Consider the following 72,089-nt stretch of genomic DNA (forward strand, 5'->3'; position numbering starts at 1 on the left):
CAACAGAACCCTTACAGGTCCCTCAGGTGGTGGTTGAGAAGAAACTCCCTTGTTTTATGAACGCCACACACATACACTGCAGTTCTCATTATATTATATATTATTTATTTTCCCATCAGATTTAACACAGAATCCTGCAGCTACCTTGGCTCTGTGAACACCCTAAATATCCTCTGTTAAATCTCTTTAGTCTAAACCTTAGTCTGTAAACCACCCTATTCAGTTTGCACAGGTTTGCATAGGCTAGGAAGCGATGGAGGATGATAATGGTAAACCCACATCCCAGCACAATATGGTAGACCAGTAAGTGTGTGCTACAGGTTGTCAGGGCCTTGCTGTTTAAAGAGCTGTTCTACAAACAATGGCAATCTTCAGATAGGCGAGACTGATGCTGCCTATGGACGAGACAAACAGCATAACAGTAAATGTTAAGACATATATGTTATTTATAAACACGGTCTCGCAGGAGAGTTTGAATAAGGAGGCGCTGTCGCAGTACGGGTTAAATATGTTAGACCTACATCGTGATAGGTGGATGGTGATGCCCAGCAGAATCCCCACTCAGACTATGGCTACCCCCAGGCAGACACAGACAACCTGAATACCATTTTTCTGTTCATGATGGTAGTGTGCGGCAGGGGGTTGCAGATGGCCACATACCTGTCAAAGGCCATGATCATGAGAACGGTGTGTGATGTCGTTGCATAAACATGAGCACAGAAAGCCTGAATGACACACTCCATGTAAGTGATATAGCGCTCAGGTTCTGCGGACAAAATGTCCCCTAACAGACAATGTATCATCGCTGTAGCCCCGACTATGTTATTAAGAGACAAGTTTCAGAAAAGGATGCACTGTGCATGGGATGATGCAGGCTCCTCTCCATGGAGATCAGTACTATGAGGCCGATGTTGGCCACGAGGTGAAGATGTAGATGATAAGGAAGAGGATTAGGTCAGGGTAGGAGGTATGTTGAGTGACCTTTAAGAGATTAAAGGGAAGTTCAGGATTTTATAACTTGATAGAAGAAAACTGTAATCCATGATTTGTTTTCTTTAACCTTATCAGTCCCGAGACCCATCTAACTTTCATTTATCTGCATGTTTATATGTTTTTATTATAAACACCTGATAAAAAGGAATTTATATGAATGCTGTAAGTACAGAAATGGTTTGCTCAGTGGGAAATAAATATCCAACTAGTCAGTGACAACTGTGTGGAGTTTGTGACAGCAACTATGTGAGCTTATTACAGTTTTATAGACACTTCGTCCTGGGATTTCCTATGATCTTCTATGAAGAACCCCACCCTTACCTTCTAACGACTATTGTGTAGCTTGTGAACGTCATATAGAGCACAACATGTCACATGAGAGTCCCAGCTTTTCATAGATCGCTTTTAATTGTTTGCAGCTCAAACCATTTAGACTCTACAGACATTTTTGAACAAAGACACAAACACCTTTCTAGCTCAGCCCCCATTAAACACACAGACTAATGGTACCAACGGATGCAGAAGAATTAGACAAAACTAATGGTACAAGCCAGAAGTGTCACAGTTTCTGTGTTATTTGATTGTTGTTTCCTTAGGTTACCGTTGGAGGGCACCCTTACCCTGTTTTCTAGATTTCAGGTTACCCTGATAATTACTCATTGGATTCTCCTGTGTTTAATTACCTTCTCTGTTCACCTGGTTGCCTTGTTATTTAGGTTCCTCAGTTGGTCTGTATATTTGCTTAGGTCTCATGTTTTATTAGTGTGCTCTTGTGCGGTTGCCTTGTTTCTGTTAAGACTAAGTAAAAGTTCTGGATTTATCCTTACATTATTGGTACAGTAGTCCTAAGTCTACAATGGACCCAGCAGAGATTTTTCAATTAGTCCGAGGAACACTCCGAATTCCACCATTTATGGTCGGCTCTCAACCACCATGGAACTGTGATTGGATGTGCATGTACATGCCTAGTTAAATAAAGATGAAATAAAAACAAAGTAAATTGATCGCCATGAGGCGCGACTGCAGACATTGTCGGACGATTTAAGAACTCTTGTGTCCGCTCTGCAGACTGGACAGTCGGTGGCAACGGCTGCTGCACCAGTGGCTGTTCCTAATGCTCAGAGTCGTCATCCCTTTGGGAGCCTCATCTCCCGGCACAGGAGCGCTATGAGGGGCATCCTGGGAGGTGTCGTGGGTTACTGCTCCAATGCTCACTGGCCTTCGAGCTGCAGGCAACAACGTTTCCCACTGAGCGTTTCAGACTGGCATACGTCATCTCCTTGCTCTCAGGACGGGCTCTAGCCTGGGCTACGGCCATATGAGAGAAGCAATCAGACATTTGTTTTAATTGTCAAAGCTTCACCCAGGAGATGAAGAGGGTTTTTGATCACCCCATCAGTGGTAGGAACGCTGCTCAAAGACTCATTGTGCTTTGACACGGCAGCCGGAGGGTAGCAGATTACACCATTGACTTTCGGACGCTTGCCGTTGAAAGTGGTTGGATATAGAGGCACTTCACTCAGCCTTTCTGAACGGACTCAGCGAGGTTCTCAAGGATGAACCGACTTCTCTGGATGAGCTTATCATTCTGGCCATCCGGATTGACAACCGGCTTCGGGAACGTCGTTGTGAGAGGACGGAGGTGTTCAGAGTTGTTTCCAGTGTTTCGGGTTCCGCCGAAGGAGTCGATTCTTTGTTTGTTCCACTGCCTAATGCTGCGTCTGCTTGTCCTGTACCCCGTCAGAGTTGTCAATTCGGCTCTGTTTCAGAAGAGCCAATGCAATTGGGACACACCAGGTTTCTGCTCTGGAGAGACGGTGCAGGATTAACAAGCAACGTTGTCTTTACTGTGGTCAGTCTGGACATTTCCATGCCTCCTGTCCCAAGCTGATGGGAAACGGGATGACTCGTCATTAGACGGGAGAATACTGGCCAGTCAAATACAATCTTCAGGGGGCCTCCCGGGTGGCGCAGTGGTTAAGGGCGCTGTAATGCAGCGCCAGCTGTGCCATCAGAGTCCCTGGGTTCGCGCCCAGGCTCTGTCGTAACCGGCCGCGACCGGTAGGTCCGTGGGGAACCATTACCTTCTTCCTCTTATGTCGTCAGCCTTTGAGAGACTCTAGGGAGCTACAGTGCCTTGTGAAAGTATTCGGCCCCCTTGAACTTTGCGACCTTTTGCCACATTTCAGGCTTCAAACATAAAGATATAAACTGTATTTTTTTGTGAAGAATCAACAACAAGTGGGACATAATCATGAAGTGGAACGACATTTATTGGATATTTCAAACTTTTTTAACAAATCAAAAACTGAAAAATTGGGCGTGCAAAATTATTCAGCCCCCTTAAGTTAATACTTTGTAGCGCCACCTTTTGCTGCGATTACAGCTGTAAGTCGCTTGGGGTATGTCTCTATCAGTTTTGCACATCGAGAGACTGACATTTTTTCCCATTCCTCCTTGCAAAACAGCTCGAGCTCAGTGAGGTTGGATGGAGAGCATTTGTGAACAGCAGTTTTCAGTTCTTTCCACAGATTCTCGATTGGATTCAGGTCTGGACTTTGACTTGGCAATTCTAACACCTGGATATGTTTATTTTTGAACCATTCCATTGTAGATTTTGCTTTATGTTTTGGATCATTGTCTTGTTGGAAGACAAATCTCCATCCCAATCTCAGGTCTTTTGCAGACTCCATCAGGTTTTCTTCCAGAATGGTCCTGTATTTGGCTCCATCCATCTTCCCATCAATTTTAACCATCTTCCCTGTCCCTGCTGAAGAAAAGCAGGCCCAAACCATGATGCTGCCACCACAATGTTTGACAGTGGGGATGGTGTGTTCAGCTGTGTTGCTTTTACGCCAAACATAACGTTTTGCATTGTTGCCAAAAAGTTCAATTTTGGTTTCATCTGACCAGAGCACCTTCTTCCACATGTTTGGTGTGTCTCCCAGGTGGCTTGTGGCAAACTTTAAACAACACTTTTTATGGATATCTTTAAGAAATGGCTTTCTTCTTGCCACTCTTCCATAAAGGCCAGATTTGTGCAATATACGACTGATTGTTGTCCTATGGACAGAGTCTCCCACCTCAGCTGTAGATCTCTGCAGTTCATCCAGAGTGATCATGGGCCTCTTGGCTGCATCTCTGATCAGTCTTCTCCTTGTATGAGCTGAAAGTTTAGAGGGACGGCCAGGTCTTGGTAGATTTGCAGTGGTCTGATACTCCTTCCATTTCAATATTATCGCTTGCACAGTGCTCCTTGGGATGTTTAAAGCTTGGGAAATATTTTTGTATCCAAATCCGGCTTTAAACTTCTTCACAACAGTATCTCGGACCTGCCTGGTGTGTTCCTTTTTCTTCATGATGCTCTCTGCGCTTTTAACGGACCTCTGAGACTATCACAGTGCAGGTGCATTTATACGGAGACTTGATTACACACAGGTGGATTGTATTTATCATCATTAGTCATTTAGGTCAACATTGGATCATTCAGAGATCCTCACTGAACTTCTGGAGAGAGTTTGCTGCAATGAAAGTAAAGGGGCTGAATAATTTTGCACGCCTAATTTTTCAGTTTTTGATTTGTTAAAAAAGTTTGAAATATCCAATAAATGTCGTTCCACTTCATGATTGTGTCCCACTTGTTGTTGATTCTTCACAAAAAAATACAGTTTTATATCTTTATGTTTGAAGCCTGAAATGTGGCAAAAGGTCGCAAAGTTCAAGGGGGCCAAATACTTTCGCAAGGCACTGTACGTTTAAAAAGAAAAGTGATTTACGGAACGCATTCAATGTGGTGCGCATCAAACAGGGAGATGAGTGGAAGACAGCGGTCAACACCCCAAATGGACATTATGAGTACCGTGTCATGCCGTTTGGATTTACAAATGCTCCGGCCATTTTCCAGGCCCTGGTTAATGATGTGCTGCGCGACTTCCTTCACCAGTTTGTGATTGTGTACCTGGATGACATTCTCATCTTCTCCAGGTCCATGGTTGAACACATCCAACATGTCCTTTTAAAGTCAAATGGCAAGTCTATGCCAAATCCTCAGATTATTCAAAAGTGGTAGGACGATATGAAAAAATGGCCACATATCACCAACGAAGACATCTTTAATGATTTATTCTTGTCAATCAGTGTGGATGGGAAAGAGATGAGGAGCTACAAAAGCACAGAGAAATATCAATATCAAATAAACCCCCACCCACAGCGGCAAAGTTGAGGATGACAATCTGGTGTACCTCAAAGCAGATGTCCAGCCCAGTCAGAGCAAACACATCATCATTCTGCCTGGATTCTTCTGTTGCAGGGCAGGTCGAAGACTTGCAGTCAATGAGGTAAAGAATCAAGGTGAGTTTTAAACATTTTTTACCCCCTATTTCATGGTATCCAATTGGTAGTAGTTACAGTCTTGTCTCACCGCTGCAACTCCAATACAGACTCGGGAGAGACAAAGGTCAAGAGCCATGCGTCCTCCGTAACACAACCCAACAAAGCCGCACTGCTTCTTGACACAATGCCCATCCAACCTGGAAGCCAGCCGCACCAATGTGTCAGAGGAAACACCGTAAACTTGGCAACCATGCACTGCACACTACAGGAGTCGCTAGTGCACGATGAGACAAGGATATCCCTGCCAGACAAACCCTCCCTAACGCAGACGGGCCAATTGTGCACCACCACATGGGCCTCCCGGTCGCGGCCGGCTGCGACAGAGCCTGGACTCAAATCCAGAATCTCTGGTAGCACAGCTAGCACTGCGATGCAGTACCTTAGACCACTGCGCCACCCGGGAGGACAACATAACCTAAACTTACTAGTTAAAAGGGAACTGTGTAAACTTGTCAACTGTGAACACCATGTAAACGAGTGTTACATACTGTAATTGACTATTATAACAATAGGTGCAGAATGCTGGGTATGGATGGTTGACAGGGGTGTCCTGTACAGCAATGCCAGTGGAACTTGGGGACGCAGCAGAATTTCCCTCCAAAAAGGTTGAGCGGGATCTGTTTTAAAGTTCACAAACCAAACGATGAGTTCTCTGACAGCACCCCAGCCGCTTCTCCATCTCTACCTCCAACTCCTGTGTACCACTCCCACAACGCACTTAGTTTGGAAGGGGCCAATGTTCCAGTGGGGGGCCTTCTGCATGAGTGCATCAAAGCTAAACCAGTCATCAAGTTCCAGCAGCAGCCACACAGCTACAGCAGCCTAATAGTGTACATGGAATCAACATGCAGTGTCAGAAATGCTTGTCATTTTATTAAATTTTTGCTAAGCTGAAGGAGTGTAAACGTGCCAGCTTGGAGGAGGTCACTAAAGGACAGAGTTCCTTCCATGCGTAGTATGATGCACGTAAACTTTGAATCACTGCTAGCTCAGCAAAGAAGGTTCCTGTGCACACCTCAACAAATCCCTACAACTTTGTACAGGAGCATCTCTTCCCCAGATTCTATGGGAACTCAGCAACCACATATGGCAAGGAGAACGAGCAGGTTGCCCACACTTGGATGGGAGAGCTGTGGGTTTAGTCTGGAGAGTAGAGGCACAGTAGTGTGTCAAAGAGCCATGGCTTTCTGCAAACCCAGATGTAGTGTTAAACTTCTAGTTAGAGAACTTCTAGAAATCAAATGTCCTGTTCTGAGTAAGTCTCTGACGGAACTGTTTTCTGGCAAACTCACCGATGTGAAGCTGGTGGATCGGGTTCCTCAGCTGCAACCTAATGGAGCCTAATGGAGCCTTCCGGCGCCGACAGAGATGGCCTCCTCGCTTCGAGTTCCTAGGAAACTATGCAGTATTTTGTTTTTTTATGTGTTATTTCTTACATTGGTACCCCAGGTCATCTTAGGTTTCATTACATACAGTCAGGAGGAACTACTGACTATAAGTCCAGCGTCAACTCACCATCATTACGACCAGGAATATGACTTCCCCAAAGCGGATCCTGTGTTTTGCCTTCCACCCAGGACAATGGATCGAATCCCAGCTGGTGACCCAAAACAACGACGTCGTAAAAGAGGCAAACAAAGCGGTCTTCTGGTCAGGCTCCGGAGACGGGCACATCGCGCACCACTCCCTAGCATACTACTCGCCAATGTCCAGTCTCTTGACAAGGTTGATGAAATCCGAGCAAGGGTAGCATTCCAGAGAGACATCAGTGACTGTAACGTTCTTTGCTTCACGGAAACATGGCTCACTCGAGAGACGCTAACAGAGTCGGTGCAGCCAGCTGGTTTCTTCACGCATCGCACCAACAGAAACAACCATCTTTCTGGTAAGAAGAGGGGCGGGGGGGGAGGGGGGGGAATGCCTTATGATTAACGAGACGTGGTGTGATCAAAACAACATACAGGAACTCAAGTCCTTCTGTTCACCTGACTTAGAATTCCTCACAATCAAATGTCGACAGCATTATCTACCAAGGGAATTCTCTTCGATTATAATAACAGCCGTATATATTCCCCCCCAAGCAGACACATCGATGGCCCTGAACAAACTTTATTTGACTCTATGCAAACTGGAAACCACATATCCTGAGGCTGCATTCATTGTAGCTGGAGATTTTAACAAGGCTAATCTGAAAACAAGGCTCCCTAAATTGTATTAGCATATCGATTGCGCAACCAGGGCTGGTAAAACCCTAGATTATTGTTATTCTAACTTCCGCGATGCATATAAAGCCTTCCCCCGCCCTCCTTTCGGAAAAGCTGACCACGACTCCATTTTGTTGCTTCCAGACTACAGACAGAAATGAAAACAAGAAGCTCAGGTCTGTTCAACGCTGGTCCGACCAATCTGATTCCAAGCTTCAAGACTGCTTCGATCACGTGGACTGGGATATGTTCCGCATTGCTTCCAACAACAACATTGACGAATACGCTGATTCGGTGAGCGAGTACATTAGAAAGTGCATTGACGATGTCGTACCCATAGCAACGATTAAAACATTCCACAACCAGAAACCGTGGATTGATGGCAGCATTCGCGTGAAACTGAAAGCGCGAACTACTGCTTTTAACCAGGGCAAGGTGACCTGAAACATGACCGAATACAAACAGTGTAGCTATTCCCTCCGTAAGGCAATCAAACAAGCTAAGCGTCAGTATAGAGACAAAGTAGAGTCGCAATTCAACGGCTCAGACACAAGAGGTATGTGGCAGGGTCTACAGTCAATCACGGATTGCAAAAAGAAAACCAGCCCCGTCACGGACCAGGATGTCTTGCTCCCAGACAGACTAAACTAACTTTTTTGCCCGCTTTGAGGACAATACAGTGACACTGACACGGCCAGCTACCAACACTCTCCTTCACTGCAGCCGACGTGAGTAAAACATTTAAACGTGTTAACCCTCGCAAGGCTGCAGGCCCAGACGGCATCCAACAGCCGCGTCCTCAGAGCATGTGTTTACGGACATATTCAATCAATCCTTATCCCAGTCTGCTGTCCCAACATGCTTCAAGAGGGCCACCATTGTCCCTGTTCCCAAGAAAGCTAAGGTAACTGAGCTAAACGACTACCGCCCCGTAGCACTCACTTCCGTCATCATGAAGTGCTTTGAGAGACTAGTCAAGGACCATATCACCTCCACCCTACCTGACACCCTAGACCCACTCCAATTTGCTTATCGCTCAAATAGGTCCACAGACGACACAATCGCAACCACACTGCACACTGCCCTAACCCATCTGGACAAGAGTAATACCTATGTGAGAATGCTGTTCATCGACAACAGCTCAGCATTTAACACCATAGTACCCTCCAAACTCGTCAACAAGCTTGAGACCCTGGCTCTCGACCCCGCCCTGTGCAACTGGGTACTGGACTTCCTGACGGGCTGCCCCAAGGTGGTGAGGGTAGGTAACAACATCTCCACCCCGCTGATCCTCAACACTGGGGCCCCACAAGGGTGCATTCTGAGCCTTCTCCTGTACTCCCTGTTCACCCACGACTGCGTGGCCATGCACACCTCCAACTCAATCATCAAGTTTGCGGACAACACTACAGTGGTAGGCTTGATTACCAACAACGACGAGACGGCCTACAGGGAGGAGGTGAGGGCCCTCGGAGTGTGGTGTCAGGCAAATAACCTCACACTCAACGTCAAGAACAAATGGAGATGATTGTGGAGTTCAGGAAACAGCAGAGGGAGCACCCCCCTATCCACATCGACGGGACAGTAGTGGAGAGGGTAGTAAGTTTTAAGTTCCTCGGCATGCACATCACGGATAAACTGAATTGGTCCAACCACACAGACAGCGTGGTGAAGAAGGCGCAGCAGCGCCTCTTCAACCTCAGGAGGCTGAAGAAATTTGGCTTCTCACCAAAAGCACTCACAAACTTTTACAGATGCACAATCGAGAACATCCTGTCGGGCTTTATCACCGCCTGGTACGGCAACTGCTCCGCCCATAACCGTAAGGCTCTCCAGAGGTAGTGAGGTCTGCACAACGCATCACCGGGGGCAAACTACCTGCCCTCCAGGACACCTACACCACCCGATGTCACAGGAAGGCCATAAAGATCATCAAGGACAACAACCACCCGAGCCACTGCCTGTTCACCCCGCTATCATCCAGAAGGCGATGTCAGTACAGGTGCATCAAAGCAGGGACCGAGAGACTGAAAAACAGCTTCTATCTCCAGGCCATCGGACTGTTAAACAGCCACCACTAACATTGAGTGGCTGCTGCCAACACACTGACTCAACTCCAGCCACTTTAATAATGAAAATTGATGGAAATTGGTGTAAAAAATATATCACTAGTCACTTTAAACAATGCTACTTAATATAATGTTTACATACCCTACATTACTCATCTCATATGTATACTGTATGTATATACTGTACTCTATATCATCTACTGCATCTTTATGTAATACATGTATCACTAGCCACTTTAAACTATGCCACTTTGTTTACATACCCTACATTACTCATCTCATATGTATATACTGTACTCTATACCATCTACTCCATCTGGCCTATGCCGTTCTGTACCATCACTCATTCATATATCTTTATGTACATATTCTTTATCCCTTTACACTTGTGTGTATAAGGTATTAGTTTTGGAATTGTTAGGTTAGATGACAAATACATTTGATTTGATTTTTTGGGGTACTACATGCTGGGGCAAATGGGCATGTTCTGCACAGGACTGGAGAGATGCAAACTACTGTCTGGGCTCCATCCGGGCAGGTTGTTATTGTTGATGTGAATTTCAGTGCTGATGTTATCCCTGAACTGAAGACATTGTATTTCGTACATATGCTGACAGTATATGAGTTCCAGTCAGGCAGACTAACTCTGTGCTCCAAATATGTTAAACTATGTGGTATTTAGGCTCAGGGCCTAATACTTTGTGTTTTTAAATAGTTCTCATATTTTGTGCCTTCTAAAGGTCTCTCTGTCAGCTCTACCTTATTATCTAAGCGTAACACTTTATTTTGTTGTCTTGCACAGTTCTCTTCATATGCATATTTACATGATTATATTTGCATAATTGTTTTATGGCTTGCCTTGTACAGCTCTCTTCATACATGTTTATCTAATGCCTAAGGATAAGTCCTTATGATTTATGAATATTTTTTCATATAGCACTTCATGAACTGAGCATACCGTAATTCATCTTGCACTTGGCAAATTATGGTCTTAATAAAACACTATGAAATTCCACTTTGTTGACATTTTCTTTAATACTTAACATTTTTAAATGAAGGAATAGGAGGGTTTCAAATGTGTTTTCAGTTTGATTCTGGGTTTGGTTTTCAAGTGGCACAAATTTTGAAAAACAATGTGGCACTTGATAAACAGTTGTCTTCCCTCTTGGTCTGTTAGAGACATTTTAGAATGATTGCAGCACCATGCAGGGGTGGGCAACTCCAGTCTTCGAGGGCCTGATTGGTGTCACACTTTTCTCCATCCCTAGCAAACACAGCTGATGAATCAAATTGCATTCTAAACTGAAGATCATGATTAGGTGATTATTGGGGTCAGGTGTTTTAGCTGGGGCTGGGGCAAAATTGTGACACCAATCAGGCCCTCGAGGACTGGAATTTGCCCACCCCTGATTCTAGTGGATCCCTGTAATTATCAGGAACAGGCAAAGGTACAATACATGTAGGAGCCTTAAAATGAATCAGATTGAACAGGAAACTATATACAGTATATATTTAAGCAATAAGGCCCGTGGGGGTGTGGTATGTGGCCAACATAAATCAAATCACATTTTATTTGTCACATGCCCCGAATACAACAGGTGTAAACCTTACAGTGAAATGCTTACTTTCAAGCACTTAACCAACAATGCTTTAAGAAGTGAAGAAAAATGTGTTCTGTAAAAAATAGAAGAAACAAATAATTAAACAGCAGCAGTAAAATAACAATAGCGAGGCTATATACAGGGGGCACTGTACCAGTACAGATTCAATGTGCGGGGGTACCGGTTAGTCGAGGTAATTGAGGTAATATGTGCGTGTAGGTAGAGTAGAAGTGACCATGCATAGATAATAAACAGAGAGTAGCAGCAGCGTAAAAGAGGGGTCTGGGTAGCCCTTTGATTAGCTGTTCAGGAGTCTTATGGCTTGGGGTAGAAGCTGTTAAGAAGCCTCTTGGACCTCGACTTGGCGCTCCGCTACCGCTTGCTTTACCACAACAGCACTCCCTCCTCTACAATGTTTGGTGGTTAAAACACTCCTGCTCCATGAACAGCTTTCTTTTCTGTCAGTTATTGTGGCATCCCTTACTGAACATAAAAGGCACATTTTGCGTGAATCCATATTTTGGAAGTTGTGATAGCGATAGCGAGTTAGTTTGCTAAATGCAAAATATTGTCCGGAAGTGTTTAACGGTAAGGCCCCCACAAAAAAAACTAGAGACCCTGCCCATATTTCCATTGAAAATTAGTCTAATAGAATTTTTACAAATGCTTTAGTATACGTAATTCCCAAAAAATCGAGAAATTTATGAAAACATGAAAATGACCATATCTAAGTGCTCGCTTGTCAGTGGAAAAAAATAAAAAGATTTCATGTTGATAAAATGCTGCCAGTTCCACTTCAACTAAACAATGGAAGTTGCACAATCCATGACTACTCTGTAAATTAGCTTGACGTGCTAAATTCTCTCCACCAATAAGAGGGGTGGGAACAGTTTGTGTCAAGAACTGTGCCTGTGCCCATAGAAATAGATGTCGCACATGTGCACATGTGCTGGGGGGGTGATGTTCCCCAATGCTGGAAATGGGCCTCCGAGTGAAAATGTGAACCCATGGCCTAGAGGGTGCAACAATTCAACACCAATGTCAGTTGGCTTTTCATAACGAGAGAGAGAGAGGGAGAGACAAATCAGAATAAGAATTAATACATATTTTTTTCTTACAACCATTCATCGTACAGTCACTTTATTATTTTGAAACTTGTTGAAGATTTTCTGTCTGATCTCTTTGGTCTGCAGACCGTATATAATAGGATTGAGCCAAGGAGGAACCACATGAAACAAAATGGCTGACAGTTTCCTGTGGTCGGCCCACTGAGGGAAGCGATGGAGAAAGATGATGATGAAACCGGACACCAGCATGATGATGTACACAGACAGGTGTGTGGAGCAGGTCTGCAAGGCCCTGCTATTCAGAACCCTGTTTTTGTTTCTCACACACACCATAGCTATCTTAAGGTATGTTAGTGTCACACTTCCTATGGAGGACCCCAGGAGTAGGATGGTAAAAGTGAGTCCATAGATATTGTTAATAATAACGCTTTCACAGGAGAGCTTGAATAACGAGGCATTGTCACAGAAGGGGTTGAAGATTTCAGATCTGCATCGTGACAGGCTGAGTGTGAGGCCCAGGAGGATCCCCACAAGCAGAAAGGCAGACCCCCAGGCAAAAAAAGTCAGTTTTGCGATCATCCTGTTGGTCATGATGGTGGCATATCGTAGGGGGTAGCAGATGGCCACATATCTATCAAAGGCCATGATAATCAGTATTGTATGTGATGTTGTGCCAAACATGTGGGCGCAAAATGCTTGGATGGCACACGCAACGTTGTTAATGTAGCGGTCTGCGCTTGCCACAAATATATCACTCAGCAAACGAGGGATGATAACCGTGGCTCCAAGAGCATCATTGAGAGGTAGGTTGCAGAAGAGGATGTACATGGGCTGGTGCAGGCTCCTCTCAACGGAGATCAGTAGTATGAGGCCGATGTTGGATACCATCGTGAAGATGTAGATGATGAGGAGAAGGATGAAGGCAGGGTAGGAGGACTGTTGAGTGACTTTTAACCCCTCCAGGAGGAACATGTTCTTAGGGTAGGTGTGGTTCTCCATTTGCCACCCAGAATGAATGTCACAACCTGCAGGAGAATGCAATAACGTTATTTATTAATAAATACCAAATAAATACCAGTGGTATTATGACTTTAAGAAAAGGTCTACCAAGCAACAAATACAATTTGATAATCCTTGTTCATTACCCTGCCTCTCCTTAAATACTTACTGTTTTGGAACAAATACTGTCAATATATTTAACCAAATGATTTAATGAAAAAGTAAAAAAAGTAACCAAAAACAAACCAACATAATATATTTCACAAAAGAGAACAACAACTGACTATAATCCAATGTTGTATAATTCAATAGATGTAGATACAATGGACACAATAACACTTTCAACTCTAACATAAAACATCAGCATCACAACAAGCACATTAGATAACATAAGAAGGATTGTCCCTGACATAAATTGTTGAAGTATAACACTAACAAAAAGGGTGAGATGATCTTCCACAGGGTCCTCTCTTTGGTTTCTGAGTTCTCTTCCACCCCTCAAGACTGAAACAGCATCACAGCCTTTTATCCAAAACCCTGAACATGGTAACACTCCCAACCCAAACTCCCAAACATGGTTACAAGGTTGGAGGCCTCTGGTGAAATCAAACTCCAGGAAAAATAATTGGCAACTTGTTAAGGGATTCTGACTAATTATGTATACATTTCAATCAGGACTGACTAATCAGAATACTATTATTTTACTGTATAAATGTATGAATTTTATTTTAATCCTCAATACCTTGGCATGGTCATAAATTATCTTAGGATATAGGAAGGCTTGAGAACTATACTGCCATTGTACCGGAGTGGTGGAGAGACGGGACAGTTCGAAACCTAATGACGTCATTTTCAGTTTATAACCTGTTGTAAATTGTATCATGTTCAGTACTCTCGAGAATAAACGCTAGTGCTTGATTTTGAGACTGGTCTCCGCTCATTTTATGCAAATACGTTTCTTACAAATCTTTAGAAATGGGCTGAGTAAATTTAATTTAATTGGGTATTAAACATATAGGAATTTAATTCCTCTATCACTTCCTCTATCACTTCAGATTGTAACTTGAGTGATGTAGGCTAGTCCATTTTGGCATTGTGTGTGCAGTCAATTTTTCATGTTAGTTTTTAAAAGCAAAATGGAATTCCATTGCCCTTTTTTAGGAAGAATAGTGGGTGATTGGCATAGGTGGACAAAACAGAAACAGGAATTGAACCCCAGTCTCCAGTAAGGGATATGTGTTCTCTAGAGTTGATGGTTTTACCACTCAACCAACCTGTCACCTCATGTTTCTTTTTGACAGTTATGTATATACATTATGACTGACAGGGTGCACTGTTTTGAAGCCACTGCACCACAATGTTTGTTATTCTCCACTATTGTTTGAAAGGTTTTGGAAGATATAGAAATTCATTTATTAATGTCTACATTCATTTTTGCCAACTTTTATAATACAGACTCCTAATTAATGCATACTTTCCATCTCTACCTCCAACTCCTGTGTACCACTCCCACAATGCACTTAGTTTGGAAGGGGCCAATGTTCCAGTGGGGAGCCTTCTGCATGAGTGCATCAAAGCTAAACCAGTCATCAAGTTCCAGCAGCAGCCACACAGCTACAGCAGCCTAATAGTGTACATGGAATCAACATGCAGTGTCAGAAATGCTTGTCATTTTATTAAATTTTTGCTAAGCTGAAGGAGTGTAAACGTGCCAGCTTGGAGGAGGTCACTAAAGGACAGAGTTCCTTCCATGCGTAGTATGATGCACGTAAACTTTGAATCACTGCTAGCTCAGCAAAGAAGGTTCCTGTGCACACCTCAACAAATCCCTACAACTTTGTACAGGAGCATCTCTTCCCCAGATTCTATGGGAACTCAGCAACCACATATGGCAAGGAAAAATCAAATCAAATCAAATTGTATTTGTCACATACACATGGTTAGCAGATGTTAATGCGAGTGTAGCGAAATGCCTTATGATTAACGAGACGTGGTGTGATCTGTTCACCTGACTTAGAATTCCTCACAATCAAATGTCGACAGCATTATCTACCAAGGGAATTCTCTTCGATTATAATAACAGCCGTATATATTCCCCCCCATGCAGACACATCGATGGCCCTGAACAAACTTTATTTGACCCTATGCAAACTGGAAACCACATATCCTGAGGCTGCATTCATTGTAGCTGGAGATTTTAACAAGGCTAATCTGAAAACAAGGCTCCCTAAATTGTATTAGCATATCGATTGCGCAACCAGGGCTGGTAAAACCCTAGATTATTGTTATTCTAACTTCCGCAATGCATATAAAGCCCTCCCCCGCCCTCCTTTCGGAAAAGCTGACCACGACTCCATTTTGTTGCTTCCAGACTACAGACAGAAACGAAAACAAGAAGCTCAGGTCTGTTCAACGCTGGTCCGACCAATCTGATTCCAAGCTTCAAGACTGCTTCGATCACGTGGACTGGGATATGTTCCGCATTGCTTCCAACAACAACATTGACGAATACGCTGATTCGGTGAGCGAGTACATTAGAAAGTGCATTGACGATGTCGTACCCATAGCAACGATTAAAACATTCCACAACCAGAAACCGTGGATTGATGGCAGCATTCGCGTGAAACTGAAACTACTGCTTTTAACCAGGGCAAGGTGACCTGAAACATGACCGAATACAAACAGTGTAGCTATTCCCTCCGTAAGGCAATCAAACAAGCTAAGCGTCAGTATAGAGACAAAGTAGAGTCGCAATTCAACGGCTCAGACACAAGAGGTATGTGGCAGGGTCTACAGTCAATCACGGATTGCAAAAAGAAAACCAGCCCCGTCACGGACCAGGATGTCTTGCTCCCAGACAGACTAAATAACTTTTTTGCCCGCTTTGAGGACAATACAGTGCCACTGACACGGCCCGCTACCAACACTCTCCTTCACTGCAGCCGACGTGAGTAAAACATTTAAACGTGTTAACCCTCGCAAGTCTGCAGGCCTAGACGGCATCCAACAGCCGCGTCCTCAGAGCATGTGTTTACGGACATATTCAATCAATCCTTATCCCAGTCTGCTGTCCCAACATGCTTCAAGAGGGCCACCATTGTCCCTGTTCCCAAGAAAGCTAAGGTAACTGAGCTAAACGACTACCGCCCCGTAGCACTCACTTCCGTCATCATGAAGTGCTTTGAGAGACTAGTCAAGGACCATATCACCTCCACCCTACCTGACACCCTAGACCCACTCCAATTTGCTTATCGCTCAAATAGGTCCACAGACGACACAATCGCAACCACACTGCACACTGCCCTAACCCATCTGGACAAGAGTAATACCTATGTGAGAATGCTGTTCATCGACTACAGCTCAGCATTTAACACCATAGTACCCTCCAAACTCGTCAACAAGCTCGAGACCCTGGCTCTCGACCCCGCCCTGTGCAACTGGGTACTGGACTTCCTGACGGGCTGCCCCAAGGTGGTGAGGGTAGGTAACAACATCTCCACCCCGCTGATCCTCAACACTGGGGCCCCACAAGGGTGCATTCTGAGCCTTCTCCTGTACTCCCTGTTCACCCACGACTGCGTGGCCATGCACACCTCCAACTCAATCATCAAGTTTGCGGACAACACTACAGTGGTAGGCTTGATTACCAACAACGACGAGACGGCCTACAGGGAGGAGGTGAGGGCCCTCGGAGTGTGGTGTCAGGCAAATAACCTCACACTCAACGTCAACAACAAAAGGAGATGATTGTGGACTTCAGGAAACAGCAGAGGGAGCACCCCCCTATCCACATCGACGGGACAGTAGTGGAGAGGGTAGTAAGTTTTAAGTTCCTCGGCGTACACATCACGGATAAACTGAATTGGTCCAACCACACAGACAGCGTGGTGAAGAAGGCGCAGCAGCGCCTCTTCAACCTCAGGAGGCTGAAGAAATTCGGCTTCTCACCAAAAGCACTCACAAACTTTTACAGATGTGCACAATCGAGAACATCCTGTCGGGCTTTATCACCGCCTGGTACGGCAACTGCTCCGCCCATAACCGTAAGGCTCTCCAGAGGTAGTGAGGTCTGCACAACGCATCACCGGGGGCAAACTACCTGCCCTCCAGGACACCTACACCACCCGATGTCACAGGAAGGCCATAAAGATCATCAAGGACAACAACCACCCGAGCCACTGCCTGTTCACCCCGCTATCATCCAGAAGGCGATGTCAGTACAGGTACATCAAAGCAGGGACCGAGAGACTGAAAAACAGCTTCTATCTCCAGGCCATCAGACTGTTAAACAGCCACCACTAACATTGAGTGGCTGCTGCCAACACACTGACTCAACTCCAGCCACTTTAATAATGAAAATTGATGGAAATTGGTGTAAAAAATATATCACTAGTCACTTTAAACAATGCTACTTAATATAATGTTTACATACCCTACATTACTCATCTCATATGTATACTGTATGTATATACTGTACTCTATATCATCTACTGCATCTTTATGTAATACATGTATCACTAGCCACTTTAAACTATGCCACTTTGTTTACATACCCTACATTACTCATCTCATATGTATATACTGTACTCTATATCATCTACTCCATCTGGCCTATGCCGTTCTGTACCATCACTCATTCATATATCTTTATGTACATATTCTTTATCCCTTTACACTTGTGTGTATAAGGTATTAGTTTTGGAATTGTTAGGTTAGATGACAAATACATTTGATTTGATTTTTTGGGGTACTACATGCAGGGGCAAATGGGCATGTTCTGCACAGGACTGGAGAGATGCAAACTACTGTCTGGGCTCCATCCGGGCAGGTTGTTATTGTTGATGTGAACTTCAGTGCTGATGTTATCCCTGAACTGAAGACATTGTATTTCGTACATATGCTGACAAGGACAGTATATGAGTTCCAGTCAGGCAGACTAACTCTGTGCTCCAAATATGTTAAACTATGTGGTATTTAGGCTCAGGGCCTAATACTTTGTGTTTTTAAATAGTTCTCATATTTTGTGCCTTCTAAAGGTCTCTCTGTCAGCTCTACCTTATTATCTAAGCGTAACACTTTATTTTGTTGTCTTGCACAGTTCCCTTCATATGCATATTTACATGATTATATTTGCATAATTGTTTTATGGCTTGCCTTGTACAGCTCTCTTCATACATGTTTATCTAATGCCTAAGGATAAGTCCTTATGATTTATGAATATTTTTTCATATAGCACTTCATGAACTGAGCATACCGTAACTCATCTTGCACTTGGCAAATTATGGTGTTAATAAAACACTATGAAATTCCACTTTGTTGACATTTTCTTTAATACTTAACATTTTTAAATGAAGGAATAGGAGGGTTTCAAATGTGTTTTCAGTTTGATTCTGGGTTTTGTTTTCAAGTGGCACAAATTATGAAAAACAATGTGGCACTTGATAAACAGTTGTCTTCCCTCTTGGTCTGTTAGAGACATTTTGGAATGATTGCAGCACCATGCAGGGGTGGGCAACTCCAGTCTTCGAGGGCCTGATTGGTGTCACACTTTTCTCCATCCCTAGCAAACACAGCTGATGAATCAAATTGCATTCTAAACTGAAGATCACGATTAGGTAATTATTGGGGTCAGGTGTTTTAGCTGGGGCTGGGGCAAAATTGTGACACCAATCAGGCCCTCGAGGACTGGAATTTGCCCACCCCTGATTCTAGTGGATCCCTGTAATTATCAGGAACAGGCAAAGGTACAATACATGTAGGAGCCTTAAAATGAATCAGATATAACAGGAAACTATATACAGTATATATTTAAGCAATAAGGCCCGTGGGGGTGTGGTATGTGGCCAACATAAATCAAATCACATTTTTTTTGTCACATGCCCCGAATACAACAGGTGTAAACCTTACAGTGAAATGCTTACTTTCAAGCACTTAACCACAATGCTTTAAGAAGTGAAGAAAAATGTGTTCTGTAAAAAATAGAAGAAACAAATAATTAAACAGCAACAGTAAAATAACAATAGCGAGGCTATATACAGGGGGCACTGTACCAGTACAGATTCAATGTGCGGGGGTACCGGTTAGTCGAGGTAATTGAGGTAATATGTGCGTGTAGGTAGAGTAGAAGTGACCATGCATAGATAATAAACAGAGAGTAGCAGCAGCGTAAAAGAGGGGTCTGGGTAGCCCTTTGATTAGCTGTTCAGGAGTCTTATAGCTGTTATAGCTGTTAAGACGCCTCTTGGACCTCGACTTGGCGCTCCGCTACCGCTTGCTTTACCACAACAGCACTCCCTCCTCTACAATGTTTGGTGGTTAAAACACTCCTGCTCCATGAACAGCTTTCTTTTCTGTCAGTTATTGTGGCATCCCTTACAGAACATAAAAGGCACATTTTGCATGAATCCATGTTTTGGAAGTTGTGATAGCGATTTTTATTTTTATTTATTTTACCTTTATTTAACCAGGCAAGTCAGTTAAGAACAAATTCTTATTTTCAATGACGGCCTGGGAACAGTGGGTTAACTGCCTGTTCAGGGGCAGAACGACAGATTTGTACCTTGTCAGCTCGGGGGTTTGAACTCACAACCTTCCGGTCACTAGTCCAACGCTCTAACCACTAGGCTACCCTGCCGCCCCATAGCGTGATAGCGATAGCAAGTTAGTTTGCTAAATGCAAAATATTGTCCGGAAGTGTTTAACGGTAAGGCCCCCACAAAAAAACTAGAGACCCTGCCCATATTTCCGTTGAAAATTAGTCGAATAGAATTTTTACAAATGCTTTAGTATACGTAATTCCCAAAAATTCGAGAAATTTATGAAAACATGAAAATGACCATATCTAAGTGCTCGCTTGTCAGTGGAAAAAAAATAAAAAGATTTCATGTTGATAAAATGCTGCCAGTTCCACTTCAACTAAACAATGGAAGTTGCACAATCCATGACTACTCTGTAAATTAGCTTGACGTGCTAAATTCTCTCCACCAATAAGAGGGGTGGGAACAGTTTGTGTCAAGAACTGTGCCTGTGCCCATAGAAATAGATGTCGCACATGTGCACATGTGCTGGGGGGGTGATGTTCCCCAATGCTGGAAATGGGCCTCCGAGTGAAAATGTGAACCCATGGCCTAGAGGGTGCAACATTTCAACACCAATGTCAGTTGGCTTTTCATAATGAGAGAGAGAGAGGGAGAGAGAGACAAATCAGAATAAGAATTAATACATATTTTTTTCTTACGACCATTCATCATACAGTCACTTTATTATTTTGAAACTTGTGGAAGATTTTCTGTCTGATCTCTTTGGTCTGCAGACCGTATATAATAGGATTGAGCCAAGGAGGAACCACATTAAACAAAATGGCTGACAGTTTCCTGTGGTCGGCCCACTGAGGGAAGCGATGGAGAAAGATGATGATGAAACCGGACACCAGCATGATGATGTACACAGACAGGTGTGTGGAGCAGGTCTGCAAGGCCCTGCTATTCAGAACCCTGTTTTTGTTTCTCACACACACCATAGCTATCTTAAGGTATGTTAGTGTCACACTTCCTATGGAGGACCCCAGGAGTAGGATGGTAAAAGTGAGTCCATAGATATTGTTAATAATAACGCTTTCACAGGAGAGCTTGAATAACGAGGCATTGTCACAGAAGGGGTTGAAGATTTCAGATCTGCATCGTGACAGGCTGAGTGTGAGGCCCAGGAGGATCCCCACAAGCAGAAAGGCAGACCCCCAGGCAAAAAAAGTCAGTTTTGCGATCATCCTGTTGGTCATGATGGTGGCATATCGTAGGGGGTAGCAGATGGCCACATATCTATCAAAGGCCATGATAATCAGTATTGTATGTGATGTTGTGCCAAACATGTGGGCGCAAAATGCTTGGATGGCACACGCAACGTTGTTAATGTAGCGGTCTGCGCTTGCCACAAATATATCACTCAGCAAACGAGGGATGATAACCGTGGCTCCAAGAGCATCATTGAGAGGTAGGTTGCAGAAGAGGATGTACATGGGCTGGTGCAGGCTCCTCTCAACGGAGATCAGTAGTATGAGGCCGATGTTGGATACCATCGTGAAGATGTAGATGATGAGGAGAAGGATGAAGGCAGGGTAGGAGGACTGTTGAGTGACTTTTAACCCCTCCAGGAGGAACATGTTCTTAGGGTAGGTGTGGTTCTCCATTTGCCACCCAGAATGAATGTCACAACCTGCAGGAGAATGCAATAACGTTATTTAATAATAAATACCAAATAAATACCAGTGGTATTATGACTTTAAGAAAAGGTCTACCAAGCAACAAATACAATTTGATAATCCTTGTTCATTACCCTGCCTCTCCTTAAATACTTACTGTTTTGGAACAAATACTGTCAATATATTTAACCAAATGATTTAATGAAAAAGTAAAAAAAGTAACCAAAAACAAACCAACATAATATATTTCACAAAAGAGAACAACAACTGACTATAATCCAATGTTGTATAATTCAATAGATGTAGATACAATGGACACAATAACACTTTCAACTCTAACATAAAACATCAGCATCACAACAAGCACATTAGATAACATAAGAAGGATTGTCCCTGACATAAATTGTTGAAGTATAACACTAACAAAAAGGGTGAGATGATCTTCCACAGGGTCCTCTCTTTGGTTTCTGAGTTCTCTTCCACCCCTCAAGACTGAAACAGCATCACAGCCTTTTATCCAAAACCCTGAACATGGTAACACTCCCAACCCAAACTCCCAAACATGGTTACAAGGTTGGAGGCCTCTGGTGAAATCAAACTCCAGGAAAAATAATTGGCAACTTGTTAAGGGATTCTGACTAATTATGTATACATTTCAATCAGGACTGACTAATCAGAATACTATTATTTTACTGTATAAATGTATGAATTTTATTTTAATCCTAGTACTAAATATAATATGTGTAATTATAATCAAGAACTAGAACAATGACTGTCTGTTCCTTGTCAGACTGGCTAGAATGCTTATCTACACAGGAATACCTTGGCTTGGTCATAAATTATCTGTAGGATATAGGAAGGCTTGAGAACTATACTGCCATTGTACCGTAGTGGTGGAGAGACGGGACAGTTCAAAACCTAATGACGTCATTTTCAGTTTATAACCTGTTGTAAATTGTATCATGTTCAGTACTCTCGAGAATAAACGCTAGTGCTTGATTTTGAGACTGGTCTCCGCCCATTTTATGCAAATACGTTTCTTACAAATCTTTAGAAATGGGCTGAGTAAATTTAATTTAATTGGGTATTAAACATATAGGAATTTAATTTCTCTATCACTTCCTCTATCACTTCAGATTGTAACTTGAGTGATGTAGGCTAGTCCATTTTGGCATTGTGTGTGCAGTCAATTTTTCATGTTAGTTTTTAAAAGCAAAATGGAATTCCATTGCCCTTTTTTAGGAAGAATAGTGGGTGATTGGCATAGGTGGACAAAACAGAAACAGGAATTGAACCCCAGTCTCCAGTAAGGGATATGTGTTCTCTAGAGTTGACGGTTTTACTACTCAACCAACCTCTGTCACTTCATGTTTCTTTTTGACAGTTATCTATATAATGACTGACAGGGTGCACTGTTTTGAAGCCACTGCACCACAATGTTTGTTATTCTCCACTATTGTTTGAAAGGTTTTGGAAGATATAGAAATGCATTTATTAATGTCTACATTCATTTTTGCCAACTTTTATAATACAGACTCCTAATTAATGCATACTTTTAAATTATTTTCCATGAACAAACACATTTTGTGAAAACATTTTCCTTAATCCTTTACTGAAAATAGTTTGGACACTGTACATTCAGTAACAGAATAACAATATTTATGGCAAATGTGAGGTAGGTGCAACATAAGACAAAAGAATTACAAGGGTTTGCGTAAAAGGTCTAACTGGCGTCTCCAAGTGGTCACACACCTCTCCAAAGTTTGTACTATTACTAAATTCACGAGGTTCAGCTTACCACCACTTTACAAACATGTTGGCAGGGGTGGTAGTAGTTAGAATTTGTATGAGGGTTTTGGCATGGATGTTGGTCGGGGAGGCCAGCCCTCAGTCATGAACTGTTGTTGTGCTGAGCCAGCTGCCAGGCAGTGAACCTGTAGCAAACCAAACCTCATTAATCACACATTTTCAGTATTAATTATACGGTGCCTTCAGAAAGTATTCAGACCCCTTGACTTTTTCCACATATTGTTATGTTAATGACCAAATAAAACAATTTACTCATCAATCTACACACAATACCCCATAATGACAAAGCGAAAACAGGTTTTCAGATTTTTTTGCAAATGTATTAAAACAGAAAACAGGAATACCTTATTTACATAGGTATTCAGAACCTTTGCAATGAGACTAGAAATTGAGCTCAAGTCCTGTTTCCATTGATCATCATTGATTGGAGTCCACCTGTGGTAAATTCAATTGATTGGACATGATTTGGAAAAGCACACACCTGTCTATATAAAGTCCCACAGTTGACAGTGCAAGTCAGAGGAAAAGCCAAGCCATGAGGTCGAAGAAATTGTACGTAGAGCTCAGTGACAGGATTGTGTTGAGGCACAGATCTGGGGAAGGGTACCAAAAATGTTCTGCAGCATTGAAGGTCCCCAAGAACACAGTGGCCTCCATCATTCTTAAATTTATGAAGTTTGGAAGCACTTCCTAGAGCCGGCCGTCCGGCCAAACTGAGCAATCAGGGGAGAAGGGCCCTGACAGAGCTCCAGACTTCCTCTGTGGAGATGGGAGAACCTTCCAGAAGGACAACCTCTTTGCAGCACTACACCAATTAGACCTTTATGGTAGAGTGGCCAGACGGAAGCCACTCCTCAGTAAAAGGCACATGACAGCCCGCTTGGAGTTTGCCAAAAGTCACCTAAAGGACTCTCAGAACATGAGATACAAGATTCTTTGGTCAGATAAAACCAATATTGAACTCTTTGGCCTGAATGCCAAGCTTCAGTTCTGGAGGAAACATGGCACCATCCCTACGGTGAAGCATGGTGGTGGCAGCCTCATGCTGTGATGATGTTTTGCCAGCGGCACGGACTGGGAGACTAGTCAGGATCGAGGCAAAGATAAACAGAGCAAAGTACAGAGAGATCCTTGATGAACACCTGCTCCAGAGTGCTTAGGATCTCAGACTGGGGTGAAGGTTCACCTTCCAACAGGAGAACGACACTGAGCAGACAGCCAAGACAATGCAGGAGTGGCTTCGGAACAAGTCTCTGAATGTCATTGAGTGGCCCAGCCAGAGCCTGGACTTGAACTCGATCGAACATCTCTGGAGAAACCTGAAAATAACTGTGCAGCAATTCTCCCCATCCAACCTGACAGAGCTTGAGAGGATCTGCAGAGAAGAATGGGAGAAACTCCCCAAATACAGGTGTGCCAAGCTTGTAGTGTCATACCCAAGAAGACTTAAGGTTGAATTCGCTGCCAAAGGTGTTTCAACAAAGTACTGAGTTAAGGGTCTGAATACTTATGTAAATGTGATATTTCAGTTGTTTTATTTTTTTATAAATTAGTAAACCTTATTAAAAAAGCAGTTTTTGCTTTGTCATTATGCGGTATTGTGTTTATGTTGATGCGTGGAAAAAACGATTAAATTAATTTTAGAATAAGGTTGTAACGTAACAAAATGTGGAAAAAGTCGAAGGATCTGAATACTTTCCGAAGGCACTGTATATAAAATTGGAAATTACAAGACTGTAAAATGTTGTTGACCTCTAAAACATAGTTTTGGAATGATGAAATTATTCAAATGTTGTTTTATCATTTTAACAACTAGAACAATGTTGTCTAACAGTTGGTTGAGTTACCCATTAAATGAATGTTATTTGGACAATGGAGAAATATTGTTTTTGGTCTGTGTAAATAGAATAATATTTTCATATTAATTTCAGCATTTACTGTTTGCCTGTTATCTTCAATATGTTTCAGTACATTTAATTTTACAGGTATTATGGGCACCATTATTAACAGTTAATGCATTAATTTACATACATACCAGTCAAAAGTTTGGACAAAAGTTTGGCCTGATTCACCAAGTCTCCTCTGAACAGTTAATGTTGTATGTTACTGGGACTGCAATCAGACGTGCAGTTAATTGCAGATTTCTGAGGCTGGTAACTCTAATGAACTTATCCTCTGCACCAGAGGTAATTCTGGGCCTTCTTTTCCTGTGGTGGTCCTCATGAGAGCCAGTTTCATCATAGTGCTTGGTAGTTTTTGCGACTGCACTTGAAGAAACTTTCAAAGTTCTTGACTGACCTTCATGTCTTAAAGTAATGATGGACTGTCATTTCTCTTAGCTTATTCTTGCCATATCATTGACTTGGTCTTTCACCAAATAGAGCTATCACTGTATTCCACCCCTAACTTGTCACAACACAAATGATTGGCTCAAATGTATTAGGAAAGGAAAGAAATTCGACAATTAACTTTTACCAAGGCACACCTGTTAATTGAAATGCATTCCAGGTGACTACCTCATGATGCTGGTTGAGAGAATGCCAAGAGTGTGCAAAGCTGTCATCAAGGCAAAGGCTGGCTACTTTGAAGAATCTAAAATCTGAAATATATTTTGATTTCTTTAACACTTATTTGCTTGCTACATGATACCATATGTGTTATGTCATAGTTTGATGTATTCACTATTATTCTACAATGTAGAAAATAGTAAAAATAAAGAAAAACCCTTGAATGAATAGGTGTGTCCAAGCTTTTGACTGGTACTGTATATTTTAATTTTCATGCTTTGGCACACAAATGTATCTTCCATTATAAGTAACTGAAGCAGACATAATGTTAAGTCATTTTTTGATGATTTTAAAAGTCTATGCAAATCCTAATACTAATTCCTAATTGGGCAACTCAACCGTCTGGTTGAGGTGTTTGCAATGCTTTATAAATCACATTTTAAGTAGGCATTTCAGTATAAAAACAAATAGTTATAAAAAATATATATCCTTTTTATATTTGTTTCTTGGTGAGCCAGTTATTAAAGCGCAAATCCTTAGACATTTTTTAAACCAATTTTTTAGGGGATTGCAATTGCAAATTGAACCTTGTAGTTCTGTAATGTCAATCTGGGTTTAGTAAAAAGGTTCTGTCTGGTACAGAATGTTAAAATTATTTAAATAGAAAAGTAGACATTTAATGACTATTAAAAGAAAATACTCTTCATTCTTTCTAATCATATCATCAAATATATTCATTCATGTTCATCACACATTTTTAAAGCAATAGTTCACTAAAATGACAAGTACACTATATCCTTTTCTTCCCTGTATTGGACCTCCTATGTGGATTTATTTAATGAGCTGAATAGTAAAGACATGTAATTCAACTGTAACCAGGAATGTATGTTTTCATATGATGGTTAAACAAATCACTTCAAAAGGTAGGCTACCTGTGCACATTTGTACAATCCAAAATAATTCAAATCATGGCACCTACCATTTGATGAATGGAAAGAGACGTCAATTAAAACACCAAATAATGTAATGACATTTGTTTACTGGCATTAGGCACACTTTTAGCCTGAAATGTTTGATGCATGTCCATTGCTGTCCGCACGCGTCTCAACCCCAGCCAGTCATCTTTGCATTGGCAAGAATGTTGTGTTCATGTAGAACCACACCACTTATACCACCTGTTTTCAAGTGCTTTGCTACTTTTGCATGCTCTGACAGTCGAATATGATAAATGATGGTGTAATAGCCTACAGTTTTCTATTCATCTTTGTTTTAATTATTGTGATAAGCTCATGTTTTACCGGTACGCTGTACGCTGATGCTGTTCCTGTCTCGTTCCATGTACGTTCTATATTAAATGTTTGACTCCCTGTTCCTGCTTCGTCTCTCCAGCGTCATTCCATGTGACATGTATTCCATACGAGAAAGTACTGGCTTGCATTCACCCCTGATCCCCTGAGAACAAGCAACAAAGCTTAGCTCTGGATGAGTAAACTGATATATTCTTCTGGTCTCTGATACCTAAAGTCAGTAAACTACTTCCTAATTTTGAATAACATAAAATAAAATCTTATTTGTCACATGCACAGATTACAGCGAAATGCTTACTTACAAGCCCTTAGCCAACAAGGCATTTTAAGAAAGTATTTACTGAATAAAATGAAGTAAACAATAAATAAATAAAAATTAAAAGAGAAGAAAATATAAAAATAACTAATAATTAAAGAGCAACAATAAAATAACAGTAACGAGGCTATATACAGGGGGTATCAGTACAGTGTCAGTGTGCGGGTGCACAGGTTAGTAGAGGTAATTGAAGTAATATGTAGATGTAGGTAGAGGGAAAGTGACTGTGCATAGACAATAAACAGACAGTAGCAGCAGCGTAAAAATGGGGGTGAGGGGTCAATGCAAATAGTCCGGGTAGCCATTTGGTTAGCTGTTCCGGAGTCTTATGGCTTGGGGGTTAAAGCTGTTAGGAAGCCTTTTGGACCTAGACTTGGCGGTCCGGAACCGCTTGCCGTACAGTAGCAGAGAGAACAGTCTATGACTAGGGTGGCTGGAGTCTTTGGCAATTTTTAGGGTTTTCCTCTGACACCGCCTGTTATAGAGGTCTTGGATGGCAGGAAGCTTGGCTCCTGTGATGTACTGGGACGTATGCAGTACCCTCTGTAGTGCCTTGCAGTTGGAGGCTGAGCAGTTGCCATACCAAGCAGTGATGCAACCAGTCAGGATGCTCTCGATGGTGCAGCTGTATAACTTTTTGAGGATCTGAGGACCCATGCCAAATCTTTTCAGTCTCCCGAAGGGGAATATGTTTTGTTGTGTTGTGCCCTCTTTACGACTGTCTTGGTGTGTTTGGACCATGACAGTTTGTTGGTGATGTGGACACCAAGGAACTTGAAGCTCTCAACCTGCTCCACTACAGCTCCGTCGATGAGAATGGGGGCGTACTCGACCCTCCTTTTCCTGTAGTCCACGATCATCTCCTTTTGTCTTAATCATGTTGAGGGAGAGGTTGTTATCCTGGCACCACACGGCCAGGTCTCTGACCTCCTCCCTATAGGCTGTCTCATCGTAGTCGGGGATCAGGCCTACCACTGTCTTGTCGTTGGTAAACTTAATGATGATGTTGGAGTTGTGCTTGCCCATGCAGTCATGAGTGAACAGGATGTACAGGAGGGGACTGAGCATGCACCCCTGAGGGGCCTCTGTGTTGAGGATCAACGTGGCAGATGTGTTGTTACCTACCCATACCACCTGGGGGCGGCCCATCAGGAAGTCCAGGATTCAGTTGCAGAGAGAGGTGTTCAGTCCCAGGGTCCTTAGCTTAGTGATGAGCTTGGAGGGCACTATGGTGTTGAACGCTGACCTGTAATCAATGAATAGCATTCTCACGTAGGTGTTCATTTTGTCCAGGTGGGAAAAGGCAGTGTGGAGTGCAATATAAATTACATCATCTATGGATCTGTTGGGGCGGAATGCAAATTGGAGTGGGTCTAGGGTTTCTAGGATAATGGTGTTGATGTATGCCATGACCAGCCTTTCAAAGCACTTCATGACTACAGACGTTAGTGCTACGGGTCGGTAGTCATTTAGGCAGGTTACCTTGGTGTTCTTGGGTCTGCTTGGAACATGTTGGTATTACAGACTCGGTCAGGGACAGGTTGAAAATGTCAGTGAAGACACTTGCCAGTTGGTCAGCGCATGCTCGGAGTACACATCCTGGTAACCTGAATGTTGACCTGTTTAAAAACTCACAGCGGCTACGGAGAGCATGATGACACAGTTGTCCGGAACTGCTGGTGCTCTCATGCATGCTTCAGTTTTGCTTGCCTCGAAGCGCGCAGAGAAGTAATTTAGTTTGTTTGGTAGGCTCGTGTCACCGGGCAGCTCACAGCTGTGCTTCCCTTTGTATTCCATAATAGTTTGCAAGCCCTGCCATATCCGACGAGCATTGGAACCGGTATAATATGATTCCATCTTAGTCCTGTATTAACGCTTTTCCTGTTTGATGGTTTGTCGGAAGGCAAAGCGGGATTTCTTATAAGCGTCCGGGTTAGAGTCCTCCTCCTTGAAAGCGGCAACTCTACACTTTAGTTTAGTGTGGAAATTGCCTTTAATGCATGGCTTCTGGTTGGGGTATGTACGTGCGGTCACTGTGGGGACGACTTCATCGATGCACTTATTGATGAAGACCGTGACTGTACTCCTCAATGCCATCGGAAGAATCCCGGAACATACTCCAGTCTGTGCGAGCAAAACAGTCCTGTAGCTTAGCATCTGCGTCATCTGACCACTTCCTTATTGAGTGATTCACTGGTACAATTTCTTGTTTGCTTATGGCCTTATACAGCTAGTTGTGTGCGGTCTTAGTGCAAGCATCGGTTTGTGGTAGTAAATAGAAAGCTATGAAAAATATTGATGAAAACTCTCTTGGTAGATAGTGTGGTCTACAGCTTATCATGAGATACTCTATCTCAGGTGAGCAAAACCTTGAGTCTTCATTAATATTAGATTTTGTGCACAGTTATTAACAAATAGACACAGACCACCACCCCTTGTCTTACCGGAGGCAGCTGTTCTATGTCAATGTTGTCACGCCCTGGCCTTAGTTATCTTTGTTTTCTTTATTATTTTGGTTAGGCCAGGGTGTGACATGGGTGATTTATTGTGTTTCGTCTTGTCTAGGGGTTTATTAGATTAATGGGGTTGTGTTCAGTTTAGTTGTCTAGGAAAGTCTATGGTTGCCTAGAGTGGTTCTCAATCAGAGGCAGGTGTTTATCGTTGTCTCTGATTGTGAACCATATTTAGGCAGCCATATTCTTTGGGTATTTTGTGGGTGATTATTTCCGTGTCTGTGTTTGTTTCACCACACAGGACTGTTTCAGTTTTCACATTTATTGTTTTGTATATTTGTAGTGTTTCTCGGTATTCATCTTTATTAAAGATGTTTAACCCTAACCACACTGCGTTTTGGTCCGCCTGTTCTTCCCAGGAAGAAAGCCGTGACAGAATCACCCACCACAACAGGACCAAGCGGGCATGGTGACAGGCAGCGGCAGCAGGAGCATCACAAGGAGGAATGGACATGGGATGATGTGTTGGACGGCAAGGGTTGCTACACATGGGAGGAGATCCTGGCGGGAAAGGATCGGCTCCCATGGGAACAGGTGGAGGCAGCTAGGAGAGCAGAGGCAGCCGGAGAGAGGAGGGAACACGGCTGGCAAGGAAGCCCGAGAGTCAGCCCCAAAAATGTATTGGGCAGAGGCACACAGGGAGTATGATGAAGCCAGGTAGGAGACCTGCGCCAACTTCCTGTGCTTACCGGAGGGCGAGAGAGACCGGGCAGGCACCGTGTTATGCTGTGGAGCGCACGGTGTCCCCAGTGCGGGTGCATAGCCCGGTGCGGTACATACCAGCTCCTCATATCGGCCGGGCTAGAGTGGGCATCAAGCTAGGTGTCATGAAGCCGGCTCTACGCATCTGGTCTCCAGTGCGTCTCCTTGGGCCGGCGTACATGGCACCAGCCTTACGCATGGTGTCCCCGGTTCGCCTGCACAGCCCAGTGCGGGCTATTCCACCTCGCCGCACTGGCAGGGCGACCGGGAGCATTCAACCGGGTAAGGTTGGGCAGGCTCAGTACTCAAGAGCTCCAGTGCGCCTGCACGGTCCGGTCTATCCAGTACCACCTCCATGCACCAGCCCTCCGGTGGCAGCTCCCCGCACTCGCCCTGAGGTGCGTGTCCTCGGCCTAGTACCACCAGTGCCGGCACCACGCACCAGGCCTACAGTGCGCCTCACCTGTCCAGCGCTGCCAGAGCCTTCCTCCTCTCCAGCGAAGCCGGAGTCTCCCACCTGTCCGGCGCTGCCTGAGCTGCCCGTCTGTCCAAAGCTGCTAGAGTCTCCCGCATGTCCAGAGCTGCTAGAGTCTCCCACCTGTCCAGAGCTGCTAGAGTCTCCCGCCTGTCCAGAGCTGCTAGATTCTCCCGCCTGTCATGAGCCGCCAGAGTCGCCAGTCAGCATGGAGCCGCCAGAGTCGCCAGTCAGCATGGAGCCGCCAGAGTCGCCACTCAGCATGGAGCCGCCAGAGTCGCCAGTCAGCATGGAGCCGCCAGAGTCGCCAGTCAGCATGGAGCCGCCAGAGTCGCCAGTCAGCATGGAGCCGCCAGAGTCGCCAGTCAGCATGGAGCCGCCAGAGTCGCCAGTCAGCATGGAGCCGCCAGAGTCGCCAGTCAGCATGGAGCCGCCAGAGTCGCCAGTTAGCATGGAGCCGCCAGAGCCGCCAGTCAGCATGGAGCCGCCAGAGTCGCCAGTCAGCATGGAGCCGCCAGAGTCGCCAGTCAGCCAGGTTCTTCCAGAGTCGCCAGTCAGCCAGGATCTGCCAGAGTCGCCAGTCAGCCAGGATCTGCCAGAGCCGCCAGTCAGCCAGGATCTGCCAGAGCCGCCAGTCAGCCAGGATCTGCCAGAGCCGCCAGTCAGCCAGGATCTGCCAGAGCCGCCATTCAGCCAGTATTCGCCAGAGCCGTCAACCTGCCTGAGCTACCTCTTAGTCCTAAATGAGGCACCCCTCAGTCCAGGTGGGCCCTTTGTTAGGGTTATTAGGCCAAGGTCGGCGGCGAGGGTCGCCACTCAAAGGATGCTAAAAAAGCGGACTAAGACTATGGTGGAGTGGGGTCCACATCCCGCGCCACCCAAACCCTCCCCTATGGGTTTAGGTGTGCAGCCAGGAGTCCGCACCTTTGGGGGAGGGGGGGGGGGGGGGGTACTGTCACGCCCTGGCCTTAGTTATCTTTGTTTTCTTTATTATTTTGGTTAGGCCAGGGTGTGACATGGGTGATTTATTGTGTTTTTTCTTGTCTAGGGGTTTATTAGATTAATGGGGTTGTGTTCAGTTTAGTTGTCTAGGAAAGTCTATGGTTGCCTAGAGTGGTTCTCAATCAGAGGCAGGTGTTTATCGTTGTCTCTGATTGTGAACCATATTTAGGCAGCCATATTCTTTGGGTATTTTGTGGGTGATTATTTCCGTGTCTGTGTTTGTTTCACCACACAGGACTGTTTCAGTTTTCACATTCATTGTTTTGTATATTTGTAGTGTTTCTCGGTATTCATCTTTATTTAAGATGCTTAACCCTAACCACGCTGCATTTCGGTCCGCCTCTCCTTCCCAGGAAGAAAGCCGTGACAGATGTACGGAAAACCCAGCCAGCTGTATATTATCCATGTCGTTGTTCAGCTACGACTTGGTGAAACATAAGATATTACACTTTTTAATGTCCCGTTGGTATGATAGTCTTGATCGGAGCTCAGCCAGTTTATTATCCAATGATTGCACGTTGGCTAATAGGATTGATGGTAGAGGCGGGTTACCCACTCGCCGTCGGATTCTTACATGGCACCCTGACCTAAATCTCTGTCTCTTCTTCATGCGAATGGCGAGGATTTGGGCCTTGTCCGGTGTCTGAAGTAAATAATTTGCGTCCGACTCGTTAAAGAAAAAACGAGGTGAGTAATAGCTGTTCTGATATCCAGAAGCCCTTTACGGTCATAAGAGACGGTGGCAGAACCATTATGTACAAAATAAGCTACAAATAACACGAAACAACTCCCACAATAGCACAATAGCACCCCCACAATAGCACAAGTAAAACAACAGTCACCTCCTCCAGCTCCGTTATAGGATGTAACATGTTGTAAGTTTGTAATTTTAGGAAAATACACCTTCCATGGAGGTTTTCATATTGATATAATTGTTTTTATAGCAATGTCTCTCCAATGAGCCTTTAATTTAATATGTTCTAAGGCACCTGTATTTCTTTGTTTTTACCAGAAAAAGCTTAAGTTATGTTATTCTTCTGAAAAAGTGGTGAAAAAAATAGAAGTAATTGCAAATGAGGACCAGAACCAATGCGATGAATAATCAAGGACTTGGGACTATAAGGTTCTATCTGGAAAATGTATAGTTTTGAGATAATTAGCACTTTTCAAGTCCAAGATCTCTGAACTATTTTGTGATGTCTTCCTCTTTCATGACTCAATAAGTGCATCACCTTACATTAAAGTATTAGTACCTCAAAGTTCAAAGATGTTTGTGCAAATAGAAAAAAAAATCTGACATACAGTTTCTCACATGTGAAGGACCACCTAAAGAGCAATTCTACGTGAAAAACTCATTTTTTACCAAAAATGCCAGATAGAACCTTATAGTCCCATGGTCTCAATATTATAGATTCTGATTATTATTTACTTCTACCATCTTCCAAATCAAAAGTGGTAATTTCAGATTATGTAGATTAAGTTATAAATTCAATAATAATTCATAAACCTTATGGCACGAGGCAGGACTGACCACTGTCCACTCATGTTTTCTGGATTCAGTTGGGTCAAATACTTTCTCAATATTTTAATTTACAGTGTGGCACTAGGAAGGGCTGACCACTGTCCACTCCTTTCTTCAGCATAATCGTCGAGCCACTTGCCATAGCTTTACACAATGATCATGTGTGTGATGTGTCAACATTCATCGAGGAGCCAGCTAGCTATCCCATGCAAGATTCGGTCCGGAAATTACTACCAATGTGGCTTTCACATGTACACCCATATTTGACATGTGTTTATTTGAAAAGATTAGATGATGGGGGACTAAATGATTCACAGAACACCCCTGAATACTTCTGCATTGTTCAATAGTCAACGGCAGAGGGCAGCTCAACCTAAATACTGACAATGCTGGGATAGAATAAATAACTCATTCAGATTTTGGATAAACCCTTTATTTGAATATAAAAAGATACATTATATGCTATAATTCATATATTACATTCAATTATTGCTATACTGACATCGAATATACATACACTGTATATATATTTCTGTAAAGATGTGGGGTTGAGGAGGGGGAGATTATGAGAGGATATATACTTTGTTGTGGACAATTAAAAAGTGCTGCTGCTTCTACATAGAATACATAATCATACTACATAGAATACATCATCATACACCCCCCTCCCCACACACACAAAAAATGTTATGCCATGGAAAGGTTGTCACTTGTTGGCAGTTCTACATTATTAAAGCCTGCTAGCCAGATATATGTCATGCCTATATGAGCTTCCCTGCTGTCTAGGTCAGTCTCAGGATTTGGGCTTTGAGCTGCACTTTCAGGAAGCCAAACCAAGTAAAAATGCTGTAGCGTAGGATCGACTCCAATGGTTGTTCTATAGAGGAGAAGCATTATGTTCTTGTTTACTCCATAAACCCTGAGTCGATAGAGGAAGTACAGGCACTGTTGGATGCGTGAGCACATGTCCTCCACATGGTGCACCAACACAGCCTGCTGTCAATATGAAACCCAAGACACCTGTATGAGCTCACCTACTTGGTGTCAAGGACACGAAGGGAACAGTTCCTCCTATTCACCCTTAGCCTCAGTAAACCACACTGGTGCTTGACAACCACCAAGGTCGAGGATGAAAATGACAAATTATGAGTAATAATGTAAATGTTTCTCTCCTCTTGGCATACAATTGAATGTATACATGTTTGTACATATGTGAACAATATAATGTGTGTTAAAGTCATGGTGAAACTTTCTTGCAATGGGAGATATTTACAGCTAGTTTGCGAATGTCTTTGGACTGCAGCCCATAGATAATGGGGTTCAGTGCAGGAGGAACCACATAAAACATAATTGATGCAAGTTTCCTGTGGTCTGACCACTCAGGGTAGCGATGAAGAAAGACAATGATGAAACCTGTCATCAGCATAATGAGGTATACAGCCAGGTGTGTGAAACAGGTGTGCAGAGCTTTGCTGTTTAGCGACTTGCTCTTACTCCTCACACACACCATGGTGATTCTAATGTATGTCAGAGCCACACTCCCCATGGAGGCGATGAAGAAGATAGTGGTGAAAAATAGTCCATAAATGTTATTTATAAGCACACTCTCACAGGAGAGCTTGAATAATGAGGCATTGTCACACCAAGGGTTGATGATTTCCGACCTGCAGCGTGACAAGCGGAGGGTGAGGCCCAGGAGGACAGCCACAAAGACAAGGGACACCACCCAGGCAAACACACACAGCTTCACCAGCATTTTGTTGTTCATGATGGTGGCGTATCGCAGAGGGTTGCAGATGGCCAAATACCTGTCAAAAGCCATGATCATCAGTATCGTATGAAAGTTTGAACCAAACCAGTGACCCAAAAATGCTTGGGTGAAACACTCATTGTAGGTAATATATCTCTCTGATCTAGGTGTTAAAATGTCGAACAGCACTCGAGGTATGATGGTGGTGATACTGAGAGCATCGTTGAAAGACATGTTGCAAAGGAGGATGTACATGGGGTGGTGCAGGCTCCTTTCCATGCAGATTAGCACTGTGAGGCCGATGTTGGCCACCATTGTGAAGATGTAGATGATAAGGAGGAGTATGAAGGCAGGGTAGGTGGACTGGTGGATGACTTTAACCCCCTCTAGCTTGAGAAGGTCCAAGCTGAATGTGTGGTTCTCCATCTGTGGGGCGGAGAGCCGAGACTGAAATACCAACTGAAATGTGGTCCGTTACACTATTGTTTCACCTCAATGATTCCGTCCATGCATACCTTCACTGAAACAGGTAGTTCAGCATTTGGGGTTTTGTGCTTGTTTCTGAAGTAATGCTAGTTGGACCTGCAATTCTTAATGTTGATTCCAAGTCCTTCTCAATTGGAGCAGAAACAGTAGTGAACAGGCGTGTATTCCAGGCTATGGAGAGCCTAGAGAAAATACGACAATATGAATCAGTCAACCACACAGTCAACAACACACCAGATACAGCACCAATAAATCAAATATCCTTATTTGATCATACTGTAATACTATTTTAACATCTCTTACCATTGACAAAGAAAGAGACAGTTGGACTGTCTGTGTGTCCTGTTCACCCGGTCTGACACACAACCCCACAACTGAGGCCAGTCAAATAACACCACCACCTTTTATTAGGTTAGGTGTTGAATCTCTAACATTGGGGCACATCCTGTGCACTCTGAGGCAAACCGTTTCCAAGCAACAAGCTCTCAGTTTGTCTCATCTCTCAGGTACTGTAACTCATCTGTTGTCTGTTTACAGTACCTCCTATTACAGTCAGTCCAATGTGGGTTTTATGGTGTTGACTGAATCTATAACCAACAGAAAGTCTATGACATTATTTAGGGCAGGTTGAAAGACAATCAATTTGTTGTTATCTTGCTAAGAAAAGGCCAGTCAAGGATTGTTATGTTTGTTCCTTATATAATGACAAACCGGGGTGTAGGTTTAACTATTTGTAATGAACATATACAGTGGGGCAAAAAAGTATTTAGTCAGCTCCAATTGTGCAAGTTCTCCCACTTAAAAATATGAGAGAGGCCTGTGATCACTAAAGTGCTTCCTGAAATAGTTGGACAGCGTTCATTTTCCGTCAGGGTGTTCTGACTGAATTGTCCATTTCTGAAGGCATTTGACGCTTCAGCAGTATCCTCCTGATGATCTTCAGTCACTTGAGTGAATGGCTGAAGCCTTAGATCCACTCTGTTTTGTCTCAGTTGTGATCCATGCTCCGTTTGCATCTCATAGGATTGCGGTGCAACTTGTCACTGCACACCCTTGCTGCATCCAGGTTCCTGTAGTGATGTATCGGAGTCGTACATGATTTCCAGGTTTCAGTTCAGGTAAGTGTCTTGAACTTTTGTCGTGTCGCTGTTTTTGTTTGTCTTTCTGTTTTTCCTTCACAAGTTTGACTTTGTGAGCACCTCTGGGTGTTAGCAAGTCCTCATGGATGGTTAGGTTGGTTCTGATGCGACGTCCCATCAACATTTGTGCAGGTGAATGTCCGTTCTGCAGCGGTGCGCTGCGGTAGATCATCAGATTTCTTAGGAAATCCTCCTTTCCATCGTGTGCCTTTTTCATCAGACCTTTGACAATTTTGAGTGAACTCTCTGCTAAGCCATTGGACCTTGGGTAGTTGGGGCTGGAGGCGTCGGAATCGGAATTCGGAACTTGAGAACTGCGGCCATTGTCCGAGTACAGTTCAGACACAACCCCATGTCTTGCAAAGACTGATTTCAGGTAGGTGATTGCAGCTTTGCTGGATGTAGTTGGCAGTGTTGCTACTTCAGGGTAGTTTGAGCAGTAGTCGGTAACAACAATGTGACTTTTGCCACTGCAGTCAAAAAGGTAAACTCCAACTTTGTAGTAGGGTCTGTTGGTTACTGGATGAGGCATTAGTGGCTGTGCTTGCTGCTTTGGCCTGTAGGTCAAACACAGTTCACATGAAGCAGTGGTCTGGCTGATTTCCTGGTTCATTCTTGGCCAGTACATTACTTCTCGTGCTCGTCGTTTGCATTTTTCCTCACCCAAGTGGCCCTCATGTATTTTCTGTAGCATTTCTGTGCATAGTGTCATGGGAATGACAATCTTGTTGCCTTTGAACACTATGTCATCCACAACGGTGAGCTCGGCTCTGCACATCCAGTAATCCTTGTATGGACAGTTGTTTTTCTGTTGTTTCTTTCAACTCTGTCATTGTTTGGACAGCTGTGGTCTCTCTTTTGATCTGCTCCATTCTCTCAGAAGACACAGGAAGTGATGCTACGATCATGTCTGAATTTCTGTGTTTTTCTGTGTGTCGAAGCTCTCCTTCTTGTCGACTGCTCGAGAAAGAGTGTCGGCGGCGAACATGAACTTTCCCGGGGTATAGATCATCTTCACATCATACTTTTGCAGTCTGATCAACATTCTCTGGATTCTCATTGGACAATCATTCAGTGGCTTAGACATGATTGACACCACAGGTTTGTGGTCGGTTTCTACTTCGAAGTTTCGTCCGTAGATGTATTGGTGAAAACTTTTGCAAATGTATGTGCTCGCCAGTAGTTCTTTCTCTATTTGTGCATACGTTGTCTCTGCGCCTGTCAAGGCTCTGGATGCATAAGCGACAGTGTGTCGTCATGCTGTTGCAGAAGAACTGCTCCCAGGCCAAACTGTGACACGTCTGCAGAAATCCTTGTGCTTTTCTCTGGATCATAGAACCTGAGCACTGGCCCTTCTGTGATTGTCTTCTTTAGGTTTTTGAAGCAGTTTTCCTGTTCATGTGACCATTCCCATTCCTTTTTCTGTTCCAGAAGACATCTGAGTGGAGCGGACTGTGCTGACAGTTGAGGTATGAACTTTGCATGGTAGATGATCATACCCATTAAGCGTCTCTCATCGTCCTTGTTCTTCGGGCGCTACATGTTGTTGATGGCTGATGTTTTCCTCGGTCTGGTTTGACTCCGTCCTCTGAAAGTACGTCTCCCACGAAGGTAAGTGTTTTCACACCAAACTCGCATTTGTCCTTGTTTAGTTTTAGGTTTACTTTCCGTGTCAGGTCCAGCACTTGTCTCACTCTCACATCATGTTCTTCTTTTGTGGACCCCCAGACGATGATGTCATCCATCATAGTCTCCACTCCTGGAATGTGCTCGAAGATCATATGGATTGTCTTATGGTAGACCTCTGGCGCTGAGAGAATCCCATATGGTAGACGAAGAAATATGTACCTGCCCTCAGGTGTGTTGAATGTGCATAGCCCTGAGCTTGCATCATCTAACTTCATTTGGCAGAATCATGATGAGGCATCTGTAACGGCGTTCGTCTGTAGGAGGAGGAGAAGCGGACCAAAGCGCAGCGTGGTGGTTATTCATATTTTAATAAATCACTACACATGAATAAACTAACGAAAACAAGAAATGTGAGAACGCAAAACAGTCCTATCCTGTGACGACAAACACAGTGACAGGAACAATCACCCACAAACACACAGTGAAACCCAGGCTACCTAAGTATGATTCTCAATCAGAGACAACTAATGACACCTGCCTCTGATTGAGAACCATACTAGGCCGAAAACATAGAAATGCCCCAAAACATAGAAAAACAAACATAGACTGCCCACCCAACTCACGCCCTGACCATACAAACTACATACAAAACAAAGGAAATAGAGGTCAGAACGTGACAGTACCCCCCCCCAAAGGTGCGGACTCCGGCCGCAAAACCTTGACCTATAGGGGAGGGTCTGGGTGGGCGTCTGTCCGCGGTGGCGGCTCTGGCGCGGGACGCGGACCCCACTTCACCATTGTCTTAGTCCGCCTTATTGTCCGCCTCCGTGGCTTTCTCACCATGGCCACCCTTCTCAATGACCCAACTGGACAGAGGGGCTGCTTGGGACAGAGGGGCAGCTCGGGACAGAGGTGAAGCAGCTGCTAGGGACAGAGGGACAACTGCTCGGGACAGAGGGGCGGCAGCAGCTTGGGACAGAGGGGCGGCAGCAGCTTGGGACAGAGGGGCGGCAGCTGCTCGGGACAGAGGGGCGGCAGCTGCTCGGGACAGAGGGGCGGCAGCTGCTCGGGACAGAGGGGCAGCTGCTCGGGCAGCCCCTGGCTGACTGGCGGCACTGGCGGCCCCTGGCTTACTGGCGGCATTGGCGGCCCCTGGCTGACTGGCGGCACTGGCGGCCCCTGGCTGACTGGCGGCACTGGCGGCCCCTGGCTGACTGGCGGCACTGGCGGCCCCTGGCTGACTGGCGGCACTGGCGGCCCCTGGTTGACTGGCGGCGCTGGCGCTGGGCTGACTGGCGGCACTGGCGGCCCCTGGCTGACTGGCGGCACTGGCGGCCCCTGGCTGACGGGCGGCACTGGCGGCCCCTGGCTGACGGGCGGCATTGGCGGCTCCTGGCAGACGGGCGGCACTGGCGGCGCTGGGCAGACGGGCGGCACTGGCGGCGCTGGGCAGACGGGCGGCACTGGCGGCGCTGGGCAGACGGGCGGCACTGGCGGCGCTGGGCAGACGGGCGGCACTGGCGGCGCTGGGCAGATGGGCGGCACTGGGCAGACGGGCGGCACTGGGCAGACGGGCGGCACTGGCGGCGCTGGGCAGACGGGCGGCGCTGGCGGCGTTGGGCAGACGGGCGGCGCTGGCGGCGCTGGGCAGACGGGAAGCTCCGGCAACGCTGGGCTGAGTAGCTCTCCTAACGCCGAACAGGCGGGAGACTCCGGCAGCGCTGGAGAGGAGGAAGGCTCTGGTAGCGCCGGAGAGGCGGGAGACTCCGGCAGCGCTGGAGAGGAGAGAGCCCCTGCAAGGATGGGCCGGAGAGACAGCCTGGTACGGGGAGCTGCCACCGGAGGGCTGGTGCGTGGAGGTGGTGACGGATAGACCGGGCCGTGCAGGCGCACTGGAGCTCTTGAGCACCGAGCCTGCCCAACCTTACCCGGTTGAATGGTCCCGGTCGCCCTGCCAGTGCGGCGAGGTGGAATAGCCCGCACTGGGCTATGCAGGCGAACCGGGGACACCGTGCGCAAGGCTGGTGACATGTAAGCCGGCCCAAGGAGACGCACTGGAGACCAGATGCGTAGAGCCGGCTTCATGGCACTTGGCTCGATGCCCACTCTAGCCCGGCCGATACGCGGAGCTGGAATGTACCGCACCGGGCTGTGCACCCGCACTGGGGACACCGTGCGCTCCACAGCATAACACGGTGCCTGCCCGGTCTCTCTAGCCCCCCGGTAACCACAGGAAGTTGGCTCAGGTCTCCTACCTGGCGTAGCCATACTCCCTGTTAGCCCCCCCCCAAGAAATTTTTGGGGCTGACTCCCGGGCTTCCTTGCCAACCGTGTTCTCTCATATCGCCGGCTCCTCTCTCCGGCTGCCTCTGCTCTCCTCGCTGCCTCCACCTGTTCCCATGGAAGGCGATCCTTTCCCGCCAGGATCTCCTCCCATGTGTAGCAACCCTTGCCGTCCAACACATCATCCCAAGTCCATTCCTCCTTGTGCCGCTGTTGCCCGTTACCACGCCGCTTGGTCCTGTTGCGGTGGGTGATTCTGTAACGGCATTCGTCTGTAGGAGGAGGAGAAGCGGACCAAAGCGCAGCGTGGTGGTTATTCATATTTTAATAAATCACTACACATGAATAAACTAACGAAAACAAGAAATGTGAGAACGCAAAACAGTCCTATCCTGTGACGACAAACACAGTGACAGGAACAATCACCCACAAACACACAGTGAAACCCAGGCTACCTAAGTATGATTCTCAATCAGAGACAACTAATGACACCTGCCTCTGATTGAGAACCATACTAGGCCGAAAACATAGAAATGCCCCAAAACATAGAAAAACAAACATAGACTGCCCACCCAACTCACGCCCTGACCATACAAACTACATACAAAACAAAGGAAATAGAGGTCAGAACGTGACAGCATCAAGCTTACTGACCCACTTCACTCCAGCAAACTGCGACATTATCTCTGCTCTGGTTGGCAACTTGAAATGCTCTCTCTTGATTGCTTCGTTGAGATCTCTCGGGTCTAGACATTTCCTGAGACCGCTGTCCTTTTTCACCACGATAACCAGTGAACTTACCCAGTCTGTAGGTTCATCCATTATTGTGATGACGTCCATCTTTTCCATGGTTCCCAGTTCCTCTTTGAGCTTTTTCCTGCAATGCATGCACAACTGGAGTAATTTTGTCATCAGTACATATTTTGTGTTCACCTGTTAAACATCCAAGACCCTCAAACACATCCTCATACTCAGCCAGTAGCGATTCTTGGTCATTTTCAGTCTGTGACGTTACTACATACACTCTTTTCAACAAATTGAGCTTTTCACATGCATTGATTCCTAGAATAGGCTGTAACCTCTTTTCCACAACCAACAGCTGTGCTCTGAACTGTTTTCCTTTGTGCTGTAAAGTTACTATGCAGCTCCCTTTGACTGGTACGTTCTCCCCAGTATAACCAGTAACCTTAATTTTCACCGGGTGTATTTTGCTCTTCGCTTTCAGTGTTTTGTAGTCATCCAGCGACAACAGGTTTACCTGTGCTCCAGTATCAAGCTTGAATAGTATTATAGTTTCATTCACAGTCAATGGCACAATCCATTCAGCATTTACTGCATTGCATATTTCCACAGAATCAACAAAGAATTCTTCAACATCCTCGACTGTGTGAACCTTTTTCTTTGTAGCCTCAGCTTTGCAGCATTTTGAGAAATTATTATTTTTCCCACAGTTGTTACATGATTTGCTATATGCCAGGCATGTTTTTGGCTTGTGTATAAATCCATATTTTCCACATGTAGTATTTTGATTTCTCTCTTTTGCTTGTTTTTGTTTTGTAAGGCGTTGTGTGTGTGGTGCTCCTCTCTTTTTATTGCATGCACTGATGTCTCATCCCTGCACAGCTCTTTAGTTTGTGCTCTGGTGGTTTCAGCTGCCCGACACATATTCACTGCTTTATCCAAAGTTAAATCTTGCTCACACAGCAATCTCTAATTGAGTCCATTATCAAGTATGTCACAGACTATCCTGTCTTTCACTAGTGAGTCTTTCAGATTTTCAAATTCACACGTTTTGCTCAGTGTGTTCAGCTCAGCTCAAATACTGGTCAAAACTGACTCCCTGATTCTGATCATGAGAGAAAAACTTGTATCTCTCAAACGTGACGTTCTGGCTTGGTACAAAGTACTCTTCAAATTTAGCCATTAGCACAGTGATAGATGAAAATTGTCTGTTAATTGAATGATTAGAATATTCCGCCCTGAAACATATAATTGTATGGAATTGATTAGAATGTATAAAATCATAATCAATAAATGTGTAGTCCTAGTCAGAATTAGGGTAAAACAATATGCCTTTATGGTATTCTAAACACAGACTGTCTGAGCTTGGTGCCGACCTGACTAGAGACTTGGGAGAGAACGGGAGTACGTCTCAAGGACAAAGTCACTATCTCTGTCGGCTGGGAAGTGAGACAGACAGTGTGTGCGTAGCAGGACATGTGTATGCGTATGTTTGTGTGTACGTGTGTGTGTGTATGTGTGTGCGTATGTTTGTGTGTATGTGTGGGCGTGAGAAGTCAGTATAAAATGAATTAATTTGTATTCTTGACTTCAGAACATTCCCGTGAATAAACATTTAACTTTGGTAGACTGGGCCTCTGTCTGTTTTCATTTCTATCAGTATCTTACAAATCCTGATATAACAGACTGAGGGTAACCTAATTGAATTGGTAAATGAACAGGAGTACAGATACAGGAGTACAGCCGGATCTCAAAATCTGCCTCTGTTGTCCTAAGGAACTGCTGAGAACCGTGCACGGACGGATCCAGGATCCGTAAGGTAAAGACCTGACACCTGAATTGAGGGTTTAATTCAGGCCAGTGGGTGAACTGGTGCACGACAGAGGTGGTGACGAGATCCAAACTACATTGCTTTTCCCAGTCTACGAGACGAGGTCAGTAAATCTTTATTCACGCATTTGGGGAATTGACGCTTGGGCTACATTCAGAAATATTTGATTGCTTTTGTGTAGTTTGGGTGTTGATTTTAAATTCCTTAGCAGGGCATTCTTACCCGGTGACCTGTCTTTAGAATTTTTTGTAGAGAAAAATGTTTTAAAGGTAACCAAGTATTCTATGCAAATGGAAGGTAGGAATTGGGTGTAGAGCCACCTAGGTAGCAGTAGTGGGTCTGTGACGACACCGGGTATCTGCAGTACCAAACTAAACTGAAGAATATTCGATTTTATTATATTAGAAGGTCCGTAAATGACGCGAGGTACTAGTGACACCAAGACTTTCTGTGGACACTACACTTCCTGTATAAACTAAAGAAGAGAGATAGAAACCTAATATAGCGGAGTGAGATACGAGATATTAACGTCAAATGTATATACCCCCTCAAGCTGATACCACAACGGCCCTCAAGGAACTTCACTGGACTTTATGCAAACTGGAAAACATATATCCTAAGGCTGCATTTAACATATATCCTAAGGCTGCATTTATTGTAGCAGGGGATTTTAACAAAGCAGATTTGAGGAAAAGGCTTCCTAAATTCTATCAGCATATTGATTGTAGCACTCGCGCTGGAAAAACACTCGACCATTGCTACTCCATACAAGGCCCTCCCCCGCCCTCTTTTCGGCAAATCTGACCACGACTCCATTTTGCTCCTCCCTTCCTACAGGCAGAAACTTTAACAGGAAGTAACGATTATTCACCACTGGTCTGACCAATTGGAATCCATGCTTCAATGTTGTTTTGATCACTCGGACTGGGATATTTTCCGGGTAGCTTCGGAGAATAATATTGATGTATACACCGAGACGGTTACTGAGTTTATCAAACAGTGCATAGGATATGTTCTACCTACTGTGACTATTAAAACCTATCTTAACCAGAAATTGATGGATAGATGGCAGCATTCGCGCTAAACTGAAAGCGTGAACCACCGCATTTAACCATGTCAAGGGGACTGGGAATATGGCAGAATACAAACAGAGTGGTCATTCCCTCCGCAAGGAAATCAAACAGGCGAAACGTCAGTAAAGAGACAAAGTGGAGTCGCAATTCAATGGCTCAGACATGAGACGTATGTGGCAGGGTCTACAAAAGGAAAACCAGCTACGTCGCTGACACCGACGCCTTGCTCCCATACAGCTAAACGCGTTCTTTGCCTGCTTTGAGGATAACACAGTGCCACTGTGCTACAAAGGACTGTGGGCTCTCCTTCTCCGTGGCCGACGTGAGTAAGACATTTAAACGTGTTAACCCTCTCAAGGCTGCCGGCCCAGACGGCACCCCTAGCCGCATCCTCAGAGCATGCGCAGACCAGCTGTTTGGTGTGTTTACAGACATATTTAATCTCTCCCTATCCCAGTGTGCTGTCCCCACATGCTTCAAGATGGCCACCATTGTCCATGTTCCCAAGAATGCAAAGGTAACTGAACTAAATGACTATCGCCTTCTGTCATCATTAAGTGCTTTGAGAGACTAGTCAAGGATCAGATCACCTTCACCTTACCTGTCACCCTAGACCCACTCCAATTTTCTTACTGACCTAATAGGTCCACAGACAATGCAATCACTGTCACACTGCACACTGCCCTATCCGATCTGGACAAGAGGAATACCTGTGTAAGAATGCTGTTAATTTGACAACAGCTCAGCATTCAACACCATAGTACTCTCCAAGCTCATCATTAAGCTTGAGGCCTTGTGTCTGAACCCTGCCCTGTGCAATTAGGTCCTGGACTTCCTGATTGGCCGTCCCCAGGTGGTGAAGGTAGGAAACAACACCTCCACTTCGCTGATCCTCAACACTGAGGCCCCGCAAGGGTGCCTGCTCAGCCCCCTCCTGTAGACCGTGTTCACCCATGACTGCATTCCTCCAACTAAATAGTTGAGTTTGCAGATGACACAACAGTAGTAGGCTTGATTACCAACAACGACGAGACAGCTTACGGGGAGGAGGTGATGGCCCTGGGAGTGTGGTGTCAGGAAAATAACCTCTCACTCAACGTCAACAAAACAAAAAAGATGATCGTGGACTTCAGGAAACACCCCCCGATCCACATCGACAGGACACCAGTGGAGAAGGTGGAAAGTTTTAAGTTCCTCGGCATACACATCACCAACAAACTTAAATGGTCCACCCACATAGAGGTTGAGTAAATTGTCACATAAAATCTTCACAAACTTTTACAGATGCACAATTGAGAGCATCCTGTCGGCTGTATAACCACCTTGTACGGCAACTGCACCGCCCACAACCGCAGGGCTCTCCAGAGGGTAGTGAGGTCTGCACAATGCATCACCGGGGGCAAACTTCCTGCTCTCCAGGACACCTACAGCACCCATGTCATAGGGAGACCAGAAAGATCATCAAGGACAACAACCACCCAAGCCACTGCCTGTTCACCTTGCCATCATTCCGACCTCGAGGTCAGTACAGGTGCATCAAAGCTGGGACCGAGAGACTGAAAAACAGCTTCTATCTCAAGGCCATCAGACTGTTAAATACTAGCATCATCACTAGCACAGAGAGGCACACACACACTTGAAGTCATTGGCCACTTTAATAAATGGAACACTAGTCACTTTAAATAATGTCTCTTTAATAATATTTACATATCTTGCATTACTCATCTCAATCAGTATGTATATGCTGTATTCTATCTACTGTATCTCAGTCTATGGCGCTCTGACATTGCCCGTCCATATATTTATATATTCTTTTTTTTTAATTCTTTTTTTTTACCCCTTTTTCTCCCCAATTTCGTGGTATCCAATTGTTGTAGTTGCTACTATCTTGTCTCATTGCTACAACTCCCGTACGGGCTCGGGAGAGACGAAGGCTGAATGTCATGCGTCCTCCGATACACAACCCAACCAGCCGTACTGCTTCTTAACACAGCAGGCATCCAACCCGGAAGCCAGCCACACGTGTCGGAGGCTACACCGTGCACCTGGCAACCTTGGCTAGCGCGCACTGCGCCCGGCCCGCCACAGGAGTCGCTGGTGCGCGATGAGACAAGGAGATCCCTACCGACCAATCCCTCCCTAACCCGGACGACGCTAGGCCAATTGTGCGTCGCCCCACGGACCTCCCGGTCGCGGCCGGTTACGACAGAGCCTGGGTGCGAACCCAGGGACTCTGATGGCACAGCTGGCGCTGCAGTACAGCGCCCTTAACCACTGCGCCACCCGGGAGGCCCTGGATATTTATATATTCTTAATACCATTCCCCTACTTAGATTTGTGTGTATTAGGTATTTGTTGTGACATTTTTAGGTATTACTTGTCAGATATTACTGCACTGTTGAAGCTAGAAACACAAGCATTTCGCTACACCTGCATTAACATCTGCTAAACAGGTGTATAACAAATCAAATTAGACTTGATTTGATTTAATATTATGTAAAACTTTTTTAAAAATGTAAAGTTTTTGCAATGGTCTGAGGATCTCTAAGACAAGGTATAATGTATATTGCTTGAACAACTATGGAATATTATGATAAACCGAAAAAAAATATGCCCATGAACGAAATATACAGACTTATTTGGAAATCATAGAACATTGTGCAACATTGAGGGAATGTTCTGTGCAACTTATATGAATATCACAAGAATATTCTGGCAACATCCACAGACAACTCCCATAACTTAATTAAATGTTCTGGAAACCTGTAGCCCTTTCCTGCAGTCTAATGAGTGGTCTCAATGTTGGAATGTTATTAATATTTTTCATAATTAATTGTTTTAATTAATATATTTCATAATTAATACACCTCACAATGTTCCCACCAGACGGTTCCCTCAACCTAATGAAACATTCTGATAACCTTTAAAGAACAGATTACATGTGTTCTAGGAACGTTTCTGCAACACCAGGTGAATGTTTTTTTACAAACATTCTATAATCATCAGCACGACAGGACAGTTTTATGGTATGAGAACATTTTCCGTGACTTAACGAATGATGTGGAAACTTCAAAGAACAAATTTGGGTTTACTGGAAATGCTCCGTTAAATGAGTTAACAATTTTTTTGTAAATTTGATGCGAACTCCCCGTTTTTTTCCGTAGCGCTCATAAGCTTCCATGAATTTCAAAAGAAAGCTTGACCTGGGCCTGAGCATCAGACTCCAGGGCCCTTTCTTGCAGAGTTGTGTCAATGACGTGGTCAGTTTACAATTGGCTAACATTTATCATGTGGTATGTGCAGGCTGAAACATGGTGTGTTCAGAAGCAATCATAAACTTGAACATTTGAAAAAAGCATGGTAACAAACTTTAACCATCAGCTGTCAGAGCAGCGTACCGATTACTGCACCTGTACACAGCCCATCTGTAAATAGCCCACCCAACTACCTGATCCCCATACTATTTATTTTTTGCTCCTTTGCACCCCATCATCTGCAGTGATAATGCTAAATTGTAATTTTTTCGCCACTATGGCCTATTTATTGCCTTACCTCCCTAATCTTACTACATTTGCACACACTGTACATATAATTTTCTATTGTGTTATTGACTGTATGTTTGTTTATCCCATGTGTAACTCTGTGGTGTTGTTTTTTTGTCACACTGCTTTGCTTTATCTTGGCCAGGTTGCAGTTGTAAATGAGAACCTGTTCTTAACTGGCCTACCTAGTTAAATAACGTTTTTTTTTAAAATGGTTACATGTTCTTAATTAACAGAGTACTATGAATTAATACAATCAATTACAATACTTGTTACACTGTAATTTGATATGTAATTACACACTGTAATAACAAACCCTTAAAATCAAGAGGTACAGCTGTTTTATTAACCCCATCAACTACTTTGATTAAGCTAACTTCTCACTGTTGAATTAACTGCCATGGACATTTCTGAAATGTTAGATTATAATACTGGGGGTGCACATTCTAAGAATGAGACAATTAGCTAACAATGTTACTTAAGTTCCCTTGATAAACCATTTACAAACAGTTTGTAAAGAGTTTACTCACCATCATTATTCCTACATTTGAAAATGTCAATAAGAAATCTGTAAATAGCATTAATTCGTCTGGCATGGACTCTTCAAGGTGTTGAAAGCATTCCACAGGAATGCTGGCCTATGTTGACTCCAATTCTTCCCACAGTTGTGTCAAGTTGGCTGGATGTCCTTTGGGTGGTGAACCATTCTTGATACACACGGGAAACTGTTGAGTGTGAAAACCCCAGCAGCGTTGCAATTCTTGACACAAACTGGTGCGCCTGGGACCTACTACCATACCCCATTCAAAGGCTCTTAAGTGTTTTGTCTTGCACATTCGCCCTCTGAATGGCACATATACATACAATCCATGTCTGAAGGGCTTAAAAATCCTTCTTTGACCTCTCCTCCCCTTCATCTACACTGATTTAATTGGATTAAAGTGACATCAACAAGGAATCATAGCGTTCACCAGGATTCACCTGGTCAGTATCTGTCATGGTAAGAGCAGGTGTTCTTAATGTTTTATATACTCAATGTATGTCATGAATGGGATATAAGGACGCAGGCCTCGTTATTGTCCCTAGAATTTCGAAGCAAACAGCTGGAGGCAGGGCTTTCTCCGATAGAGCTCCATTTTTTATGGAACGGTCTACCTATCCATGTGAGAAACATAGACTCGGTCTCGACCTTTAAGTCTTCATTGAAGACTCATCTCTTCAATAGGTCATATGATTGAGTGTAGTGTCGCCCAGGGGTGCGAAGGTGAATGGAAAGGCATTGGAGCGACGAACCGCCCTTGCTGTCTCTGCCTGGCCGGTTCCCCTCTCTCCACTGGGATTCTCTTCCTCTAAACCTATGACGGGGGCTGAGTCACTGGCTTACTAGTGCTCTTCCATGCCATCCCTAGGAGGGGTACGTCACTTGAGTGGGTTGAGTCACTGACGTGATTTTCCTGTCCAGGTTGGAACCCCCTAGAGTTCGTGCCATGGGGGAGATCTTCCTGGGCTATACTCAGCCTTGTCTTAGGTTTTGTGGTTTTGTGGATATCCCTCTGGTGGTGTGGGACTACCTGGACTGATGACTCCTTGCTGTCCCCAGTCCACCTGGTCGTGCTGCTGCTCCAGTTTCAACTGTTCTGCCTGCGGCTATGGAACCCTGACCTGTTCACCGAACGTGCTACCTTGTACCAGACCTGCTGTTTTTGACTCTCTCTCTCTACCTCACCTGCTGTCTCGAACTCTGAATGCTTGGCTATGAAAAGCCAACTGACATTTACTCCTGAAGTGCTGACCTTTTGCACCCTCTGTTGCACCCTCTACAACCACTATGATTATTATTATTTGACACTGCTGGTCACCTATGAACATATGAACATCTTGGTCATGTACTGTTGTACTCTCCACCTGGCACAACCAGAAGAGGACTGGCCACCCCTCAGAGCCTGGTTCCTCTCTAGGTTTCTTCCTAGGTTCTTGCCTTTCGAGGGAGTTTTTCCTAGCCACCATGCTTCTACAGCTGCATTGCTTGCTGTTTGGGGTTTTAGGCTGGGTTTCTGCATCACACTTTGTGGCATCAGCTGATGTAAGAAGGGCTTTATAAATAAATTTGATTGATTGATATTAATTAATTGTTAATGAGTGCATTTGTAAATGTGGGTACATGCTCTTACTAATACTTTGGGGGGCTATTAGCCCATACAAATGCATTGAATGACATATTCACTACAGATTCACCTCCCCAAAAATCGAAAGGAAGTTTGTTCTGAGGTGTCTGTCCTATATCTGAGAGATACATGAAATATCAGGAAACAATTGTTTTTTTCTACATGTATGTAACCCCTCATTTCTGGTACTAAGCTGTCTCCATATACAGTATACTTCCATTTTTTTAAATCAACTGGTCCTGGGGAACCTTTGGACAAGTCTTGTGAGACCTGTGGGCATCCTAGAGCAAAACCGACATGTACGTGTTCGTGAGAGTCTCACCTTTCCACAAAGGGGTCATTAGTGTGTAGCCTAAACTGTTCGGACACTACAGACAGAAGTTGGCAGATTAGCTGTATCGACTTCAGACGAGTCCAAGGGTTGTAGAGCAAAACGGAGAACACCGTAGTTTTTGTGAGAGTTTCATCATTCCATAGAGGGTCATAATAGCTTGTAGGTCAAACCATTCGGACGCTATAAATGATTTTGTGAGAAGAAAGATTTTCGGGTTGTCTGATGGTCTAAGAAACACCGCTCTAGCTCTGTCAACTTTCACCACAGATACGGATGTGCAACATACAGTAGGTGGATGCAGTGGATTGAGGTGCAGCCAATGCAAAACAACTGATGTCTCTAGCTTAAACTGACAGATTTTTATGGAGATACTCTACCTACATGTACATATTACCTCAATTACCTCAACTAACCGGTGCTTCCGCACATTGACTCTGTACCAGTATCCCCTGTATATAGCCTTGCTATTGTTATTTTTCTGCTGCTGTTTAATTATTAGTTATTTTTATTTTCTATTTTTAAACATGTATTTTTCTTAAAACTTCTTTAAGCATTTTTGGTTAAGGGCTTGTAGGTAAGCATTTCACTGTAATACCTGCTGTATTCGGCACGTGTGACAATTTTTTTTATTTGATATTATTATTATGTTAATTCAATTTCTGCGGGGGTGTGGACATTATGGGATTGACAAACTATTTTGCAGATCCTATTCTAAAGTGTGCACTATATACACTTTATAAACATTTATAAATTACTTCTTACTCCCCAAAAGCTGGCCACATTAGTAGACAGTACCTGATTCTCCACCAATGGCAAAACGTAAACTAAAACATGTAATTTTCAAGGACATTCAGAGACTTGGCTGTGTGTTTAGGGTCGTTGTCTTGCTGGAAGGTGAACCTTCGCCCCAGTCTTAGGTCCTCAGTGCTCTGTAGCAGTTTTTCATCAAGGATCTCTCTGTACTTTTCTCCGTTCATCTTTCCTTCGATCCTAACTAGTCTCCCTGTCAAGGGTGTGCGTACTGGTAACTGGTAGCGAAGTCAGGTGCAGGAGAGCAGAGGGTTGTGAACAGACGCACACTTTATTGAGGCAGGAGAAACCAACAGACGGACGCAACTGCGTCAAAACCTCCAGCCAATTGGCAAAAGTGCAAAAACGCACAAACAGTCACAAAATGTAAGTTTAACAAATAAACATACCTCGTAAACAACACGGAATATAAGAACACCAGTCAGGTCACAAAATAACACGTAACACAAACAATATCACACAAAGACATGAGGGGGAACAGAGGAATAAATACATGTAGTGTGATTGGGAAATGTAAACCAGGTGTGCAGGGAACAAGACAAAGAAATGGATCAATGAAACATGGAGCGGCGATGGCTAGAAAGCCAGAGCCAGAGCCGCCCGAACAAGGAGAGGAGCCGACCACCATGGTTAACTGTAGGGATGGTGCCAAGTTTCCTCCAGACATGACGCTTGGCATTCAGGCCAAAGAGTTCAATCTTAATTTCACCAGACCAGAGAATCTTGTCCATTAGGTACCTTTTGACAAACTCCAAGCGGCTGTCATGTGCCTTTAACTGAGGAGTGGCTTCCGTTTGGCCATGTTTCATTGATCCATTTGTTTTGTCTTGTTCCCTGCACACCTGGTTTACGTTCCACAATCACACTGCATGTATTTATTTATCTGTTCCCCCTCATGTCTTTGTGTTTTTGTGTTTTTTTATTCATTTGCAAAAAATTCTAAAAACCTGTTTTCGCTTTGTCATTATGGGGTATTGTGTGTAGATTGATGAATAACATTTTGTATTAAATCCATTTTAGAATAAGGCTGTAATGTAACAAAATGTGGAAAAAGGGAGGGGTCTGAATACTTTCCAAATGCACTGTACCTCACCTCTTTACCTCACACATACAATTACCTGTAAGGTCCCTCAGTCAAGTAGTGGATTTCAAACACAGATTCAACCACAATGATCAGGGAGGTTTTCCAATGCCATGCAAAGAAGGGCACCTATTGCTAGATGACAAAAAAAATAAAAAGCAGACATTGAACATCACTTTGAGCATGGTGAAGTTATTAATTACACTTTGGTGTATTAATACACCCAGTCACTCCAAAGATATAGGTCTCCTTTATAACTCAGTTGCCGGAGAGGAAGGAAACCACTCAGGGATTTCAGCATGAGGCCAATGATGACTCAAAAACAGATATAGAGTACAATATCTGTGATAGGACAAAATTGAGGATGATCAACAATATTGTAGTTGCTCCACAATACTAACCTAATTGACAGAGTGAAAAGAATGAAGCCTGTACAGAATACAAATATTCCAAAATATGCATCCTGTTTTCAACAGGGCACTAAAGTAATACTGCAAAAAATGTGACAAAGCAATTCACTTTTTGTCCTAAATACCAAGTGTTATGTTTGGGGCAAATCCAATCAACACATTACTGAGTACCACTCTCCATATTTCCAAGCATAGTGGTGGCTGCATCATGTTATGGTTATATTTGTCATCGTTAAGGACTGAGGAGTTTTTCAGGATGAAAAATAAATGGAATGGAGCTAAGCACAGGCAAATTCTTAGAGGAAAACCTGGTTCAGTCTTCTTTCCAACAGACACTGAGAGATGAATGCACCTTTCAGCAGGATCATAACCTAAAACACAAGGCCAAATCTACACTGGAGTTTCTTACCAAGAAGACAGTGAATGTTCCTGAGTGGCAGAGTTACCATTTTGACTTAAATCTACTTGAAAATCTATGGCAAGATTTGAAAAGGTTGTCTAGCAATAATCAACAACCAATTTGACAGAGCTTGAAGACTTTTGAAAAGAGTAATGTGCAAATATTGCACAATCCAGGTGTGGAAAGCTCTTACCCGGATAGACTCACAGCTGTAATCAAATCAAATTATATTTGTCATGTGTGCCAAATACAACTGGTGTAGACCTTACAGTGAAATGGTGACTTACAAGCCCTTAACCACCAATGCAGTTAAGAAAATACCCCCCAAAAAGTAAGAGATAAGAAGAACAAATAATTAAAGAGCAGCAGTAAATAACAATAGCAGGGCTATATACAGTGGATAATGATACAGAGTCAATGTGCGGGGGCACCGGTGTCGTGGTAATCGAGGTAATCACTGCCTCTGGTGCTTCTGCAAAGTATTGGGTTTGAATGCTTATCTAAATGAGATATTTCTGTATTTCATTTTCAAAGAATTTCCAGAAATTTCTAAAAACATGTTTTCACTTTGTGATTATGGGATATTGTGTAGATTCAGGCTGTAACACAACAAAATGTGAAATAACTCAAGGGGTATGAATACTTTCTGAAGGCACTGTATAGACGTCTATGTTGGGGTCAAAGGTAAGCCGGATCGGACCTGAAGTCTGTGGATGTTGAAATCAAGGCCTGTCCAGACTTGACAAAATCTGAACCAAACATATACAGTATTCATACCCATTGACTTTTTCCACATTTTGTTGTGTTACAAATTGGTATTAAAATGTATTGAATTGTCTTTTTTTAATGAATGAAAATTAAACTGTAAGATATCTTCATTTGATTCCCATCTCCCATCTCCACAGAGGATTCAACCCCCTGAGTCATGTTAGAATCACCTTTGGTAGCGATTACAGCTGAGCCTTTTGGGGTAAATCTCCTAGAGCTTTGCACACTTTGATTGTATAATATTTGCAGATTATTCTTTTTTAAACTCCTCAAGCTCTGTCAAGTTGGTTGTTGATCACTGCTAGACAGCCATTTTCAAGCTGATTTAAATTAAGTAAAAACTCTAACTAATTAATTACAGCACCATGCTCAAAGGGATATTCAGTGTCTGCTTTTTTCAACCAATCTGCCAATAGGGGCCAGTCTTTGCAGAGCATTGGAAAACCTCCCTGGTCTTTGTGGTTGAATCTGTGTTTGAAATTCACTGCTCGACAGCGGGACCTTACAGATGATTATATGTGTGGGGTACAAAGATGAGGTTGTCATTAAAAAATCATGTTAAACAGTATTATTGCACACAGAGTGAGTCCCAATGTTTACTCCTGAACTTATTTAGGCTTGCAATAACAAAGGGATTGAATACTTATTGACTCAAGACATTTCACTTTTTCATTTGTAAAAAATATTGAAAAACATAACTCCGCTTTGACATTATGGGGTATTGTGTGTAGACCATTGACCCAAAAATCTTAATTTAATAAATTTTTAATTCAGGCTGTAACACAACAAAATTTGGAAAAAGTGATGTGAATACTTTCAGAAGGCATTGTACTAACTGCAGTTCTATGAACTAAGTAGCTCATACAGTGGATTGAAAATCTGTCTAGAATATCACTTATATGCCGATGCGCCTATGCTTTTCAACTGTCTTCCAATTATGATTCTACTCCGACTACTGATTGGATTTGTCAAAGTGTATATATCAATATACATGAGTGAGGTTGTGGACAGGCTGATTTGATAGATTAGTGTTAATGGCAAGGAGAAAACTTGGCCTCAGCAAATCCCACTGCTACTTTGACAGATTTAATTTGCTAACCCTTGTTAATAACCTCTACGAGATCGGTGTTCCTCCACCGGGATGGTTGAGCTAACGTGCGCTAATGTGATTAGCTTGATGGTGTAAGTAACAAGAACATTTCCCAGGACATAGACATGTCTTATATGGGCAGAAAGCTCAAATTCTTGTTAATCTAACTGCACTGTCCAATTTACAGTAGCTATTACCGTCACTGGTGTAGAGAGGAGTAGGCAGGAGGCAGTCGCAGGTTTAGAACTTCTGAATTTCTTAAGCACCAGAGATCAAAGAGGGACGTGACCCAAACGTTGTTGTGCTCAAAATGTATCTTCATGAACAAAAAGGCACAGGGCGAACACAAAGTGTAAAATATACAGTGCACAGGAAATAGTAGGAGAGATTCCTCTCAGGAATTCAAGTAACATTTAGAATGACCAACAAAGTAAAATGGCAGAGGGAGTATGTATACATATACAGTGATAGAGTGGGGGATGTAACCAGGTGTGTGTAATGATGATGAGAGTCCGGGGTTGATGAGTAAAGGGCGTTTGCCAGCAGTAGGTTCGGCAGCAGCTAGAAGGCCGACGACCCCGAACACCTGAGCTGGACAGCGAAGGCTGGTGTGACAATTAGTGAAAACATTCCATGCTTTTGTTTGAGGAGAGTGCACAACCACAAAAAAAAATTTGCACAGCAACTGGTTTGATACATTCACCTCTGAAGGTACTCACATTCAATAATCTTGCTCTGATTGGTCATTCTGAGTGTCCCAGAGATAAAATGTAGCATAGTTTTGTTTGATCAAATAAATGTTTATATCAAATGTGGGAACTGGGTTTTAAAGTTTGAACCCCTTGTTACACGGTGCGGAGCAGGTGATCCCAAATGCAGACTTAGACGAGGAGACAAGGATAGGTAACCAATGTATTTATTGAAAAGCGGGAGAGGAGATGGGGTGGAGAATCTCGGGCAGGTAGTAGGGAATCCAGACTGAGGCTGAGGGCAAGGAGATTAGGAATCGGGTAAACAGGTCTGGAGCGGAATCCAATGAAGCAGTAGAGAGACCCTAATCCCAGTAGCGGGGATCCAGGGCAGAAAAGCAGGACTGAGGAGATGAGGGACTGGAGACAGGTACCAGAGTCAGAGTAGACGGGACTGTACGTGAGTCTAGGGAAAACAGGCACAACAGGATAACAAAATCTATGCAGGAACAAACAGCTAGAAATGCTGAATGACTGAGTAGAGGCTACGATCTGGCAGCGTGGACGTGGCAGGGCTGAGTTTGTAGGGTTCTTGATTATGGAACAGGTTATAGCTGGTGGGAATCTGCTCTGCTTCCAGCACACCTGTCTCCACTCACACAATCACATAGAGAGACAGAGAGAGAGAGAGAAAGAGAGAGAGCGCACTGGGGGAGTGGTGGCAGGTTAGGGGGGTCCAGGATGAGAAGTAGAGGGCGTGGCAGGAGCAGATGTAACACCCCTGCTGTTTCTGGCGCTTCACTGGATCAGTCTGAAACTTTGCACATACACTGCTGACATCTAGTGGCCAAAATCTAAATTGCGTCTAAACATATTTTTTTTATTATGGCCTTTCTCTTGCATTTCAAAAATGATAACAAAAAAATGTATTAAACTAATTCATGTTTTTTTGTTTGTATTTTCTTTTACCAGATCTAATGTGATATATTCTCCTACATTAATTTCACATTTCCACAAACTTCAAAGTGTTTCCTTTCAAATGGTATCAGGAATATGCACATCCTTGCTTCAGGTCCTGAGCTACAGGCAGTTAGATTTGGGTATGTCATTTTAGGCAAAAATTGAAAAAAGGTGATCCTTATTAACATTGACCCTAGTTTACAAAGACAGCATTACTAGTGGGGCATTTCAATAGGGACAAACACTTTTTATTCACTTTTACACATTAAAAAGTATATTACAATCGAAGAGACATAATCTTGGACTGGAACATATTCTTTAACACTTTGTAAATCTCTTTGGACTGAAGCCCATAGATAATTGGGTTAAGACAAGGAGCAACCAGAGGAAATATAATGGACGCCACTTTCCTGTGATTTGACCACTGTGGGTACCGATGAAGAAAGACAATGATGAAACCTGTCATCAGCATGATGACGTATACAGCCAGGTGTGTGAAACAAGTGTTCAGGGCTTTGCTGTTCAGCGACTTGCTCTTACTCCGCACACACACCATGGTGATCCTAATGTATGTCAGAGACACACTCAAAATGGAGGCGATAAAAAGGAGCGCAGTGAAAAAGAGTCCGTATATGTCATTTATAAACACACTCTCACAGGAGAGCTTGAATAACGAAGCGTTGTCACAGAAAGGATTGAAAACGTTTGACCTGCAGCGTGATAAGCGGACAGAGAGACCTATAAGGACCGCCACAAAGAGAAATGCCACACCCCAGGCAAACACACACAGTTTTACCAGCATTTTGTTGTTCATGATGGTGGCGTATCGCAAAGGGTTGCAGATGGCCATATACCTGTCAAAAGCCATGATCATTAGTATTGTATGTCCGGTCGTAGCAAACATGTGACCGCAGAACGCTTGTATGGCACACTCAACATAGGTAATATATCTTTCTGCACTTGCTTTGAAAATATCACTCAGCGCTCGAGGTATGAAGGTGGTGATGCTGAGAGCATCGTTGAAAGACATGTTGCAAAGGAGGATGTACATGGGCTGGTGCAGGCTCCTCTCCATGCAGATCACCACTGCGAGGCTGATGTTGGCCACCATTGTGAAGATGTAGATAACAAGGAGGATGATGAAGGCAGGGTAGGAGGACTGGTGGGTGACGTTTAACCCCTCTAGGAGGAGAACATGCGCATTGTATGTATGGTTCTCCATCTGAGGGGCGGAGAGACCTGAAAGAGAGAAGAGAATTAATAGAAAAACACATAAGATACAGTTCCAATCAATCCAAAAATGTATTATATTTCTAATCAAATCCCGACACTGCCACCAATTTCATGTGAAACTGGAATGACTTAGTCAAAGTTAAAGAAAATGTAAATGGCTAATGAAAAAGGTGTATACATAGACGCCACTCACTTAATTTAATAAACGGCCCCTGCTACATAAACATACAGGCTTTATTCTAACATCTCATACCATTGACAGAGAGAGAGAGTGAGAAGTTATTCAACTAGATTCCTCTGTGTCCAGTTCACCCTATCTGAAACACCAGCCAGAAAAAGCAACACCACCACCTTTTATTAGGTTAGGGGTGGTATCTCTAATGCTGGGGTATGTACCGTAGGTTCGGTCACAGTACTCTGTGGGGAAACCGCTGCCAAGCAACAGGCTCTAAATTTGTCTCATCTCTCAGGTTCAGTAACTCACCTACAGTCTATAAGCCTAACCCGCCAGGGTTCAACATTAACGTGCTGGCCTAGTGCCAGTATACATTATATTCGGAACTTATTCAGACCCTTTAGCTTTTTCCACATTTTGTTAGGTTACAGCCTTATTCTAAAATGTATTACATTGTTTTTTCCCTCATCAATCTGGACGCATTACCCCCTAATGACAAAGCAAAAACTGTTTTTTACAAATTTTTGCTAATTTATAAAAAATAACACAACTGAAATTTTACGTTTACAGTACTTTGTTGAAACACCTTTGGCAGCGATTACAGCCTCAAGTCTTCTTAGGTATGACGCTACAAGCTTCGCACGCCTGTATTTGGGGAGTTTCTCCCATTCTTCTCTGCAGATCCTCTCAAACTCTGTCAGGTTGGATGGGGAGAATTGCTGCACAGCTATTTTCTTAATTCTTTAATTTATTCTTTAATTCTATTTCATATATTTTCAGGTTTCTCCAGAGATGTTCGATCGGGTTCAAGTCCAGGCTCTGGCTGGGCCACTCAATGACATTCAGAGACTTGTCCCGAAGCCACTCCTGGGTTGTCTTGGCTGTCTGCTTAGTGTCGTTGTCCTGTTGGAAGGTGAACCTTCCCCCCAGTCTGAGGTCCTAAGCACTCTGGAGCAGGTGTTCATCAAGGATCTTTTTATACTTTGCTCCGTGCTTTTTGGCAAACTCCAAGCAGGCTGTCATATACCTTTTACTGAGGAGTGGCTTCCATTTGGCCACTCTACCATAAAGGCCTGAAAGGTGGAGTGCTGCAGAGATTGTTGTCCTTCTGGAAGGTTCTCACATCTCCACAGATGAACTCTAGAGCTCTGTCAGAGTGACCATCGGGTTCTTGGTCACCTCCCTGATCAAGGGCCTTCTCCCCTGATTGGTCAATTTGGCCGGGTGGCCAGCTCTAGGAAGAGTCTTGGTGGTTCTAAAATTCTTCCATTTAAGAATGATGGAGGCCGCTGTGTTCTTGTGGACATTCAATGCTGCAGAAATGTTTTGGTAGCCTTCCCCAGATCTGTGCCTCAACACAATCCTGTCTCGGAGCTCTACGGACAATTCCTTCGACCTCCTGGCTTGGTTTTTGCTCATACATGCACTGTCAGATGTGGGACCTTATATAGACAGGTGTGTGCACTTCCAAATTTGTCACGGTCGTCTTCCTCTTCATCTGAAGAGGAGAGGCGAGATGGATCGGAAGACCAAAATGCGGCGTGGTAAGTGTCCATGGTAAATCTTTAATAAAGAAAATACTGACACTGCATACAAAACAATAAAGAAATGACGACCGTGAAGCTAACAAAATAGACCTGTTCTGACATAAGCCACTGACATAGACAATCACCCACAAACAAACAGTGCAACCCAGGCTACCTAAGTATGATTCTCAATCAGAGACAACTAATGACACCTGCCTCTGATTGAGAACCATACTAGGCCGAAAACATAGAAATGCCCCAAAACATAGAAAAACAAACATAGACTGCCCACCCAACTCACGCCCTGACCATACTAAATGAATACAAAACAACGGAAATAGAGGTCAGAACGTGACAAAATTATGTTTAATCAATTGAATTTAGCACAGGTGGACGGACTCCAATCAAGTTGTAAAAACATATCAAGGATGATCAATGGAAACAGGATGCAACTGAGCTCAATTTCTAGTCTCACAGCAAAGGGTCTGAATAGTTATGTAAATAAGGTATTTAGGATTTTTAGTTTTGAATACCTTTTCTAACATTTCTAAATACCTTTTTTCATTTTGTCATTATGGGGTATTGTGTGTAGATTGCTGAATAATTGTTTTATTTTATCCATTTTAGAATAAGGCTTCAATGTAACAAAATGTGGAAAAAGTCAAGGGGTCTGAATACTTTCTGAAGGCGCTGTATACAGGCAGATCCAAAATTATTGGCACCCTTGATGAAGCAAAAAAGCAAAAAAAGCCTGTATTAAATAAATAATACAAATAGTGAAGTATACTGTATGCAAAAAAAATACAACTGCTCTGAGAAAAATAATATATAAAAAAGACATCAATATTCCACCATCATATTTTACAGTAGGTATGAGGTTCTTTACTGCATATGCATCCAATTTTATGCCGAACCCACCATTGGTGTACGTTGCCAAAGAGCTCTATTTCCATGTCATGTGCGGTTCCAAGCCATGTGCCATTGCCGTTAATCAAACTCCAGGCAGTGCTAGTCAGATCACATGAAAATAGATATCTTCGGCCACGTACACCAGTGCTGGGTTTGGCATTGAAAAACAGAAGCATATGCAGAAAAATATGTCACACCTACGGTAAAATATGCTGGTGGATATTTGATGTTATGAGGCTGTTTTGATTCATCTCGTCCTGTGGCCCTTGTTAAAGTCAACGGCATCATTAACTTTTACCAAGTACCAGGACATTTTAGCCAAAAACCTGGTTGACTCTGCCAGGAGGCTGACACTTAGCCGCAAGTGGATCTTCCAGCGAGACCCTAATCCCAAGCACTAATCAAAATCCACAAATAAATAGTTATTTGACCACAAAATAAACATTTTGCAATGTACATCTCAGTCTCCAGGCTTGAACCCTATTGAAAACCTGTGGTTTGAATTAAAGAGCGTAGTCCATGAGCACAAATGAAAGCCACGCAGTCATGGGTGAAAAGGGAATAGAGGAGAGGGCTGAGAACGCTCCCTTGTGGGGCCCCAGTGTTGAGAATCAGCGGGATGGAGATGTTGTTTCTTACCCTCACCACCTGGGGGCGGCCCGTCAGGAAGTCCAGGACCCAGTTGCACAGGTTGGGGGATACTATAGTGTTAAATGGTGAGCTGTAGTCAATAAACAGCATTCTTACATAGGTACTCCTCTTGTCCAGATGGGTTAGGGCAGTGTGCAATGTGATTGTGATTGCGTCGTCTGTGGACCTATTGGGGCGGTAAGCAAATTGGAGTGGGTCTAGGGTGTCAGGTAGGGTGGAGGGGATATGGTCCTTGACTAGTCTCTCAAAGCACTTCATGATGACGGAAGTGAGTGCTACGGGGCGATAGTCATTTAGCTCAGTTACCTTAGCTTCCTTGGGTACAGAAACAATCTTGAAGCATGTGGGAACAGCAGACTGGGATAAGGATTGATTGAATATGTCCGTAAACACACCAGCCAGCTGGTCTGCGCATGCTCTGAGGACACGGCTAGGGATGCCGTGGGTTAACACCTTTAACTTCTTTGGGGTAGGGGGCAGTATTGGGAATTTTGGATGAAAAGCGTGCCCAAATTAAGCTGCCTGCTACTCAGCCATAAAAGCTAGAATATGCATATGCATAGTTAGTATATTTGGATAGGAAACACTCTGAGGTTTCTAAAACTGTTTGAATGATGTCTGTGAGTATAACAGAACTCATATGGCAGGCAAAAACCTGGGAAATCTGAGGTTTGTAGTTTTTAAACTTCTTGGATATAGGGGGCGCTATTTTAATTTTTGGATGAAAAACGTTCCCGTTTTAAACAAGATATTTTGTCACGAAAAGATGCTCGACTATGCATATAATTGACAGCTTTGGAAAGAAAACACTCTGACGTTTCCAAAACTGCAAAGATATTGTCTGTGAGTGCCACAGAACTGATGTTACAGGCGAAACCCAGATAAAAATCCAATCAGGAAGTGCCGCATTTTTTGAAACCGCCTCATGCCAATGACTCCTTATATGGCTGTGAATGGGCCACGAATGAGCTTAGGCTTTCTGTCGCTTCCCCAAGGTGTCGACAGCTTTGTGACGTATTTGTAGGCATATCATTGGAAGATTGACCATAAGAGACTACATCTACCAGGTGGTCGCTTGGTGTCCTCCGTTGCAATTATTGCGTAATCTCCAGCTGCAGTATTTTTCCGTTTGCTTCTGATGAGAAACCAACTGTCACGACTGATATATTATCGAATAGATATGTGAAAAACACCTTGAGGATTGATTCTAAACAACGTTTGCCATGTTTCTGTCAATATTATGGAGCTCATTTGGAAAAAAGTTTGGCGTTGTAGTGACTGCATTTTCCGGTATTTTCCTTAGCCAAACGTGATGAACAAAACGGAGCTATTTTGCCAACACAAATAATCTTTTTGGAAAAAGAGTCTCGTCATTGAAATCATCCGAAGTTCTTCAAAGGTAAATTATTTTATTTGAATGCTTTTCTTGTTTTTGTGAAAATGTTGCCTGCTGAATGCTAGGCTTAATGCTATGCTAGGCTATCAATACTCTTACACAAATGCTTGTGTAGCTTTGGTTGAAAAGCATATTTTGAAAATCTGAGATGACAGTGTTGTTAACAAAAGGCTAAGCTTGTGGTTCAATATATTTATTTCATTTCATTTGCGATTTTCATGAATAGGAAACGTTGCGTTATGGTAATGCGCTTGAGGCTATGATTACGCTCCCGGACACGGGATTGCTCGTCGCTAGAGGTTAACTCAGCCCCTATCGAATACACAGTGGGATAATGGTCATTTTGCACTTCCTAAGGCTTCCACTAGATGTCAACTGTCTTTTGAAAGTTGTTAGATGCTTCTACTATAAAGGAGGGGGAATGAGAGGGGATTGAGTCAGAGGTCTGCCAGCAGCCACAAGCTCAGTCTCGAGCGCTCACGTGAAAGGTAGCTGCGTTCCGCTTAATTTCTGAAGACAAAGGAATTCTCCGGTTGGAACATTATTGAAGATTTATGTTAAAAACATCCTAAAGATTGATTCCATATATCGTTTGACATGTTTCTATGAACTGTAACGGAACTTTTTGGACTTTGTCTGAAACTAGTGAACGCACCTCATGAATGTGGATTACTGGACTGAACGCGCTAACAAAAGGAGCTATTTTGACATAAATGATGGACATCATCGAACAAAACAAACATTTATTGTGGAACTGGGATTCCTGGGAGTGCATTCTGATGAAGATCATCAAAGGTAAGTGAATATTTATAATGCTATTCTGACTAATGTTGACTCCACAACATGGAGGATATATGTATGGGCTCTGAGCGCTGTACTCAGATTATAGCATGGCGTGCTTTTTCGGTAAAGTTTTTTTTAAATCTGACACAGCAGTTGCATTAACCTGTTGCGTCGACCAAACCCGGATCCGCGATTCTATTTACAGACCTAAGCTCATTACCATAACACAACGTTAACTATTCATGAAAATCGCAAATGAAATTAAATAAATATGCCATCTCTCAAGCTTAGCCTTTTGTAAACACTGTCATCTCAGATTTTCAAAATATGCTTCTCAACCATAGGAAAACAATCATTTGTGTAAAAGTGGCTAGCTAGCGTAGCATTTAGCGTTAGCATTAATGTTAGCATCCAGCACACAAGATTTCAACAAAAACATAAAAGCCTTCAAATAAAATCATTTACCTTTGAAGAACTTTGGATGTTTTCAATGAGGAGACTCAGTTAGTTAGCAGATGCTCAGTTTTTCCAAAAAAGATTATTTGTGTATTAGAAATAGCTCCGTTTTGTACATCACATTTGGCTACCAAAAAAAAAAACGAAAATTCAGTCCTCAAAACGCGAACTTTTTTCCAAATTAACTCCATAATATCGACTGAAAACATGGCAAACGTTGTTTAGAATCAATCCTCAAGGTGTTTTTCACATATCTCTTCAATGATATATCGTTCGTGGAAGCATGGTTTCTCCCCTCAATCAAATGGAAAAGTACAAGCAGCTGGCGTTTGCGCACCGAATTCCACGCAGGACACCAGGCGGACACTTGGAAAATGTAGTCTCTTATGGTCAATCTTCCAATGATATGCCTACAAATACGTCACAATGCTGCAAACACCTTGGGGAAACGACAGAAAGTGTAGGCTCATTCCTTGCGCAATCACAGCCATATAAGGAGACAATGGAAAACAGAGCTTCAGAGATTCTGCTCATTTCCTGCTTGACGCATCATCTTGGTTTCGCCTGTAGAATGAGTTCTGGGGCACTTACAGACAATATCTTTGCAGATTCTGAAACTTCAGTGTGTTTTCTTTCCAAAACGGTCAATAATATGCATAGTCGAGCATCTTTTCGTGACAAAATATTGCGCTTAAAACGGGAACGTTTTTTATCCAAAAATGAAATAGCGCCCCTAGAGATCCAAGAGGTTAAGGAGAAGTGTGTCACGTTCTGACCTTAGTTCCTTTGTTTTGTCTTTGTTTTAGTATGGCCAGGGCATGAGTTGGGGTGGGCAGTCTATGTTCTTTTTTCTATGATTTGGGATTTCTGTGTTTGGCTTGGTATGGTTCTCAATCAGAGGCAGCTGTCAATCGTTGTCCCTGATTGAGAACCATACTTAGGTAGCCTGTTTTCACCCTTGAGTTGTGGGTGATTGTTTCCAATTTTCTGTGTCTGTGTGTTCCACACGGAACTGTTCCGGTTTTTGTTATTTCACGTTGTTATTTTGTATTTTTCTGTGTTCTATTAAAAGTATCATGAACACTTACCACGTGTTCCTTACCACACCATTGGTCCTCCGATCCTTCCTACTACTCCTCGTCAGAGGAGGAAGAAGACTGCGACAGAATCACCCACCACAACCGGACCAAGCAGCGTGGTACCCAGGAGCGGGTTCAAGACTCCTGAACTTGGGAGGAGATCTTGGATGGCAAGGGACCCTGGGTACAGCCGGGAGAATATAGCCGCAGCATTATGAGGAGCTAATATGGCAGCGCGTCTGGGACAAGAGGCAGCCCCAAAAAAATTTATTGGGGGGGAGACACAGGGAGTGTGGCTAAGTCAGGTAGGAGACCTGAGCCATCTCCCCATGCTTACCGTGGAAAGAGTGCCGGGCAGGCACCGTGTTATGCCGTGAGACGCACAGGTCCCCGGTGCGCAGGCATAGCCCGGTGCGTTACATAGCAGCGCCTCGTATCGGCCGGGCTAGAGTGGGCATCGAGCCAGGTGCCATGAAGCCGGCTCAGCGCATCTGGTCTCCAATGCGTCTCCTCGGGCCGGGGTACATAGCAGCAGCCCTACGCATGGTGTCCCCGGTTCGCCGGCACATCATAGTGCGGTCTATTCCTCCTCGCCGCACTGGCCTGGCTACGGGGAGCATCCAGCCAGGTAGGGTTGTGCAGGCTCGGTGCTCGAGACCTCCAGTGCGCCTCCACGGTCCAGTCTATCCGGTGCCTCCTCCACACACCAGGCCTCTGGTGGCAGCCCCCCGCACCAGGCTGTCTCTCCTTCTCCTCCCTACAGGTACTGTCCAGCGCTGCCAGAGTCTCCCATCTGTCCTGAGCTGCTAGAGTCTCCCGTCTGTCCTGAGCTGCCAGAGTCTCCCGTCTGTCCTGAGCTGCCAGAGTCTCCCGTCTGTCCTGAGCTGCCAGAGTCTCTCGTCTGTCCTGAGCTGCCAGAGTCTCTCGTCTGTCCTGAGCTGCCAGAGTCGCCCGTCTGTCCTGAGCTGCCAGAGTCGCCCGTCTGTCCTGAGCTGCCAGATTCGCCCGTCTGTCCTGAGCTGCCAGAGTCGCCCGTCTGTCCTGAGCTGCCAGAGTCGCCCGTCTGTCCTGAGCTGCCAGAGTCGCCCGTCTGTCCTGAGCTGCCAGAGTCGCCCGTCTGTCCTGAGCTGCCAGAGTCGCCCGTCTGTCCTGAGCTGCCAGAGTCGCCCGTCTGTCCTGAGCTGCCAGAGTCGCCCGTCTGTCCTGAGCTGCCAGAGCCGCCTGTCAGTCAGGAGCTGCCAGAGCCGCCTGTCAGTCAGGAGCTGCCAGAGCCGTCCGTTACTCCGGCGCTGCCGGAATCGCCCGTCACTCCGGCGCTGCCGGAATCGCCCGTCACTCCGGCGCTGCCGGAATCGCCCGTCACTCCGGCGCTGCCGGAATCGCCCGTCACTCCGGCGCTGCCGGAATCGCCCGTCACTCCGGCGCTGCCGGAATCGCCCGTCACTCCGGCGCTGCCGGAATCGCCCGTCACTCCGGCGCTGCCGGAATCGCCCTTCACTCCGGAGCTGCCGGAGTCTCCCGCCTGTCCGGTGCTGCCGGAATCTCCTATCCATTCGGGACCCGTTGCTAGGGTCCCCAGTCCGAGGTCGGCGGCGAGGGTCGCCGCTCTAAATAGGCCACGGAGGCGGGTTAACTTCTTATGGTATAGGGGGCAGCATTTTCACTTTTGGATAAATAGTGTGCCCAATTTCAACTTCCTGCTACTCATGCCAAGAATAAAAGATATGCATCTTATTAGTAGATTTGGATAGAAAACACTCTGAAATTTCTAAAACTGTTTGGATCATGTCTGTGAGTATAACATAACTTATGTAGCAGGCAAAACCCCGAGGACTAACCGTTCAGATTATTATTTATTTTTTTAGGTCTCTGTCTGTTCACTGAGTTCTCATTGGGAAACGATATTTCTTAGGAACTTGTTTTCAGTTCCTACTGCTTCCACTGGATGTCACCAGTCTTTGGAATTTGGTTGAGGATATTCATTTGTGCAATGAAGAAGTACGGCCATCTAGGAACTGCGTAACACTGTTGAGTGGCGCAAGACTTGAAAAGTAGCTTGGTTTGTTGTCTTCCTGTATTGAACACAGATAGACCCATCTTCAATTTGATCGATTATTAACGTTTAAAAATACCTAAAGTTGTATTACAAAAGTAGTTTGAAATGTTTACAGGCAACTTTTTAAATATTTTGTAGTGACGTTGCGCAATTTGGAAGCTTTTTTTTCTTGCCAAATAAATAGACATTTTGGATATATATGGACGGAATTAATCGAACAAAAGGACCAATTGTGATGTTTATGGGACATATTGGAGTGCCAACAAAAGAACCTCGTCAAAGGTAAGGCATGTTGTATATTTTATTTCTGCGTTTTGTGTAGCGCCTGCAGGGTTGAAATATGCTACCCTCTTTGTTTACTGTTGTGCTATCATCAGATAATAGCTTCTTATGCTTTCGCCGAAAAGCCTTTTTAAAATCTGACATGTTGGCTGGATTCACAACGAGTGTAGCTTTAACTTAGTATCTTACATGTGTGCTTTAATGAAAGTTAGATTTTTATATACATTTATTTGAATTTGCCGCGCTGCATTTTCCCTGGCTTTTGGCCAAGTGGGACGCAAGTGTACCCAATACCATACGAAGTTAAGAGGCGGACAAAGACTATGATAGAGTGGGGTCCACGTCCCGCGCCAGAGCCGCCACCGCGGACAGACGCCCACCCAGACCCTCCCCTATAGGTTCAGGTTTTGCGGCCGGAGTCCGCACCTTTGGGGCGGGGGGGGTACTGTCACGTTCTGACCTTAGTTCCTTTGTTTTGTCTTCGTTTTAGTATGGTCAGGGCGTGAGTTGGGGTCGGCAGTCTATGTTCTTTTTTCTATGATTTGGGATTTCTGTGTTTGGCCTGGTATGGTTCTCAGTCAGAGGCAGCTGTCAATCGTTGTCCCTGATTGAGAACCATACTTAGGTAGCCTGTTTTCACCCTTGAGTTGTGGGTGATTGTTTCCTATTTTCTGTGTCTGTGTGTTCCACACAGAACTGTTTTGGTTTTTGTTATTTCACGTTGTTATTTTATATTTTTCTGTGTTCTATTAAAAGTATCATGAACACTTACCACGCTGTGCATTGTTCCTCCGATCCTTCCTACTACTCCTCGTCAGAGAAGGAAGAAGACTGCTACAAAGTGTATCTATAATTCCGTGCATAGTAGATGTATCTTTTATCAATGTTTATTATAAGTATTTCTGTGAATTGATGTGGCTCTCTACAAAATCACCGGATGTTTTTGGAACTACTGAACGTAACGCACCAATGTAAACTCAGATTTATGGATATAAATATGAACTTTACCGAACAAAATATACATATATTGTGTAACATGAAGTCCTATGAGTGTCATCTGATGAAGATCATCAAAGGTTAGTGATTCAGTTTATCTATATTTCTGCTTTTTGTGACTCCTCTCTTTGGTTGGAAAATGGCTGAATGCTTTCTGTGACTAGTTGCTGACCTAACATGTTGTGCTTTCGCGGAAAAGCGTTTTTGAAATCGAACACTGTGGTTGGATTAACGAGAAGTTTAAATGGTGTGAAATACTTCCATGTTTGAGGAATGTTAATTATGGGATTTCTGTTGTTTTGAATTTGGTGCCCTGCAGTTTCACTGGCTGTTGAGAGGTGGTATGCTCACGTCCCGAACGATCCCAGAGAGGTTAAATGTTTTGGTCACGCTGGCTGCAGTGAAGGAGAGCCTGCAGGTTTTGGTAGCAGACCGTGTCAGTGGCACTGTATTGTCCTCAAAGCGAGCAAAGAAGTAGTTTAGTTTGTCTGGGAGTAAGACATCGTGGTCCGCGACGGGGCTGGTTTTCTTTTTGTAATCCATGATTGACTGTAGACCCTGCCACATACCTCTCGTGTCTGAGCCGTTGAATTGCGACTCTACTTTGTCTCTATACTGACGCTTAGCTTGTTTGATTGCCTTGTGGAGGGAATAGCTACACTGTTTGTATTCGTTTCCGTTCGCCTTGCCCTGATTAAAAGCAGTGGTACGCGCTTTCAGTTTTGTGTGAATGCTGCCATCAATCCATGGTTTCTGGTTGGGGAAGGTTTTAATAGTCGCTGTGGGTACAACATCACCGATGCACTTGCTAATAAACTCACTCACCGAATCAGCATATTCATCAATGTTATTGTCCAACGCTATGCGGAACATATCCCAGTCCACGTGATCGAAGCAATCTTGAAGTGTGGACTCCGATTGGTCGGACCAGCGTTGAACAGACCTGAGCATGGTCGTTTCCTGTTTTAGTTTCTGTCTACAGGCTGGGAGCAACAAAACGGAGTCGTGGTCAGATTTTCCAAAATGAGGGATGGGTAGGGCTTTTAATGCGACACAAAAGTTAGAGTAACACTGATCCAGGGGTTTGCCAGCCCGGGTCGCACATTCTTAAAGCTGATAAAAATTTAGCGGGCCTTGTTTTCAGATTAGCCTTATTAACCTCTTATGGCTGCAGGGGCAGTATTGAGTAGTAGCTTGGATGAAAGGATAATGGACATTATCGAACAAATCAAGCATTTATTGTGGAACTAGGATTCCTGGGAGTGCATTCTGATGAAGATCGTCAAAGGTAAGGGAATAGTTATAATGTTATTTCTGATTTCTGTTGACTCCAACATGGCGGATAATTTATTTTCTGAGTGCCATCTCAGATTATTGCATGGTATGCTTTTTCCGTAAAGTTTTTTTGAAATCTGACACAGTGGTTACATTAAGGAGAGGTATATCTATATTTCCATGTCTAACAATGAATTTATCAACATTTATAATGAGTATTTCTGTAAAATGATGTGGCTCTCTGCAATATCACAGGATGTTTTTGGAACTAGTGAACGTAACACGCCAATGTATACTGAGATTTTTTTATATAAATATGAACTTTATCAAACAAAACATACATGTATTGTGTAACATGAAGTCATATGAGTGTCATCTGATGAAGATCAAAGGTTAGTGATTCATTTTATCTATATTTATGCTTTTTGTGACTCCTCTCTTTGGCTGGAAAAATGGCGCCACAGAAAAAGTATTCTGTGAGTTGGTGGTGACCTATCATAATCGTTTGTGGTGCTTTCGCTGTAAAGCCTATTTAAAATCGGACACTGTGTGGGATTAACAACAAGATTACCTTTAAAACGGTATGTGATACATGTATGTTTGAGGAATTTTAATTATGAGATTTCTGTTGTTAACGGGATTGCAGCCCTAAGTTAAAATCCCCAGCTACAATAAATGCAGCCTCAGGATATGTGGTTTCCAGTTTAGATAGAGTCCAATGAAGTTCTTTCAGGGCCGTCGATGTGACTGCTTGGGGGGGATATACACGACTGGGATTGTAATCGAAGAGAATTCTCTCTCTCATTTGATTGTAAGGAATTCTAGGTCAGGTGAACAAAAGGACTTGAGTTCCTGTATTTTGTTATGATCACACCACGTCTCGTTAATCATAAGGCATACACCCCCGCCCTTCTTCTTACCAAAGAGTTGTTTGTTTCTGTCTGCGAAATGCGTGAAGAAACCAGGTGGCTGTACCGACTCTGATAATGTATCCCGAGTGAACCATGTTTCCGGGAAACAAAGAACATTACAATCTCTGATGTCCCTCTGGAAGGCAACCCTTGCTCGGATTTTGTCTACCTTGTTGTCAAGAGACTGGACATTGGCGAGTAGTATACTCGGGAGCGGAGCGCAATGTGGTGTGTATGGAGCCTGACCAGAAGACCGCTCCGTCTGTCCCTTCTGCGGCGCCATTGTTTTGGGTCGCCAGCTGTGATCCGATCCATTGTCCTGGGAGGTGGACCAAACAGAGGATCCACTTCGGGAAAGTCGTATTTCTGGTCGTAATGTTGGTAAGTTTACGTTGCTCTTATATCCAATAGTTCCTCCCAGCTGTATGTAATAAAACTTACGATTTCCTGGGGTAACAATGTAAGAATGAATACATTTAAAAAAATACTGCATAGTTTCCTAGGAACGCGAAGCGAGGCACCCATCTCAGTCGGCGCCGGAAACTACAACGGATGGAACGTAATGGACATTTTTACGTTTGTGCTTTTGTAATAAAGCATTTCTGTGTTCTGTTTATGCTTTTATAATAACCCATTTCTGTGTTCATGCAAGTGACCGATTGAACACCTCACTATCAGTATCTGCAATTTGGCAGTATGCCCAGAACCTTGTTTTGAGAATGAAAGGGATATCTCAGTTTCAAGGTCTCAGCTTGGAGAGAAGAAGCCTTGTCAGGTATTGGTCTGCCACATGCATGAACCAGTATTGGTCAGTCACATGCATGAACCAAACATTAATGATTAATTAATTATGACTGATGAATACACTAAATCATGCTAATATTACTTTCTGTGTACGTATATAAGAACGGGACTGTCCCGTTGGAGCTCCTGATCGACATGTGTACTTGGTACATTGAGTTGGTTGGAACCCCTCCAGAGCTTTGACAATGAACAATGATTCATTTAAGATTGACTTTGCAAGAATTTCCACAGCAGATAATTTTCCTGTCAAAATGTAACGAGTACTTATGGGTGTCAGGGAACATTTTTGGAGTAAAAAGTACATTATTTTCTTTAGGAATATAGTGAAGTAAAAGTAAAAGATACCAAAGAAAACTACTTAAGTAGTACTTTAAAGTATTTTTACCTAAGTACTTTACACCACTGGTGCAGGGTGCATAGTCCGTTGATGAGAAGATCATTGTGGATCAGGTGGCCAGTTTGTGGGGGCCATGGTGAGGAGGAAGAGGTGGCAGGAGGTTTTGATCGTAATTGACCTAAACTGTTTGCCAGAGGCAAGGCTTTGGAAGAGGGGGTGTCCAGGATGGAAGAGGGAGGCGATGATCTTTCCCACACGCTTCCTTGCGCTGGAGCCGTGCAGGACCTCGATGGAGGGTAGGTGGCAGCCGATAACCCTCTCAGCAGACCGGACAATATGTTGCAGTTTTCCCATGGACCAGGCA

At 43.9% G+C, this 72,089-nt stretch overlaps 4 protein-coding genes and 1 pseudogene across 4 annotated transcripts; all 5 read right to left on the reverse strand.

Annotated features, from left to right (window-relative positions):
• Positions 1 to 22: 22 nt before the first annotated feature.
• Positions 23 to 5,002, reverse strand: LOC110534891 (annotated as a pseudogene).
• Positions 5,003 to 12,383: 7,381 nt separating this feature from the next.
• LOC110534914 (olfactory receptor 52N5-like) lies at positions 12,384 to 13,325 on the reverse strand. The gene has a single exon (XM_021619831.2). The coding sequence runs from the start codon at positions 13,323 to 13,325 to the stop codon at positions 12,384 to 12,386; it is 942 nt and encodes a 313-aa protein (XP_021475506.2).
• Positions 13,326 to 20,571: 7,246 nt separating this feature from the next.
• Positions 20,572 to 21,631, reverse strand: LOC110534892 (olfactory receptor 52N5-like). Its single transcript, XM_036989343.1, has one exon. The coding sequence runs from the start codon at positions 21,508 to 21,510 to the stop codon at positions 20,572 to 20,574; it is 939 nt and encodes a 312-aa protein (XP_036845238.1). The 5' UTR covers positions 21,511 to 21,631.
• Positions 21,632 to 34,912: 13,281 nt separating this feature from the next.
• Positions 34,913 to 35,851, reverse strand: LOC110534893 (olfactory receptor 146-like). The gene has a single exon (XM_036989344.1). It carries the CDS (start codon positions 35,849 to 35,851, stop codon positions 34,913 to 34,915), a length of 939 nt encoding a protein of 312 aa, XP_036845239.1.
• Positions 35,852 to 57,096: 21,245 nt separating this feature from the next.
• Positions 57,097 to 58,088, reverse strand: LOC110533693 (olfactory receptor-like protein COR4). Its single transcript, XM_021618148.2, has one exon. The coding sequence runs from the start codon at positions 58,076 to 58,078 to the stop codon at positions 57,134 to 57,136; it is 945 nt and encodes a 314-aa protein (XP_021473823.2). The 5' UTR covers positions 58,079 to 58,088; the 3' UTR covers positions 57,097 to 57,133.
• Between the last annotated feature and the right edge of the window lie 14,001 nt (positions 58,089 to 72,089).

The sequence above is a fragment of the Oncorhynchus mykiss genome, chromosome 10 (assembly GCF_013265735.2).
Source record: "Oncorhynchus mykiss isolate Arlee chromosome 10, USDA_OmykA_1.1, whole genome shotgun sequence".
Classification (NCBI taxonomy): Eukaryota; Metazoa; Chordata; class Actinopteri; order Salmoniformes; family Salmonidae; genus Oncorhynchus; species Oncorhynchus mykiss.

Bases quoted from the DNA above. Each gene is read 5' to 3' on its own strand.
- LOC110534914 (XM_021619831.2), bottom strand. From the start codon at position 13,325: ATGGAGAACCACACCTACCCTAAGAACATGTTCCTCCTGGAGGGGTTA.
- LOC110534892 (XM_036989343.1), bottom strand. From the start codon at position 21,510: ATGGAGAACCACACCTACCCTAAGAACATGTTCCTCCTGGAGGGGTTA.
- LOC110534893 (XM_036989344.1), bottom strand. From the start codon at position 35,851: ATGGAGAACCACACATTCAGCTTGGACCTTCTCAAGCTAGAGGGGGTT.
- LOC110533693 (XM_021618148.2), bottom strand. From the start codon at position 58,078: ATGGAGAACCATACATACAATGCGCATGTTCTCCTCCTAGAGGGGTTA.